General features: G+C 38.0%; 3 protein-coding genes across 3 annotated transcripts; 1 reads left to right on the forward strand and 2 right to left on the reverse strand.

The window, feature by feature from the left end:
- Window positions 1-10,162: 10,162 nt before the first annotated feature.
- Window positions 10,163-14,227, forward strand: LOC114661340 (zinc finger protein 664-like). Its single transcript, XM_028814553.2, has 2 exons — window positions 10,163-10,365; window positions 12,523-14,227. Exons 1-2 carry the CDS (start codon window positions 10,308-10,310, stop codon window positions 13,815-13,817), a joined length of 1,353 nt encoding a protein of 450 aa, XP_028670386.2. The 5' UTR covers window positions 10,163-10,307; the 3' UTR covers window positions 13,818-14,227.
- A 1,801-nt stretch (window positions 14,228-16,028) lies between these two features.
- LOC127529720 (uncharacterized) lies at window positions 16,029-31,311 on the reverse strand. Its single transcript, XM_051934308.1, has 8 exons — window positions 29,243-31,311; window positions 24,508-24,613; window positions 21,575-21,675; window positions 21,440-21,490; window positions 20,691-21,111; window positions 20,410-20,586; window positions 20,230-20,330; window positions 16,029-16,172 (listed from the first exon to the last, which is right to left on the reverse strand). Exons 1-8 carry the CDS (start codon window positions 31,253-31,255, stop codon window positions 16,029-16,031), a joined length of 3,114 nt encoding a protein of 1,037 aa, XP_051790268.1. The 5' UTR covers window positions 31,256-31,311.
- An 8,469-nt stretch (window positions 31,312-39,780) lies between these two features.
- LOC127529644 (serine/threonine-protein kinase pim-3-like) lies at window positions 39,781-59,052 on the reverse strand. The gene is made up of 9 exons (XM_051933883.1): window positions 57,419-59,052; window positions 53,383-53,506; window positions 47,571-47,612; window positions 45,034-45,134; window positions 44,899-44,949; window positions 43,998-44,376; window positions 43,742-43,912; window positions 43,545-43,652; window positions 39,781-40,023 (listed from the first exon to the last, which is right to left on the reverse strand). The coding sequence occupies exons 1-9, from the start codon at window positions 58,016-58,018 to the stop codon at window positions 40,013-40,015; spliced, it is 1,587 nt and encodes a 528-aa protein (XP_051789843.1). The 5' UTR covers window positions 58,019-59,052; the 3' UTR covers window positions 39,781-40,012.
- Between the last annotated feature and the right edge of the window lie 13,037 nt (window positions 59,053-72,089).

Below are 72,089 nucleotides of genomic sequence, written 5' to 3' on the forward strand. Positions count from 1 at the left end.
ATAGCTTTCCTGGCATTTTCCAATGAAACACTGAAATGAGAGTTGTAAAGAAGTGTTAAAAATTGGAACATATTCAGAATAGGTATGCACCCATACAACTGTACTTGTGTACAGCAATGGCTTAGCTACACGAACAATCAAAAATGGTGATGCCGAAATCAAGATCAGGTACCCAAGAGGAAGAGAAGAAACTACTTCACCAATTAAAAAGCAAAGCAGTGGCTATCCAGACAACAGCAGCCCACATGGAATGCATCCCGGATACCCCTAACAACGTTGTCTTCCTCACAGACACTCTGTCGTCCTGCAGGCCCTACAGACTTCCAAAATAAGGAAATGAATGACCTGTTCTCTGCTCTTAACTCCCTTTGCATTGAATCCCCTCACTGCAATGTACTTGGCAATGAAGTTTGAGACATTCAGTCTAAAGAGGGCTCAACAAACAAGTAAGTGGATGGGCCTACAACCTTTCAGTTACCCAGGACAATTATCAAGGCAAAGCAATATTGTAGGTGGCTGCAGGTGTACTCACAATACAACAGACAAGATGCTTACCACCAGCTTAATAGACTGGAGCAAGTGACTATCTTCAGGCTGCATACAAGCCACCACTGCCTAAATCACCCCATGTATACCAAGTACCATATTGGACAGTCAGACCAATGTAGATTTCAGACTAAAAACATGATAACAGACATCATCGTTCCCATAAAATGCTGTAGGCTCTATCCCAATAATAAGACATGGATTAATGGGGAGGTGTGGTCTATGCTGCGTGCCCACTCCTCTGCATTTGTCTCTTGTGATGAAGATAATTATAAAAGGACCAGATATGACTTGCGTAAAACTATCAAACAAGCCAAAAGACAGTATAGGCTGAAGCTGTAGCTTAATGACTTTCGTCCAATTGCACTCACCCCTATTGTGATGAAATGTTTTGAGAGACTAGTCATGCCACACTTTCAGAAGTCAATTCCAGCAACCCTCGACTCCTTACAGTACGCTTACCGCTAGAATTGGACCACTGATGATGCAGTCAATGCTGCCATCCACACAATCCTAACATACTTGGAGAGCAAGGACACGTATGTAAGAATGCTGTTTATTTACTATAGCTCAGCATTCAATACAGTTGTCCCATGGAAACTGTGCAATAAATTTGTCTCCCTTGGACTGATATCATCCCTCTGCAGCTGGGTGCTGAATTTACTTACAGACAGACCCCAGTCAGTCAGAGTGGAAAACCAGATATCAGGCACAAGAACAATCAGCACCGGCTGCCCCCAAGGTTGTGTGCTGAGTCCGCTGCTCTACACCCTGTTTACCTAAGACTATGTGGTCTCTCAGAACATTATATTTGCTGATGACACTACAGTCATAGGGTTGACTACTGGGGGTAGAGAGAGACTATAGGATAGAGGTGGCAGGACTCGTGGCCTGGTGTCAGGAAAACAACCTCTCCCTGAATAAAGATAAAACCAAGGAGATGATTATCGACCTAAGGAAGAGGAGGCTGCAGCACACTCCCATTTACATCAGTGAGGTTGAGGTGGAGAGAGTGAAATTCTTCAAATTCCTTGATTAACCCACATCAGCGAGGATCTGACTTGGTCTTACAATACACAACAACTCATTAACCGAGCACACAAAAGACTGTTCTTCCTGAGGAAGTTGAAGAAATTTGGTATGCCAACTAAAATTCTCACCAATTTCTACAGGGGTACAATAGACAGTGTTATCACGTGCTCTATTATTATATGCCACGGTAACTGCTCTTTGCAGGAAAGGAAGGCACTTCAGTGTATAACTGCACAGCACATTTCTGGAGCAACCTTCCCCTCTCTACAGGACATTTACACCAGTAGGGTCATCAGGAGGGCGCACAACATAATTAATACAATACACATCCTCAAAACACACTTTTCACGCTGCTTACCTCAAGGAGGTGCTACAGGACTGTGAAATCACGCACCACAAGACTGATGCATAGTTTTTTTCCAAAAGCCATTAGACTCTTGAACAATGCTAAAAGTTAAAGTCAATCCAAACCATAACTCATAGCCTCATAATTGTACTGACTGCTGCGGTATTTCATCAGGCACTGTTCACTTTATCTTGTAATCTTATAACTGTAATTGCTATTTATTTTTATACTTCTTTTGTCTTTTCTGTCTTTGCATATGAAGGTGAGCAAGCAAATTAAGAATTTCATTACATGGTTTTAACATGTGTTTTTTACTGTGTATATGACAATAAACTTCTAGTAATCTTGTAATCCTTTACAGTTCTTCCCACTCCAGGAAACATTCAGGAACCAGACATACCTGGAGGAGACACCTGTGGTGCCTGGAGAACCAGCGGTGCACTGTCACCATTAAACTGGGAAACTGGGTGTCCATTTGAGTTTTCAAGAAGAAGAAGAATTAGTTTGATCTCATTCTTAATTCTTAAGCTACATATTTTACTAAATAAGTAGTATTATTTCAGTCTTGGATATCACAGTGCTTAACCAATTGCAAATTTGCAAGTATGGCTGCCAGTCAGCCTTTTCCATTGGCTATATATTTTACTTAACTCTTCATCAAAATTGATTATGTAAACTATGAACTACGAGGTAAAACTAATGCTTTAAAAAATATTGTGCAGAATAAGTGTATTGTCTACAGCATACTTGAACTTTTTCTGAGCTCACTGCAACAACAATCACTACTGGTTTAAGACACTTCATGCATTTGTCAAGCTGTTCTTCAGGGTCTGAATCTATCAGAAGTTAGCCCATAAACAGTCTGAATTACCTTAAAGTAACTGCACAAATTCCCAGGGAGAAGAAATTAACTCACCAGGATGGACCAGTTCTCCAAGATGATTTCTTTGAATATAAATCCATTAACTGTGCATGGCATAATGACCTATTTACTTTATCTCCCAAAGTCCACTATTACAGAAGCATTTTCTAAAGAACAGATTGTTCACTTTATGATTTTACACCAGCAAGATACTACTTTGTGGAATAGACTTAGCAGTTCAGCTATAATTCATCAATTCCTCTATTTTTGGAGAATTTATCCTGTTTACCTTCAAGGATCTCTGATCCTGATTTAATCAAACACAAAAGGTCAACAACAACAACAACAACATTTATTTATATAGCACATTTTCATACAAATAATGTAGCTCAAAGTGCTTTACATGATGAAGAAAAGAAAAATAAAAGACAAAGTAAGAATTAAAATAAGACAACACTAATTAACATAGAGTAAGAGTAAGGTCCGATGGCCAGGGGGGACAGAAAAAACAAAAAAAACTCCAGACGGCTGGAGAAAAAAAAAAATCTGCAGGGGTTCCAGGCCACAAGACCGCCCAGCCCCCTCCGGGCATTCTACCTAACATAAATGAAACAGTCCTCTTTGTATTTAGGGTTCCCACTGGAAGCACTTGATGATGATGGTCATGCAGACTTCTGGATTTTAATCCATCAATGTAGGAACATCATGATGCTTTGATTAGGTGGTGGTGGCGCAGGTCGCCACCACAAAAAACCTGGAAAAGAAACAGAAGAGAGAGTAGGGGTTAGTACGGATTTTAGAGCCACCATGAATAGCTATTATAATGAATTGAATATACAGAGTATCAGGATTAAATTACAGTGAAGTTATGAGAAGGCCATGTTAAAGTAATGTTTTTTCAGCAGTTTTTTAAAGTGCTCCACTGTATTAGCCTGGCAAATTCCTATTGGCAGGCTATTCCAGATTTTAGGTGCATAACAGCAGAAGGCCGCCTCACCACTTCTTTTAAGTTTTGCTCTTGGAATTCTAAGGAGACACTCATTTGAGGATCTAAGGTTACGATTTGGAATATAGGGTGTCAGACATTCCGATATACTGTATAAGATGGAGCGAGATTATTTAAGGCTTTTTAAACCATAAGCAGTATTTTAAAGTCAATTCTGAATGACACAGGTAACCAGTGTAGTGACATCAAAACTGGAGAAATGTGCTCGGATTTTCTTTTCCTAGTTAGGATTCTAGCGGTTGCATTCTGCACTAGTTGCAAACAATTTATGTCTTTTTTGGGTAGTCCTGAGAGGAGTGCATTACAGTAATCTAGTCGACTGAAAACAAAAGCGTGAACTAATTTCTCAGCATCTTTCAATGATATAAGAGGTCTAACTTTTGCTATGTTTCTTAAGTGAAAAAATGCTGTCCTAGTGATCAGATTAATATGCGATTTAAAATTCAGGTTACAGTCAACAGTTACCCCTAAGTTTTTTACCTCCATCTTGACTTTTAATCCTAATGCATCGAGTTTATTCCTAATAACCTCATTGTATCCATTATTGCCAATCACTAAAATTTCAGTTTTCTCTTTATTTAGCTTGAGAAAATTACTATTCATCCATTCAGAAATACAAGTAAGACATTGTGTTAGTGAATCAAGGGAATCAGGGTCATCAGGTGCTATTGATAAATACAGCTGTGTGTCATCAGCATAGCTGTGGTAGCTCACGTTGTGCCCCGAGATAATCTGATGTTATGGAAGCATGTAGATTGAGAAAAGCAGCGGACCCAGGATAGAGCCTTGTGGAACACCATATAGGATATCATGTGTCTTTGAGTTGTAATTACCACAACTAACGAAGAATTTTCTCCCTGCCAGGTAGGATTCAAACCAATTTAAGACACTGCCAGAGAGGCCCACTCATTGACTAAGGCAATTTCTAAGAATATTGTAATCAATGATGTCAAATGCGGCACTCAGATCTAGGAGGATGAGAACAGATAAATGGCCTCTGTCTGCATTTACCCACAAGTCATTTACTACTTTAATGAGTGCAGTTTCAGTGCTGTGATTTGTTCTAAAACCTGACTGAAATTTATCAAGAATAGCATGTTTATTGAGGTGGTCATTTAACTGCATAATGACTGCCTTCTCTAGAATTTTACTTAAGAAAGGCAGGTTAGAGATTGGTCTAAAATTTTCAAAAGCAGAGGGGTCAAGATTAATTTTCTGAGAAGACCCCTGTATCTAATGACGAACCATTTTTGGGGACCTCGTGTCACTGCAGGTTTTTGTTCCAACAAGTTTCACAGTCAGTGAGTTATTTACCCTCTAGTTGATCTCAGTTAATTAGTTGGTCTTTTTTCTTTCCTTCTTTTTTTTAGGCATTTATAGAAACACAGCAGTGTGATTTTGATATATAGAAGACATTTAGAAACATTTGTATCAATTATTTTGTGTTTTATATTTGTAATTAAGTTAGACCACTTTGCAGCTCTGTCTTCCCTTCGACATTAAAGTCTTTTTTGTCTGCTGACCAGTGTCACAAAGTCAAATGAAATCCACTGTGATTCAATGTTGTGTATCAACAAACTGAAAAAGTTTCCGAAGGCAGTGTAAAAGCCTGATGCATTTTCAAAAAATATCTACAGTGGTCCCAAAACAGAAACTGGGAAATAACAGCTTGCATAACTAGGCTAGGAATCCAATTAAAAACAAGATAGTGGAAACCAAAACCTGCACAGGTCACCAGGTCTGCAGAGCTCGCTTTTTATAAGGCAATAGATAAAACCACACCTCCCCTGTGCTACATTTTGTGCACTGGCTCTCATTTCCATTCACATGTTTTTGTATATGGGTGTGAGTGTAGAAATGGATTATAAAGGAAAAAGGAGAGGATAATGGAAATGGTCTGCAATTTCATGTACTTCCAAAATATATTTGTTCATCAAATCGCTCAAAAACCATATTATTTGGTCTTTTTAGACATCCTGTCAAGCTGGTTACCTACTGTATTAACATTTCAAATAGATTAGCTGCCTATCACTTTGCCTAACTACTTTAAGTTTGGTGATCTTCATCCTATACCTTATTAAAACTGTTGTTCCTGTATACACTTTTTAATAGAAAAGTGCTTAATTTTTCTGTTGTTTCTCACTGGGTTAAAATGGAATTCAAATGGTGAGAAGTTTGAAGAAATCTTCCTTTCAAAAAAGGAAAATGCATTGTCATTAAACATTATAGTTTGACCATTTTGTATAAACAGAAAATTTGCAGAATATGTTTTACATAGTTATTTATATTGAAGTGCAGTAATTACTACTATAAATGAGCAATGGCACTTCTATTTGCATGAATCCAGCTGAACATTTGGTTGATTTTCCAACAATGCAAATCTAGTGTGGAAATTTACACATGGCTGGATGTACTGCCCCTTTCAAACAGTTCCAAAAATCAATTTTTATATTATACTTTGTTCAGGCATGTTCTGAATATAGATGTAATCCACAAACATTTCCTTTTACAGAAGGAGATATACTGTGTAGGAGCAGTTTTTTTAAAATAAACTTTTCAAAAAAATTTAAGGAACACTTTGAAAACACATCAGATCTCAATGGGAAAAAATAATGTTGGATATCCATACTAATATGGACTGGGTAACGTGTTAGGAAAGGATGTCACATCATTTGATGGAAATGAAAATTATCAAGCTACAGAGGGCTGAATTCAAAGACACCCCGAATATCAAAGTGAAAAAAGGATGCGGCAGGCTAGTGTATTTTGTCGAAATTTAATTGCAGCAACTCCAAATCGTAATTAGTAGTTTGTATGGTCCCCACGTGCTTGTATGCATGCCTGACAACTTCGGGACATGCTCCTAATGAGACAACAGATAGTGTCCTGGGGGGGTCTCCTCCCAGATCTGGACCAGTGCATCACTGAGCTCCTGGACAGCCTGAGGTGCAACCTGGCAGCGTCGGATGGACCAAAACATAATGTCCTAGAGGTGTTCTCGCTATATGAGGCCAGGCATTGTTGTGCACCAGGAGGAACCCAGGACCCACTGCACCAGCATAGGGTCTGACAATGGGTCAAAGGATTTCATCCCGATACCTAATGGAAGTCAAGGTGCTGTTGTCTAGCTTGTAGAGGTCTGTGCGTCCCTCCATTCGATATGCCTCCCCAGACCATCACTGACCCACCACCAAACCGGTCATGCTGAACAATTTTACAGGCAGAAAAACGTTCTCCACAGCTTCTCTAGACCCTTTCACGTCTGTCACATGTTCTCAGGGTGAACCTGTGAAAAACACAGGGTGCCAGTGGTGGACCTGCCAATTCTGGTATTCTATGGCAAATACCCATCGAGATCCACTGTACTGGGCAATGAACACAGGGCCCACTAGAGGACGTCGGGCCTTCAGGCCACACTCAGGTCTGTTTCTGATTGTTTGGTCAGAGACATTTACACCAATGGCCTTCTGGAGGTCATTTTGTAGGGCTCTGGCAGTGCTCATCCTGTTCCTCCTTGCCCAAAGGAGCTGATACCGGTACTGCCGATGGGTTAAGGATCTATTATGGCCCTATCCAGCTCTCCTAGACTGCCTGTCTCCTGGAATCTCCTCCATGCCCTTGAGACTGTGCTGGGAGGCACAGCAAACCTTCTGACAATGGCACAAATTGATGTGCGATCTTGGAGAAGTTGGACTACCTGTGCAATCTCTTTAGGGTCCAGGTATCGCCTCATGCTACCAGTAGTGACACTGACCATAGCCAAATGCAAAACTAGTGAAAAAAACAGTCAGAAAAGATGAGGAGGGGAAAATGTCAGTGGCCTGTTAAACCATTCCTTTTATTGGGGTTGTCTCATTGTTGCCCCTCTAGTGCACCCGTTGTTAATTTCATTAACACCAAACCAACTGAATCTGATTAACAACCCCCTCTGCTACTTAACTGACCAGATCAATATCCCAGAAGTTTCACTGACTTGATGCTATACTCTGATTAGTAAGTGTTCCTTTAATTTCTTTGAACAGTTTATATATCAAAAAGAAGGGATACATACTGTTTAGTTTGTAAAATATAGCCTGCTTTTCTCTGTGTTTTTTCTTTAATTACTGCAAATAATTATGTATTTATTGAATGTAAACTCCAGCTCGAGTTGACCTACTGTTTTGATTTATTGGTTTGAGGATCCCAGACCAGCATTTGTTTTAATGATTCTAGGAGGCTTTGCCCCCTGCTCACTTTGCTCACCCACCCCAATAAGGGTTGGGCTATGCGCCAGCTACTTTGCGTCTCTGCCGCTCGCATTGTGAAGAGGGAGGGGCTAAATGCACGCTAAGGAGACGCGGTCACTCCTCCGAAACCCCATCTTAAACGGTGATACAATGGGAAACAAGTACATTTCTTTTACCTCCTCTGTGCTCGATCTGCTGTTGGCTGGCTGTTGCTGATGTGTTGTGTGATCTGCATGTTGCGCAGCACTTTGAACATTTAAAAGCCTGTACAGCAGCTGGCCTTTTGTCTCATTGCCTTGTCTCGCAGGACATTAAATTGTCTCCGAGAAAATCACCTCTCGTCTCTTTCCAAGCCTTCCAAGATGTTTTTTTTATAATAGTGAGATATGTGAACAAATTCTGTAAAATGCATTCAAGAAGAGCAGAACTTGCCAGTGTTGTCAATTAATAAAAAATTAGCAAATTTAGAAAAAGAAAACAAAACACATATAAATCTGTTTAAAAATATATATATATGAAACTAGTCAGAACTCACTCTGGCTGGCAAATTGCTTTAGCTTGCTGGTTTCAAACCAACACAACCATCAAATCTAGAGAGGGTGCTGGGAGGAGCTATCCTCTCCTAAAAAGTTGCCTAACACGATATGCAGAATCGTGCATTACTCGAAATGCTGATCCACCCCAGCTTACTCTGTGGTTGTTCTGCTTGAAACGCCAAGGGGTCACCCACTCCTTGACCACACTGCTTGGTATGCCAGGAGAGACAATTTGATTGTCAAGCAGACCCCACCACCCCACCCCTGTGATTGCACTGCCTGGAATGCGAAGGGGAAGCCTCCCTGCTCTATGACTGAACTGATCGAAACGCTCCCACCAACTTCAATATTCCTAACTGAACCACCAACCTGGGAGTTCTAAAACCGGTACCTTTATTTATTTACAGTAGATAGATAGATAGATAGATAGATAGATAGATAGATAGATAGATAGATAGATAGATATCCTTGCACTCCTTTTGGTACACATAACTTCTTCCATATGTGCATTTATTATTTTTTTTTAATTCGCTACATCGGTTTTCCTCTTACCTTGAAAAGAAAGATTTACTAGCCTAGTTTGAGTCAGCATAGCTGTGTTCGTTCAAGTTTATCTTGGGACGGAAATACGCCATATTCAGGCTTGGATAGTGCCTTGCACACAGTGCTGCTAGCAAGAAAGATGGAATGACGTGTTAGAAAAAGAATAGAAGAATTTGTCTAGCTACCATTTATTTCATTAATTCAGTTGCCACATTAATAATAGGAGCCAAATTGGTCATTCTACATTTTGATCGAATGAGTTAAATTATGCAAACTGCAATTAAATTTGGGAGCAGCTTCTACTTTGTAAACGAATACCGTGACAATAGGGAAAATCAACGACTTTTTAGCATTTCTTTTTAAAACGGTATACATTATACATGGCCATTTCTCGTTTGGGAACGTCTAATATAAATAACATATTTCAAATCTCGAGATCATATATTATTAAATATATTATTTTAATTTGCATATAATATATAATTTATTTTAAAGAACCGTTATGTGCCAGCACCAATTCTGTCCAATCAGTATCGTCCGAATCCCAGAATACCATCGCGATTAAAAAATCGAATTAAGATCCATAGCTACAGGTCAGGATCTCTGTGCTACTGTCGGCCATCTTACCTGGGTGATATCCAAAACAATCGAATTCTATAGTAATGTTGCACCAGCTTGGGTAACTGCTTGTATAATCCATATCTGCACCTAGTACAATAATATTGTATTTTATTGTCCAATCATACGTGGATTAGGAACAGCCTCATTTTCACAGTCGGCACCCTCCAGCCACAGAGTACGGGAATGCTACTCTAGCTCCCCTGAAAAGCCGATCCTTGTCAAGGCTTTACCTTTAAACACTTAATTAAATAATATACAGTCACGACAAACAATACATGAAATACGTAACAGTACGATACAAAATTTACCTTTAATATATACAATAATGTAACGTACATTTTTAACTTTCCACACTTATGTTTACAACGAACGCTAGCTATCATTCTATTAGTCATTCTCTACGTCAATCATTTCGATTTTAAATTTGATTGGATGTCGCTGAGAGACGGGTGTTGCTTTTTTATTACGTAAGGAGAGGTTGCGTCTTAATGGTGGCCGTTGCGTGGTAAAGGCTATTCCTGGGTTTTTGTTAACTGGTGTCCAAGCACGTCTCAACGAGAAACAGTTTTGTAGAGAAAAAAAGTAAAGTATGGTTCGCAGCCGAAGCAGCAAGGCAGCCCAGGGAGTCCGGCGACGTAGAAGAAGAGGTAAGGACGCTCTAGACTACAGAGTTATCCTGGGTGACGGAGTGTAAAGTTCTCCCGGCTAGATGGGAATGCGGTTCGCTCTCAGTGTGCTAGTTTGCATGGTTTACAATTGGTGCCAACGCCTTAGCGTTGTGCTTGTGCGATGTATAATTTTTATAGTGTCATTTGCACTGCCTTGATTACTCCGTCCATGTTTTAGTATCATTTGATTCTGCGCTTGATTTTATTGTTTTTGATTGTGAAAAACAAGTTGATTATAAGATGTGCCATATAAGAAGGTATATGTTCCTTGTCCACTGGAACTGTATATAATTGAAAATGGATAGAAAGGCCGCAGAGTTGCACAGCAGTTTTGGATCTCGTATAGCTCTGGGAGATTCCTGTTACAGTCCTTAATCTCCATTGTGTTTGTGGAGTTTCCCCGTTCTCCCTTTGTATACGTAGGGTATTTTCCAGGCATCACCGAAGATGTGTACAGTATTTTGTTATTAGGCAACTGTGTTAGTGGCTGATTTTGCGTGTCTTAATGTGCCTCCCGATAAACTAGTATCATGTCTACCTTATCTTGGGTCTGTGGCTGAGAATGCAGCCCCGCCATGAACACTCAGTTAAAACATATTTTCGGATTATGAGGGGAACTGGACTACTTGGAGAAGTGAACGGAAATACAATTTGTATGTGTAATATTTCTACACCTGTGAGCATCAAAAATTTGCATTCCTTTCCAGAAAAACTTCCTTTCTTTCCTTGGCTATGAAATGAGTAAGAGAGACCATTGTGATTCTTACGTTTTTATTCATGTGCAGATATTGCACATTCAAATTCTACATCATCACACAGTTGAATCAAATGGTAATTTTATTAAGTGTAGTGAGGTAATCTAATATTTGGGGGGCTTTACATGTTATTAATGCTGCATAAACCAGTAAACACAGAAGGATAATCTAATTTAACTATTTAAAGCTATCTTTTTTTACAGTTCCTTTTTAATGCATGTTTATGAACATGTCACCTTTTCGTGTATTTGACATTTAAATCTATGAGGTTAATATTTGCATGTGTACACACAGTAAATGTTGCTTTCATTAATAACACTTAATGAAAATGGTCTCTGGTTTTCCCTACATTATTTCAGAATTCCTAAACAAAAACATTTTAGTTGTCTACATTTCACACACAAGTGATCAATTGTCTGTATACCTGCTGCTTTTGATCCCTGCCAGGACTAGTTCTGGAATATCGCTGGCATTCTGAAATTCTTAGCAGCATGGATTTAGTGTTTGCTAATTTGTTTCTTGCAACCTTTCTAATTTGTATGTCTTGCTGAACTGATACTAGTATATTTGATATTAAGTCAGTCCATTTCATGATGTTTGTGAGGCTGTTAAGAAACAGATACATCATTTGAGCATCTTGATGTTTTGAATCAGTTTGTAAGTTCTGAAACGCTGATTAGTAAATGTTATTTTGGAACAAACATGGTTTATATAATAACTCATTTCATCCCTATAACAGGATAGCCACATTTTGCAGAAAACCACTTGCTCTGAAATATGTATTGATTTTTACTTGCCATTACTTTACACCCTTTTAATTTAGTAGCAAAGCTTGATTTCTTATTGGATTTTTTTTAATTTGCTGGATATCCATCATGCTATCATTTCAGTTTCCTCATTTAGCATGCCAACTGTCAGCAGGTGAAAGTTTAAATGATTACCACTCACAAGTCACTGATGGAAGTTTTCCAGTTTGGTTAAACTTTTATTTTAAAATTAAAATGCATGATTTGACTTTTGACAGTCTCCAAAAAGACAAAGTTCAATATTGATTATCAATACATGGTTTTAACATGTGATCAGTGCTTCAGACCCATTATATGATTATATGTTTCTGACTTGATAAATCACTTAATTTGCTCCAATGGTTAAAACCTGTCCTGATTTTAAGTCACAGCATTGGTCGATTATCGTACCATCCTTGCTTAAGCCAACAGTTCATTACATCTAGATGCCTTAAGATGAAATCTGAAATTTTAAATATTCGAGTGCTACCCTGAGGTCATAAAAATCTAATTTGAATTGAAAGTACATTGCAAATATACAAAAACACTGATTATTTCTCACATATTCTGTGCTTTTTCTTTTTTTTTTCCTGCAGCAGGTGGTGCTACAGAGAAGAAATGTTTTCCATCTGTAAGAGAGTTTGTAAGGTTGAAGACTGTTCAGATCAAAGAAGAAGTTAATGAAGCAATGCCTAGTAACATACCAGATGAAGCTTTTAATGCTAAGAGAGATTTGACAGAACACAAATCTTTAGCTGTTAAAAGAGAAATCTGTGACCAAGACTATGTCCTTCTAAAGGAAGAGTTACTTGAACCAAGTTGTATTTTCATTGCAGGGAAAAATGCAGTGAGCATTCAGGGGTCTGGAAAACCCAGTAAATCCAGAGGGTGCCGTCAGTGTGATGTATGTGGAAAGCGGTTCAATCGATCAGGTGATCTCCGAACACATCAACGCATTCACACTGGAGAGAAACCTTTTCACTGTATAGAATGTGGAAAGAGTTTTCGTCGTAGTGGTCATCTCCGTTCACACTTACTAATTCACACGGGAGAAACCCCGTTTGACTGCAAGGACTGTGGAAAGAGTTTTCGGCACTCCAACAATTTAAAGACACACCAGCGGATTCATACTGGTGAGACCCCATATGTTTGTGACAGATGTGGGAAAGGATTTCGGCAGCGAGGTCACTTAAAGTTACACCACCGGACACACACAGGAGAAACTCCTTACCATTGCAGTGACTGTGGAAAAAATTTTGGTCGGTTGGTTTATTTACAGTCCCATCGGAGAATCCATACAGGAGAGACCCCTTACTTTTGTGCTGATTGTGGGAAATATTTCCGACAGTTGGGAAACCTTCAGTCACATCAGCGCATCCATTCAGGGGAAAAATCCTACCAGTGTGATGAATGTGGAAAATACTTTCGGCATCCAAGTGGCTTGAAGGCACATCGACGAACTCACACTGCTGAAACGCCGTATCATTGTGCAGAGTGTGGAAAACGCTTTCGGAGTACTGGTGCACTAAGGATACATGAACGTGTACATACTGGTGAAAGGCCATATCGTTGTGCCGAGTGTGGAAAGGGATTTAAAGAATCTGGTGTTCTTAAAAACCACCAGAGGATTCACACTGGAGAACACCCATATACTTGCCAGGACTGTGGCAAAAGATTCAGACAACTAGGGGCCTATAAGACACATCAGCGATTGCATACTGGAGAGAAGCCTTACTCTTGTGCAGAGTGTGGGAAGAGGTTTAGACACTCCAACAGCCTACAGGCTCATCAGAAAATGCATACAGGAGAAGCACCGTATACATGTACTGACTGTGGAAAAACCTACAAGCATTTAAAAACATTGAAAATACATCAGAAATTACACATGTGATAAAGCAACTGCTGTTAGTGCAAACTGGAACTTAATGGAAACATTCCAGTACGAGTGTGATGCCAAAAAAGATTTCATAGTTTGTAATATTTAGTGAAGGAACATGAATGACTGAAATGAGGCGTTCTATTAATTAATTACATGTTAACACTATTCCACCATGTTCTTTCTGCAAGCTTTGCAAATCTGTTTGAATTTATCATTTAAATTTTAAGAAATCCTGTTTTGGTATAAAAATGAGTTACAAAAGAATTGCTAATGATTTTTAGAATCATCAGAGAAGTGTGTTCCACCTGTACATTTCTATATAAAATATATAAAATGATTTTAAATGCAAGACACTTATATAATAGTAAATGCAATTGTGGCTGTTTTTTTCTGGTAGGAGAATAAACAATTGGCAAGCAGAAGTTCCTGTTTTATGTCTTCTCTTAAAGTGTACTGATTTGGTCTTAGAGCTTCAATAAACAAGTGGGACTTAGTGATGCGACTTGAACTCTGCTTCACATCTATTCTGGGACCTTCTCTCCAAATATTTTGTCATGTTCTAGCTTTGTAGAAGTTCCTTTAGATGAGGAAGTGCAAGTCTATGGAGGTGTTTAAAACATGCTCAGCTGTTAAAGATTAGGTCCAGCCGTGTAATGGAGTTTCAGTGACTGAATGGAAAATTTTAAATATCTTTTTAATAACAACTTTTATCACAATGTATTTCAAATCTTGTCCAGTCTATGTCTGTACTTTGTTCTATGTTTGATTCAGTCCCATTATCTACGTATTTGCTTGAATATGGTGATGGTGCCACTACTGTATAATGCTGCATTTCAACAAAATACAGAGGTACCAGGTTGAAAAAGTTACATTATTTAGTTAACTGATTTGAAAGTTAGAGCATTTTTTTTGTTTGATTACTTTAACGAGTCCGTTAATATATTTTTGTTTTATTAAAGTGAGTCATGTTCAGAAATCGGTGACAACAGAATGCAGTTATATATGTTGGACTTCATTAGAAACCTGCTTTTAAGCAGTAATTTTTCAATATATAAATAAAACGTCACCTAAATAGGCTTTTAGTGGCTTGATAGCTTTCATAGACAGCATTTTACAATTCAAGTGATATGAAAGTGGCATTGATTGATATGCAGTTGTTAGTTGTTTGATGTGAAGTTTTAGTGACGCTCACATAATACCTTCCTCACATTCATTTCTAGATAAGTGATGTTTGTGCTTAACTTACTGCAAGGTGCAGGAGAAGTGAGCTAATATACAAGCAGCTTGTGCATGTGTCCCTGTCCCAGTATTTGACAAATTTGTATTGGAAATTTATTTTGCTGTCGGGAGTGGCTATCAGTAAAAGAGATTATCCAAAATAGTTGAAGTGACCGCTTGCAAATTTAAATTTGAAACTGTACATTAATGCTTAATTTAACTTTTTTTTTTTTTTTTTTTTTTTTTTTTTTTTTTAAGGTTTGCAAACTCGTCCGTGCTTTTCAATAGGAAATTTGAAATTTCAGCATGCTCTTTTTAAGATATCTCAACAAAATTGAAATTTCCCAACATTTTGAAGAATAAGTAAGTATGCCAAATCTCCACAAAATTTAGACAGACTTGTGGCAATTGCAGTAGGTGCTTTTACAAGCACACCTTAAAATGACCTGTGGTGTGTCCAAAATAGCTTTCTCTTGTCGCAGTTTAGGGCCTGTGATGCGATTTCTTTTGCATTTGTATAACCAACCTTCAATCCATACTCGCATGGCTCACTGGGTATGCAGATATATAGTTATTTAGAAATTGTAGTGGTAGTTAGGTTAACAATTGTAAGCCTTCAGGACTTGGTTTGTTTGCTAAATCGATTGGTTGGCCACCCGTTCAATTCTAAGTGTGAAACCTGAAGTTGCTTTTAAAGGTGGATGGTACCATTTCTATTTGGAAGGCTTTTGTTATTTTGTTGTTAATCTGTTCGTTACTCAAAGCCTCCTACAAGAGGCATGAAATGAACTCCTGGGTGTAAAAGCTTCCTTCAGTAGTGTAGGAGAGGATATAGCCAGATAAGTAGGATGGGCTTCATGCTACATACAGCAGGCGGACATGTCCATTAATATTTTTTGCAGGAGTTAACTTTTCAAAATGGGGGAAAAATTTGAAGTTATTTTGTAGACAAATGGGGAGACATTTTTTTTTTTTAAGAAGATTTTTTTGAAATTTTGAGTCCTGTTACATGCTGGGCTGTGGAAACCTTTTCGATTTGCCCATCCTGTGAATTCCACTATCTGCAACAACCTTTCCATAGTATCGGTGGAAAATTAGTATTTTCTTACAGATTAGTGCACCTGCATTTCTCTGTTTTCTTTTTGGCATCTGAAAGATAAAGAAAGCATGAACGAGTAGCGTATTTTTTTTGTACATTTTAAAGGGAAATTCAGTCTTCCATTACATACATGTTTTAGTTGCTCTGTTGATGATTCTTCTATGTATATTTCTTCTTTGTATATTTCTCAGTCTCTCCAGCCATCATTTTCTTACAGTTCGGACAAGCAAACTCTGGAATTTCCACAAAATAGTGTTAGAAGGAATTTTCCTTTTAAATAAGTTTCACTACTTCTGTCTGAAGAAGCCATTTACACATTGAGTTCCAACTAAAATCTATAAACTGATATGCAATATTTAAACTAAAATGTGAAATTCAAAGCACAACTGCATGTCAAGTAATATATTAAATCTAATATTTAGCGTATATCTGACTTGGAGGACTTTATTGACTACAAGATTTCAGTTATGTTAAAGCAGTTTATTTTTGCATTAAATTCTTCATTTAAGCTTTCTTTACCTGTTTCTGCAGTAGGCTAATAATTCAGAGTAACCCTGTAGTGTACATTTCTCTTCTAAGACCATTGTTTGTTTTAAATCATTTTCAGTTACTGAATTGCATTCAGGCTTGTGTTGTAAGAATTTTAATTCTTTATTTATTTGATTGTTTGAATGATGTGCATCATTAGCAAAGGTGAGAAGTAACTTATTAATTGACACCATTTTTAATGTTGCGGTTTGTTAACTGTAAATAATATACTAAGTGTATCCAAACTTCATTGTACTGCTTAAATCTCGATATATTCACACATGCAGTGTACAAATATGAAAACTGCACCCTAATTAGGATGGGCCAGTTAAAAGTACGAATTTCCCTTCAGTTAAGGCAATTGAAACTTACAGTCATGATGGCATTAAAAATTAATTAGTGTACATCCCTGATGTAAACATTTGCTAGGGTATTTTTATGATGTCACAGTTTTAATAACTGGAATCATGTCTGTGTTTGCTTGATAGCAATTGCTGTATCTTTATTTTTTAGTTCAAAAGCAAGACAGGATACCACAACAAGATTTTTGTTTTTTTAACAAAGTTTAATGTGAAATGTGGATTTCAGAAGTGCAAGCATAAGTTACTTCATAGCATTCTTCATGTTGGAAAGCCTTTTCAAACCGTGGGCAAGTTTCATACTAATATGATTCCTTTTTTTACCTAATAACATCAGGCATTCTGCATATGTACATATTGTGTGTTTGCTCTGTTGCCCCACTGCTCCAGGTTCAAATCCTAGCCTTGGTGCTGGCTGTATGGAGTTGGCACATTTCCCCTGTGCCCACGTTTCTTTTTCGTTACATCCAAAAGATTTGTTTACTGAGTTAAGTGGAGAACCAAACAAGAGTCCATATGAGTAACTGTGACCTGAAGTGTGCACAGCAATGGGGTCGGCTAGGGCTGTTTCCTGCACTGTGCTGATACCAGCTAGGTTATTTCCCTGTCACAACCCTGACATTAATGAGGCAGGTTTTATTAGAACAATCTAGGTGAGAACAGGCCATTCAGCTGAACAAAGTTCGCCAGTCCTGTACATTTAATTCTTCTAAAATACCATGAAGTCTAGTTTTGAATGTGCCTAAAATCCTACTGTCTGTTACACTGCTTGGGTACATCCAAGTGTCTATGGTTCTCAGTGCAAAACTTGCTCTCAAGTTTTTCTTCACACAAACATTAACAAGTTTCCAACTGTGTCCCAGTATTTGTTAAACTCATTTTAAAATAAGTCTCCATCCACTGTACTAATTCCCCTCATAATTTTGAACACTTCAGTCATGTCTCCTCTTAATTTCCTTTTGCTTAAATAGAAAAGTCTAAGCTCTTTTTTTATCTTTCCTCATAACTCCTCCCCTCTAGCCATGGAATCAGTCTAGTTAGTTTTTTTTTTTTTTTTTTTGCTGGACTTCTTCAAGCGCTGCCAAGTCCTTTTTTTAACCTGGAGATCAAAACTACACACAGTACGCCAGATGAGGCCTCACCAGTGTGTTATAAATCTTGAACATAACTTCTTTTGACTTGTACTCTATACATTGTGCTATATAACCTAAAAGTCTGTTAGCCTTCTTAATGGGTTCTGGACATCGGAGGTAGATAGTGACAAGCCTACTACGACTCCTGAATCCTTCTACTTTTGATTTTCAGACCTCCCATTTAACATTCAAACTAACGTTTTTACTTCTAAGTGTAATACTTAACATTTACTTTCACTAAATTTAATCTGTCACAAAACTAACCAAGTCTATATGCTGTCCAAGTCCCTCTGTAACGAGTCCATGGATTTTATCCGCCAATCCACCTAGCTTGGTATCACTTGCAAACTTAACCAGCTTGTTACTTATATTCCTATCCAAATCATTTATTTATATTAAAAATAACAGCAGATCTAATCTGACCAATTTTTCGCACCATAACCCTCTGCTTCCTGTGTCTGAGACAACTGTGCACCCATCAACATACTACAACCTGAACTACTGCTTATTACAGCTGGATGCCTAACCCCTCATGTTATCAAATGCTTTCTGAATGTCAACATAAATAATAGTGTATGCACTACTTTGATCATATCCTTGTGGTGCTTCCTCATAGAATTTAAGCATGTTAGTAAAACACAACTTCCTTCTTTTGACCCCATGCTAACTGTTTAATAAAGCTCCTGTTCTTGCCTTGTGTTGCTCAGTCTTTTCCTTAATAATTACTTCCATTAACTTACCTGTGATGCATGTTAAGCTTACTGACCTATAGTTTTTTTTTTGGATCAACCGAAACATCCTTTTTATGTAACAAAATAATATTTGGCATTTCCCAGTCCTTTTGGAATTTCACCAGTGTGCCGCAACGTCCTAAAAATATGCAGCATGGGGTTATATATGTACACACTAACCTCAAGAACTTGAGGATAAATATTATCTGGTCATGATGATCTGTTTGATACTACTTTGATTAAACAAGATGATAAGTCTCCCTCTACAATTTCCAGATCCCTCAGTACCTGCTTAGTAGTCTCTTTTACTTCTGGGTGGTTATCCACTTTATCACTTGTGAAGATCTCAGAAAAATGTAAGTTTGGAGCATCTTCTATTTTGTTGTATTTTTTATTTTACCTTTACTATTCCTGATGCACTTCACCTCCTGCTTGACTGTTCTTTTACTACTAAAATACTGAAAAAATCTCTTTGGGTCATCTTTTGCTTCATCTGCTATATTCCTCATTGATGTTGGGTGGATTGTTCTACTAGCCTGGATAAAAATGGTTTGCCTTAATACAACCTAAATATAAGTGTAGTGAAATGGGGGCATTTAATCCACTCTAGAGTGTTACCGCTGATCCGACAGCAACCGATAAAATGGCTTTGAAGAAACTGAAAATCTTGTATTTAACAGCAAGTGACAGCATTTACATGGCAGTGCAGAAAAAGTGACTTAAGTGTTACCCGATTTCATATTTTTCCTTTATTAGAAATTGTCCGTTAGGGGCCATGTTGGAAGTATTCATTCCTGTGGTAAAGATATATGGTAAAGTATATCCACATTTTTGACTGTATCATCTTCTGCTATTCAGATTATGTTGCTGCAGAAAACAAAAGCAGTAAGATTCCTGGGTAATAAACAAAAGATCTTTCATTTCTTTTTAAACTAGGACCTTTTTAGTTGAACATAATGTAGTGCAAGAAAATTGGTTGGAAGTTATTGTGCAGTCAGATTTTTTTCACATATTGCTCACCCCTTATATCTTACCTCATTATACTGCTTTGCTCAGAAACTACTTGTTCCTTTTCTGGCCAAGTTCACATCGTCCAGTGTTCCGTGCATTCTTTAACTTCCCTTACTGCTGCTATACTTTCGTATAGCCCTCTCTTTTCTTTCTGTACCTGTCTTCAGCTACCTCCAATCTGTCTTCTTTCCTTGATGCTGGACTGCTGAAGTTCCTTGAATCTGTACTTTTACTTTTGTTCAACTGGTTCCTTTTCTTCATATGAAATATTCTGTACATTAAAAATAATTTGTAAGAGTTTTTTACTGTATAGAATTCTATAACTGACACTCTATGAAAGCTTACTGCAGATGGACCCTTCATAAATGAGTGCTGATGGATCTCCTCCATAGTTGGGCGATCTGTAGGCAAGTGGGCGAGGCATTTTCTGATGATGTCTTCACAGTCTTAAAGGGAAGAAAAACGCTGCTTCAGTTTCCCAAAACTCATTTATTCCATGTACAAACATTGATTTTTTTGTCTTACCTTCAGAGATGGGCCTTTCAAATTTGAGATGACCTTCCACAATTTCATGCTCTGTGGAAAATGGAAGGCATTTATAAACCATTTCGTACAGAATAAGCCCTAGAGACCATACAGTGGCAGGTATTTCTCTAAATCGCCCAGTAACATAAAACTCTGGAGGAGCCAGCCAAAGAACACCTAGGAATAAAAGAAGTTTTATCTGAGATGTATTTCTGGAGCAGCAGGATTCAGCATGATGTGCCAAAGATATAATCTTGATGTTCTTCATCTTGTTTCCTTACCACTAAAAAAGTCTCGTTCTTCCTCTTTGAAGAAAGAAGCAATTCCAAAGTCAATAAGGATCACTTGCTCTGAAAAAACATTTACAAGTATATTATCTGGTGTCACATCTCCGTGGAAGACTCCACAGGCATGACAATGCTGCAGTGCCTGTACAATCTGCTGGAAAAAGCACCGAGCCTGTGACTCTCTCACTCCAGTACTCTGGCACTGAATGTAGTCCTCTAAATTAACACATGGACTGTGACGTTCCATCACCAAAGCAATCTTCTCTGTCCCGTTACACCAGTCCAGTAGCTGGATGACGCCAGGATGTGGCGGCTTGCTTACCGATTTCATTGCAGCTACCTCCATTGGCAGGGGATTAGGATCAAGAGACTCCTGTGCAAAAAGGTAGGTATAAAACGCCATGGAATCACACCTCTATATAATATACAGAATACTAGTAGTATTTATCAAACTCAAACTAATTATGAAATGCTAGGAGTATATTTACTCTGCTTTGTAAATTAAGTGTGTATAGTTTTTTTAAGAGTCATTTGTTCTATTAAGTTAATACAATGGTCACCTTAAAGTTATGACTAAATTCTTTTTATATCAAAAATGTAGTTTCTATTTGTTAAGAATGGATGTAAAAATGCAATATATAACTTATTTTGTAGCACTTGCAGTTTACATTATAGCAAAATCAAATAATGAAATATTATTGGTTATGGAAATAATAGTTTAACAGATGCTTAAGTCTACTTACACATAAAACCCATTTGTCATCGCTGCGCTTTCCAATAATTTTGATCACCACCTGCAAGATTGATTTATAGGCTCAGTAATTAGAGTGCAATAAGCTTTCAAATCACATTGAAATAAAGCAAAAAAAAAAGTTTACTGGTTTGAGGTCTGAAGTTTGGGTTGCAGCATAGACTTCCCCAAAAGCTCCTGATCCAAGCCTGTTTTCAAAAGTGTATGCTGCCAGGAAGGATTCAAGCACTAAAAAAGAAATTTGGCCAAATGAGAACTTGTGCAATGTCCTGGAGTCTGGATAGTCAAGCTTTCAAAATTAAAAAAAAAAAAAAAAAGTAATGCAGATAGATTAGGGTAGCATGATAACAGAAAGTAGCTTGCAGTTTGTGTTACCATGCGATCATCTTTTTCCAAGACGAATATTATAAGCATTAGCTTCATTTTGTGAGCTTTCTAAAGTAGTCTTAAATGCAGCATTAGGTACGATCAGGAAACAAGTTTTCATTCCAGCAGATTTAATAATTTGAAACTCATTTGTTAGTTCTAAATTAACTAATTTGATTAGCTTGACTTTTTCTGTTTGCATTTTGTAGCCAAAAAGACACTGCAAATTGTGAAAAAGTTACAGTTTCTAACTTTAACATTTAACACTCCCTATTTTAGTTTTCACTTATCTTTTGTCCTCTTAATTGTAATCAGATGGACACAATAGGTGCAGAACCAGGTTCAAATGACTAGGGATTTTTTTTAATGATCTGCTACTTCCATGTCTGCGTGTATCTATTAACAAGCAGGTTAAACTGCTAAAATTTTGATCTAGTGTATCCACTTGATCCAGGTCAGAATCACACGGGCAAAACAGGAGGCAAACCAATACAGGCCTTCATTCCATCAGTGGGCACACCACCCTCACTCACTCACTTGTGCAAATTAGAGTCACAAATGTCTTTGAAATCTGCAATAGGCTGGTGCTCTGTCCAGTATTTGCTGGGATCCATGCAACCATGCTCTCTGGATAAGCAGATTTGGAAAATGGATGGATGTCTTTGGGATATGGAAAGACAGACTTAGGCCAGTCCTGGATTCAAACCCTTGAATCAAATGCAGTGGCCAAATCACTATACTACCCTCATTCCAAAATAATTAGCCAAAAATAATAACAAGAAAATCAAAAAAGTATTTCAATTCCCATGTATAACGGTGAGCAAAGGTGTTTTTTTTAGAAAACCAAAACATAGAACTAGTATAATCTTCTCCCCTTAGATTTCAGTTTGGTTTAGAGACCTCGCTCCTCTCCCTCTACTTATGTGACTATATTTCATAATGATAATAATCCCAAGCGCTGTTTAATGGGGCACTTTTGCACAGTGGGTGTCTCATGCACTTTTTTCCTCATGTTCTGCCCTCCTGTTTTTTTCCCCTTTGGACCTCTGTATCTTGCTGCTTTGTCTTATTTCCTGTCTATTGATATTCTACCACTATTACCCGAAACTCTCTCAGTTCTTTTGGATTTGTCCTCCCTGCATCTCACCTCTTACCAGTTTAGTCTTATCTGTTTAGGCAGTCTTGCTGTTAAACTTCTCCTTGCTTCATGGTGAAAATCCCATGTCTGTCACTGTCATATTTCTAGTGTTTATTCTATTCTGCAGGCGATTTCAGTGATCTCCATGCCGCCCAGGGCAGATTTTCAAGAGGCTATGATGAGCATGTTTTTTTAGACATTGAGAGACTTGTTGATAAGGAGATTGTTCCTTGTGAACTGACTGTTAGACACCTGAACCAATGTTATTTCACTGATTATATGTGAAAGCATCAGAAAAAAAAAAAAAAAATAACCCAAGAAGTGGCACACACAAAACTGCATTTTGCTCCATGGTAATGCATGTTGCGCTGTCGGTCAAAGGGTTTTGGACCACATTCAATGTGGTTGTTGCTTTCCACCCCATGCATTCATCGGACCTTTCTCCCTGTGACTTCTTTTTGTTTACAAAATTAAATTGGAGACTGAAGGGAAGTCAATTTTCTAGTGGAGAAGAAATCTGGGAAAAATGCAGATGGTAGTAGTAAAAGTTGACTATAGGAAAATTTTCCAGGAATGGGAGAACTGCTAGAATAAGGGTATTGCATCTTGAGGAAAGTATTCTGAAGGTAACTAAAATCAAATTGCTGTAAGTTTTATAATAAAGGCTATTTTTAGTAATTCTATTTTTGGATTTGGAATTCTTGGATTCTCTGTTGTAGATAATTCAGACATGAAAGTAGGAGAACTCACAGAAATTTCAGAAAGACAGACACCAGATAATGTTCAATGGATAAAGTTTTAGTTTCCACTAATGGTGACATTTAAATCTTTACTAAAGTGTCCCCTTATCAGAGTCGATTTCTATAAATGTTTTTATTACCAAAACTGTATGAAATGGATTTCACAGCCCTACATGCTCATCAGGATTTAATTTTTGCACAATGCAGTTGTTGTTTTTTCACAAAATGCTTCTGACGCCTCTGAGTATTGCATTCCTGCTGTCACTGATATTTTAAATGTAATTTTAGGTTTTTTTTTAATTATACTCATTTGTTTTTCTTGACACTGTATTCTAAAGTGTTTACCCTGTAGAGTACTTTGCAGTGGTGCAGAACAGAATGGCTCTATGAGAAAAAATGATTGATTGCAGCTTTACTGTCTTTGTAAGCCACCCAAGGGAGCACCCTATCTGCCAATGCAATGTGGAACACACTGATCCTATAATATAAGAACAATAAACTAGTGAAAGGAAATTAAAACATGAGAACCCTGATTTCACTAATAAGCAGCAGAGGAGGACATAAGCGCTTTTACATATTCTATGTAATTTTTTAGTATATATTATGTATGATAGTTCTAGAAGTAAAACAGTCTTACATAACGCCAAAATGACTTATTTCTCTTAAAAATACATCTTGCAGTTTTCTTGAATCAATACTACAGAAATAATAGAAACTTGCTACTCACAAGTATGGAAATAAGGTGGCTTATAGAAGCAGTCCCCATTAAGGATCTAAGACATGCAAATACTTAGAAAGTCAAATTAAACGAAGTACCATCATCAGAGCCTGTAATGTTATCATCTGACAAGCCTTCTGGCAGGTACAGTGAGCTTCTGGAATCCTCCACTGGATCCAAAACCTCTGGTTCAATGTTACATTCCTATGGGAAAGAAATTTACATTAATTAAAGAAAGATTCCATTTTCACCATTTGACAAACATAGTAAGTTATTTGGATGAGGCTATGGACTTACTTGATTGAAGTGTTTTGAATAAGAGAGAACTTCTGCACGCTCGCACATGAGAACACTGGATCAGAAATTAATAGTCATTGGAAGACAGGCTACAATCAGTCCATACACAACAGTTAGAACAGCATATGCTTCACTTACTGTACCTAATTTTTGAACACAATCACTTTTACAATCTCCTCTTTTTATGTGTCTGAATTTATTGCTCTGCAGAATTTACTGTGTTTTGTGTGTGGAATTCCATGAGGCAGGTCCACCCTTACATCACTGCTGAAGGACCACCCCCAGCCTTTATATTTCAGGCTAGGAAGCAGATCTTTCAGAGGTTCATCATCTCTTGGGATATTAGTAGTATTTTGCACTATTTCAGTATTCTGGTTTTGTGGATTATTTGCTCTGTTCTTTTCATTTGATTTTTGAATTTAGACTTGTTAGCCATGGGTTGAATCTTTAGGCAAACCCTGTTGGCATCATTTTTCCCCTTTTTCATGTTTTGCTTTATTATCTGTGCTTCTTTTTGTTATTTGAACAAATTTATTTTTGCCTCTAAAGCCAAAGGTTTGATGGTTTATCTTCGCCCTTGAAGGACATTTTGTTTATTCAGAACATTTAAAGCATATTTTGAACTTGATACGTCAGTTCTCCATTTTGGGCCTATACAGGTGGAAGCCTACCAGTGGAGTTTAGTCAGGATACCTGGGGAGAAGTCTATACCTAGGTAGGCCAGTAAATTTGGGTCTTTTTTGAGGCTTTCACCTCTATTTGCAATGCTTGTGCTGCCTAATCAAAGTACCATCCATCTCCTTTCTCATTCCCATTATACACCAAAGGCTATGTCACATTATATGACTTTTCCAGCATGTTTCACTCGTAGACTTAAATTTTATAATCTTAGTGAGCTGAAGGCAGTCGAGGGCACACTCCCATGAAGCTGGTCACATGAATTTACATGCCCAGCAACTCACTCCAAAAAATCAAACCTGTTTGATTTTACCTTTTGTTGTAGGAATGGGTGAGTGTGCATGACAGCTGATACAATCAATACTCATTTGGAAGTACAATGCATATCATGCAGCAATGAGGAATATAGGCCTCACAAACATAACAGAAGCTTGTCTGTCTGATATCTCATGTTTTATGTACCATGACAGAATGGGAACAAAAGAAAAAAGGCCTGAGACTGGGGCTGAACTCACCATACCTGTTAGAGCCCATGCTGTACAAAGCGTTATCAGGCAACACGTTATTGGCTTTCAGAAAAAGGAGCAAGCATGACTGCAAATATAGCATTTGATTTATATATGTATATATCACCCTGCTATTTTGATACCTGTAGCCTACTACTGCTAATGTTTTGTGTAATAAATGAAAAAAAAACAAAGTGTTAGGGAAAATGGTATAATCAGTATTTTTATTTTTTAGTTATTGCAGATAATTAAGTGTTTTATGCGTACAATAAGTCTTATAGAATTTGGGATTTGGAAAACAAAAGTGCTTGGATTTCAAATGACCACACATTATAAATGGTGTAAACTGGCAAAGATATCACATTATAAAAGGCAAAAAGGATTTGTTTAATCTTTTACAGTAAATGTTTCACAACAGTTGACCACAGATGTTATCCATACTTCTACCCCCTAAGCTCTGCTGACAGATGGGGCTTAGGCGGTCTAGGCCGGCGCCTAGTGGTAAGCGCTTATCACTGCAGCCCCATGTAGAGATTCCTATCTTTATTTTGTTTAGAAACACAAAGAAATGTTTATGCTGTGCGCTTCAGCACTAGAAACAGCTCTGGGCAACGTGACACTTTTTTTATAATACAGCCTTACAAACACTCGTACTCAAAGCGAATGTCCGATGGTATTGTTTATATAATATTTGCGCATACTAGCGATGGTCGGTCTTAACATCTGACGACCTACACAGTCCAACAATAACATGAACAACATCAATGAGGATGACTACAATAATCAAACTGTAGCATAGAAGAGACAGACACGGCGAAATAAGATTAAACTATCAAAACGGCAACAGGATTGTAACTCTTGAGTGAATTGCTAAATACTGATTTAACCCAAACTATGATAATCTCCCAAATGGAAATACTGTACATTAAAACTTAATATCGTTGTCTGTTACTCACTACCATTTGTGTGATTCGTTCTAGGCACACTAAAGCAGTTGTGCGTTTTTTGGATAGGAAGATTACATTATTTGCACACACGAGCATACGGTAAATGGGAATTATGAGTAAAGATTCCTGTTCTTCTGCTTCTTTCGGCTGCTCCCGTTAGATGTTGCCACAGCGGTCATCTTGTTCCATATCTTTCTGTCCTCTGCATCTTGTTCTGTTACACTCATCACCTGCATGTCCTCTCTCACCACATCCATAAACCTTCTCTTAGGCCTTCCTCTTTTCCTTTTACATGGCAGCTCCATCCTTAGCATCCTTCTTCCAATATACCCAGCATCTCTCCTCTGCACATGTCCAAACCAACGCCATCTCACCTCTCTAGCTTTGTCTCCCAACCGTCCTACCTGAGCTGACCCTCTAATGTACTCATTTCTAATCCTATCCATCTTCGTCACACCCAATGCAAATCTTAACATTTTTAACTCTGCCACCTCCAGCTCTGTCTCCTGTTTTTTGGTCAGTGCCACCGTCTCCAACCTATATAGCATAGCTGGTCTCACTACCGTCTTGTAGACCTTCCCTTTCACTCTTGCTGATACCTGTCTGTCATAAATTACTCCTGACACTCTTCTCCAACAGTTCCACCCTGCCTGCACTCTAATCATCATATTCTCATTTTCAGGGAACGCTATCATTACGCTACGTTTTCAGTTTATTTTATTAAATCAAATGACATGTATATGTTACGGTAAAGTCTTAGTCAAAAAATAGATATATTTTATATGTAGAATGTCACCATCATCAAAAGGCACACGTTTAGCTGGTGGTTTAGAGAACTACAGAAACAAAGCTTCAGTTTAAGTAATAACCTAAGTGTGCAATTTTAAAATATTTTATAGAAACATTAAATGCAATCAATAATAACTACTAATACTGCCTGAGTCCTACTTATTTTATGAAATGGCACCCCTCAAGAATGTATTTTTCTGAGAGAGTTTTGTAAACAGATGTCGCTGTAACTCGACATTCTCAAATTGTGAATTCAAAATTCTAAATACTTCGCTGTCCCCAGTCCTGTCTTCAGGTCTCAGTGTACAGGACTGGCAATGATGATTCCTCTCAAAGCAAAGGGGGAGGTGGGCACTATTTACAACTTTGCCTAGGGCATTGAAATCCTTGATCCAGTGACTAGCTTCTAGTAAGTTGCATCAAACAGTTTTAAAATCGGATAGATGCATACATGAACAGATTTAATTCAAGTTGATAAGTAGTTACAGCCCATCCCAGCAGTATCTGGCACAGAATATACATTATCAGGAGCCAGTTATAAAGATTATGATCTGCATAATATATTAGCTCCAAAAGTTATAAAGATGCTTAACCAGAAAATTACACCTACAACCTTGTATATAGTGAAACGGTGCATTGCAGAAAGAGATTATAAAATCAAATATTACAAATTGTTCCTGCTTGGTTATGAACATTAACTGGATGTGGTCAATGTTGATATTAAAGCACAATAAGCAGTATTTGCAGGTAGATGGAGGGTCAGTTACAAACAGGGCCGGATTTTCCTACAGGCTAACTAGGCTTCAGCCTAGGGCCTCAAGATCAAGAGGGGCCTACATTCAAATTGTTAGCAAAATTTTATTATCTCTCATGTAATTTACAAACTTAAAAATGGAAGGTGAAAGGGCCTCATAAGTGGAATAGCCTAGGGCCTCTTTTCATATAAATCCGGCCCTGGTTACAAAATATAACATTCAAGAATACGTGCTTGTGTGATTGTTATTTTCAAGCAGTTGGTCAAGTCGGGTATCTATTTGTTATTTAAAGTAAGCTGTTAAGAGAACCACACAAGCTATCTGATTCTCTATAAATTTGACCTATTTTTGATATTCTGTTGATTCTTAACAGTCGACTCCCTGGACCTTACTGTACTCGGGTTTTTGTTTTTTTAAAAGTGCAAATTTATTACACTGCAAAGAATGTTATTTTGGAAGAACAGTGCCAAATGTCTAAACCGTTCATTATCAGTTTTCCTCTAAAGTCTCGATTGAAACGTCTAAAGTAGGCTAAATTTAATTTCGCTAAGATGTTAAAAATTTACAAATTAGAAGTAGTCAATAAAATCAGCCGTATTTAGTACTGCTCGTGGACTATATTAACATAGTATTTTTAATGAGTTTTTGCTTATTTTAATCCTCATTACATTTATTTTCAGTGCTCCTTTAGTGGACAATGAAAGATTGCAAATAAGTTGCATCTGAAAAGTGAAGCGGAACAGGGTGCAGATTTGGGACACCGGTCTGGAGTACTGAATTATGTGCTCGTTTGTGTTTTACTGTTGTACTTAACCATTTAAACAGGTAAACACTGGCAGCTTTTTGCGAACTAGAACACACCTCGCCTCCACTGACACCCGCGAGGACCACCAACTTCTCGTCTTCCGCCACCACCGACTGGAGCTGTTGTTGTTCCGTGTCCTGCTGCTGCGGTTCCTCCTCCGCCTCCAGACGTTGCGCCTCAGTGATTGTGGCTTCATCCTCCGGTTCCTCTGGCTTTTCCCCTTCTTTATGTGCCGATTCGTCGACTTCACTTTTCCCGGCCTGCTTTTCTTTCGCTGATCGCAGTTTCTGTAAAGCCTTCTCCTGGGCACAAAGTGTTTGCATTAGTTCGTTCACCTTTGCTTCTGCCTTCTGCTTATCCCTTTCCGTTTGCTTCAGCCTGGCGTAAAATGTTTCGTTCCCTGCCAGGCATTGGGACATCTGCTGGCGTAGGACTCGAATATCCTCTTGCACTGCACGATTGTTTTTAACGCACTCGTCGATCTCCTCGTCTTTCCTGCGCAGCTGCACCTTTAAGCACTTTAACAGCTTTAAAGCGTCTTCTTGCGCACGGAGCGCAATCCTGAGTGAATCCACTTCTCTCTCGGCTTTCTGCTTCTCACTCTGTGCCTCAGTCAGTTTGGAACGGAACTCTTCGTTACTGGTCAGACACCCAGCCATCTGTTCTTGCAGGATACGAACATCCCCTTGCAGAGCTCGGTTACTTTGCACACACTGGTTGATTTCATCGTCCTTTCTGCTCATTTGCACCTTCAGTGAATCGATCATTTTCAACGCATCATCATAAGCGCTGACCGCTTCTTTCAGTTCATCAGCCATCGCCTCTGCCGTCTCCTTTTCTAACTCCGAAAGCTTTAATTTTGAGCAGATCATTTCATTACTAGCCAGACAGCGGGATACCTTTAGCTTCAATTGATGGATTTCCTCCCGTACGGATCGATTATTCTGGGCACAGTCGCTGAGCTCATCATCTTTGGAGCGCATCTGCTCCTTCATTAATTGTATCAGCTTTATAGCGTCTTCCAAAGCGCGTAGTGCTGCTCTCAGTTCGCTCACACGCGTCACAGCAGTGCGCTTCTCATTGCCCACGTGTTTCATTTTCAAGCAGAACTCTTGCTTACTAAGCAAACATCGAGAAAGACGTTCTTTTACAATACCAATTTCTTCCTGGATCATTTTGTTAGCTTTTTCACATCTGCTGATCTCGTCCTCCTTCATACGCACTTGCTCTTTCATGGAGTGTATAGTTTTCCCAATAGTATCGTGCTGCGCTAGAAGAACTGCCCTCAGCCGACCTGCTTCAGACGCAGCCCCCTGCCACTCGCGCTCGACCCTTGCCAGTTTTGAACAGACCTCTTCTCTTCCAGTCAGGCAGTGTGCCAAATGCTCTTGCAATCTGCGTATATCATCTTGCAAGTTATTCCCCATTTTCTTAAGGTGAAAGGTGTCTATTACCGCTTTCCTTAAATGATCTTTAATATCTGACTCAACGGGGACTTCGAAATACCTATCAATCGGTTTTATGTCGGTTGTGTCTACCTCATTGCCTTTACAGCCATCTTCAGACATGACTTCCAGATTATCCTGGTTGCCGTCTTTCTTGAGTTCTTTCTCGCAGATAATTGTCTGTGAGCAGTTTTTCCTGTCGTTTTCCTTTCCAATTTCCACCTCTTCTTCGTTGTATTTTTGCCGTGGGGAGTACTCATTCTTTTTCATAGCCTTTACTGTGCAATTATCGCCACTGGAGACCTGTGGAATACTTTGCTTACCATGGAAGTCTTTAATTGCAGTCTGATTCAAAATTAGACTAGAGTGTCTCAACGTGACAAGAGGGGCACTGTCGGGGCCGCGGTGTCGTCTCCTACCGAGCCTCCAAAGGTGACCTGCGACGCCTACTGCAATTGCCGTCAACATTGCATGTGCCGATGCTAAATCCGAGAGCTCGAAATATTCAAGCGGCGAATTTTTCGACTGAAACTGCCCAAACATTTCAGTAAAAAAAGAGAACGGAGCCATTGAATTAAAAGTGTGCTTGAAAAGCGTCGACATGATGACAGTTACGTTCGACATCAGTACAATGAATTAAGGAAACTGGAGTGGAAACGACCGATCAGCAATTCATAAACATTTTTACCCTATTCTAGGTGACTGGGCCTTGGGCATTATCTTTCATGGGAAACTGAAACATCAGTCAGTGGAAAAGTAAACCTAAAACGTAATAGTGCAAGAAAAAGATTCACACCTCCTTGAAGCCCTAGAAACAGTGAAGAGGTAAAAACTTTAACTGGAATTACATACTTCCCACGTTTCTCTGTAAGCTCCGGAATATACGCGAGATGTGATTTCGTGAAAAGCAAGCTGTCAAAAAACCTTTGATCGACTTCATTCAGTGACACTGCGGCCTATACAGTGATCCACGCACACGTAAAGAAAGTCTCATTTTTGTAATTGGCAACAATAGCCGTATAAATCGAAAAGGCTGAAGGGCGATAAAATTCAGTGAAATGCAAATATTCATAGTACGCTCAAGGACAAATAGTAGAAATGCATCTTAACTGACATCGATCAAATCCTTTTAATTTGGCACCCTCTTCAATAATATAAATAACTGTAGATTTGTGTGGCGTTCATATAATTCTATTCATCCATTGTCAAAACGTAAGCTAACATTCTATATTGGAAGGTAAAATCAATAATAATAATAATACCATTTAACTTACTTAAGGGTGGTACCTAAACCTGCCGAGTAAAACCTATACGGTGCACATTTCAATGTCAAATAAAATTAGGATAACCAGATTTTCATGGTTCCAAAACGGGACACAAATCATTAATCCAGACGAACATTAAATCGATTTTCGTGCGCCTTATAAAAAAGTTAATGAAATCAATAAGATGATTTTTGGAGGGGTGTCGGGACTGGTTTCCCTTTGCATTACGGTATGCTACAAACGAGGCAAACCTCAGCAAACGAGACATTCCGGGACGCGACGCAAACATTGGAACGCAACGTTTAAAAAATGTACTGTCCCAGAATAAACGTAACATTTCCCCAGCCTAGCGAAATACATAGTTTATCTCCATTAAATACAACTATGTTTTACAGTTACACTCAGTAGCGTAGCGTGGGTGTCAGCCGCCCGGGGCGGAGGAAAATTCCGCCGCCCCCTTATTTAGGTATGGTTCAAATTTTTACAAGATATTATTATTATTTATTGTGAAATTTTGCCGCCCCCTAAAAGTGCCGCCTGGGGCGGGTCGCCCCCACTACGCTACGCCACTGGTTACACTTGTCATGTTTGGCCTCTTTTTCGATAGCTGGATTAAAATAAATAGCCTAGCAGTAAAACTCGACATGGTTAAACTAACACCTACAGTTTTAAAAAATAACGGTTCCTTAATGGTATTTTACGGTGCTGTGTAGTTCCTCATAGAACTATTTCTTGACAATAAATCCGAGAAGGGCTATTTGTAGAACTTGGTTATTAAAGGTTCCTAATAGATGAACAAAACAGAAAGAAATGTTTGATGCATAGTAGACAACTTATCAATATACTGAGAGATCAAGAAAACCTAACCTTAGCCTGCATTATTGTATGCGGAAAGCGTCCTGTTAAAATCATGAAGCCACTGGTATTTCACAAATCTGTTGCAATTTATTTATGATTATTTATGGAACCTATTATAGATCTGAATAAATAAAGCTTCGCAGGAAAATGTTAAAGATCAGTTTGTAAATCTGAGCAAGAGCTGATTCGATTTTCTTCATGAAAGAATTAGAAAAAAATCTACAGTTGAAGAGTTGCGTGCTATTCATATAAATCTGTTCACCCATTATCACAACGTGCGGGGTAACATTTTCCAGCCCGGTTAATCCAATCATGAGGCGCTCGGAATCTTAACACTTGTTAGCTGCATTCTGTCTCAGCTTTAAAAATGAATTAGGATTAAGAATGTTTTGTAATGTCTTTAATCAAAGCCATGAGAGTGTACTTTAATAGTAATTCTTTACATTTTATATAGCGCTTTTCTCATTACTCAAGGCTTTAACACGCAGCAAGGAACCCTGGAGCGAACCTAAGACCCCCTTACTTGGAGGCCCAACACTACCCCTGTGCAGTCTGTGTTAGGCTGTTTGTGGTGTTTGTGCCATAATATTTGAACAACGATACTCTCTGTGTAATTATCAATGATCTATATTAACAACTTTTCAAGCATGTACAGGCTGCCGTCTAATGCAACATAAAGTTACCACCAGCACCAAATAACCAGCCTGGAAACATAAACTTAATTATTGTTGCTATAGAAAGGCACTTTTCTTTAAAAAAATAAATTAAAAAAATTCACAAATATTTTATATTGACTGTAATGTATAAGGCAGAATAGTTTTAATGATCATATTCGTTGGTTATTAACATTATTTATATTAACTGTGATTTTAAAAAACGTTTAAACAAAAAAAAAAAAAAAAACTGAAGCTGAAAAAGATGAACGGAAAGTGCAATTAGAAGGATAGACAATAGACAGGTGGGGAGAAAGTAAGAAGGCAAGTGAGAAATAACTCTGCTGTATGTATGTATGTATGTACAACCTCAAATCAGAACAGGCTGGGGCTTTATAGAAAATGCAAATTAAAAAAATGCAGTGATTCTTAAATTTACTTTGACTTTTATTTCATATACAGACAGTATGAACCCAAGATATTTCATATTTTGTCTTGTCAGCTTCATTTCATTTGTTAACATACTGTACATCCATTCCTGCATTTCTTTACAGTCTGGCATACACATTGGAGGAAAACCTTTGAGGTTTATTGGAGGAAAGCAATATCACCCTGAGAGGGGATGCAGTTCCTAACATTCTTGTCACTTCTGTCACCCAAAGCAGCAAGAAGAGGCCCACTGAGGGTAAATGACACCTGCTCCCAATGGCCGGAGGACTATAAAGGAATGGATGCCCTGGAGAATGGCTTCTCATATCTGACCTGAATTGTGAACAGCACAGGACTCCCGGAGACAATCTGACTGATTCCCATTAAAGACGCCACAAAGAATCCTCTTTAGTTTATTTCAGTTTACTTCTGTATATGCCATTGAGCGTTCTTTTTGTTTGAATTTATTTACATTTGGGTTTAAAGGGCTTGCACCCCAACACTGCATTCTCACTGCCTTGTCTTGCGGGATGTTAAAATGTCTCCAAGAAAATCACATATTGTCTCCTTCCAAGATTTTTTTTTTTATAATAGAGAGATATGGCTGTACGCTGAGAGCCATAGCCAGAAAATAAAGTTCTAATACTGAATTATATTTTGCTTTAACTTACTACAAACAGCAAAGATGTTTACAGGCTGCACCTTTACCTGGTCAGTGCAATAAATTAAACATTTTAAGAATTGTATAGAAAAGAACAGGTGAAAAGAAAGAAAATTGTGAACAATGTACAGTGTCTACCCCTGTCTCTGTTCTGGCCGTGGGAGGCTCATTAACTGAGCTGTGACAAAGCAACACCTATGGTCACTCACAGCCACAGCAACTGCCACACAGATGAGAGTTGTAATACACTTGTTAACCACATCTTACTTTAGTTTCAGCTAACTTTTCTGCATCCACTTCAAAGCTTATTTTCAACAAAGCATGCAACTCTGTCTCCTTTTGCTGTACAGGACACAAATTTCCTTCTTCACTTGCTATCAGCCCTATGAGATTAATTCTTAGCACTGAGTTGAAAAAATGATGCGGTGTATTAGCATAGCATTTTCATTGACAAATAAAATACTGTGGGTCAGCTAATTTTCTTTTTTTGTAATGTCACCTAATTTCAATGAAATCAAGTCAATATATTTTTTAGTCTACCCCCAACGCAGTTGCTGGAAGAGTGCAAGAGAGTATGATAAGCCACTCTATAAAGTATGTGCTTTGTGCAGCTGGAAAAGCATATGACCGTGTCCCTCAGCATGTGTTGTGGGAGGTTCTGTAGGAATATGGGGTAACAGAGCTGCTACTGCGTGCTGTATGCATGTATCCATGCATTCCATGTATGAATGCGCTTACATTTACATTTATTTTCTTGGCAGACGCTTTTATCCAAAGCAACTTGCAAAAGTGGTAAACAATTGAATAACATTAGGCTAGGCCCTGTTTGTTCAGCCATGTAATAGAACAGCTGACAATACTTGATTGTCACAAGTGAACAGATGTAATAACTAATAATTTACAATCATATATTACAATCAATACCACAATTAAACTTAAACAGCAAATTAACCGATAATATAAAATATCGCAGAGCAAAGGGTTTTTTGTTTGTCTTTTTTTTTTTTTTTTCTAGCTAGCAATTCAACAGATATTCACAGAACAGATGGGTCTACATTTGTTTCCTAAATACATTGAGGGAGTCAGCAGTTCAGATGGAGGTGGGCAGCCCATTTCAGCAACTAAGAGCTACACCAGTGGCACACAAAGGTGGCATTACTAGACGTTGCTCTCTGGCAGACCTGAGTGGGCGAGCACGCATATAATACTTAACCATTGTCTCCATATAATCAGGTGCTGACCCATTGACTACTCCGTAGGCAAGATGCCAAGAGACGGACAGGCTAATACTGATTTCAGCATCCGATTAGGCTTATCTGCCTGTTATTGTTTCTCATTTGCTTTATTACTGATTTCAGTGTCAGTTTAGTTTTAAGAGATGCTTTTCATATACATCAATGACCGACTAGCTGTATTACTGGTTTCACTGTCTGCAGGGCCGTTCTTAGGACGTTGGGGGCCATGGGCATAGACTGTGGGGGCCCTAATGCGTGTAGTATTAACTACAGTTCAGCAAGATTTGGCCTGTTTCCACTGGGCACCGCGCGGAGGTATGTAGCTAAGCCCAGCATGTGCAATGGTGCATATTTTTTATAAATTGCCCAGCATGTGCAATGGTGCATATTTTTTATAAATTTTAGAGCATTTTATTTTTTTTGTCACAATTAAAAAGTGTGTTTTTTATACCGTTTTCAATTTTTTTCTACCAAATTAAAACTTGGGCTAAAGAACATTCCAGAATAAAGCTCAAGAAACAAAATCAACTTTTCGCGCTTTAACACTTGCGAAGTCTTTAATTAATGCCGAGTAATCAAGCGATTGGACAACGTCTCACTCAATGGACATTAATGCTAAAGCATTCAATCGTTCTTGTAACATGGTTGTCCTGTGGTAATTCTTGATTATCTTTAGCTTAGAAAAGCTGCGTTCCCCAGCAGCGACAGTAACTGGCATGGTCAAGGCGATACGTAGCGCTATTGCGACGTTTGCAACAGAATCTTGCAAGCTGTTCTGGTATATACTGTAAACTACAATGTTTCAAGAGCAGAAGCATTAGGAGGCACCAGATTTGCAAAAATACGCAATTCAGATAACAAGTCTTGAGCATCAATATCGGAACCAGTCGTTTCATCTGTTAATATCGCATTGAGATCCTTACAGGCTTTAATCAAATCCGCATCACTTAGACATTTTATTCTCTCATAATTATAAAGAAAACCAAAGTAATCATAATGACCTTTTATTTGGTCAAAGCGCTCAGTCATTGACGATATCGCTTGGTCAAGCAATATCCTTTGGATCAAGCATTGGTTGATCTTGCACTTCGTAGTCAAAATTTGACTCAAACTGTCTGCGCACTCTTCTTCTGCGCAAGCTTTCTGGTGCAGGAAAGCTAATGTCTTGTGGATTCATTTCCAATTCTTCAGCTACAGTAATTCTTTAGCTGTAACCTAAACGCCCCAAGCCCCAGTTCCCTGTTGCAGCGTCGCTGCCCCGGGAAAAGGAAGTAAGCTTAGCATTAAACTTCGTAGTACAGATACGTAGCTTGCGTCGTTCTTAAAAAAAACCCTCAAATGATGGGGCCCCTTTTGTCTCGGGGCCCCGGGCGACTGCCCTGCTCGCCCACGCCTAAGAACGGTCCTGCTGTCTGGTTCAGGTATTCTGAATATTGACCACTTGTTTCATTTTGAGTAGTAAATAAATAACTCTGCTAAATTGAAGAAGATGAGGGAGCTATTCTGTATGGTTGTTTACAATCCTGTTACTATTACAATTCAGTTTCAATCAACAGGAATGTCTTAAATACACCAGTCTGCTCTATATCTAAACATGTGATGTTAAAGGCACAGGTTGTATTTAGTCTTTGTTTTGTGTTTACAGGGTACAAATTGATAATGGTGTAAATAATCTGAAAGAGAAATGAATGGGTCAATTTGGATTAAATTTCATGACCCTTTTAGTAATCTTTTCAAATGCTTTATTTTTCTTTTGAGAACTTAATATCAGAAAATGAAAGCTTGTAAGGAAGCTAGCAGTGCAATAATAATACAACATAAAACTGAAAATTCTATATCCTTCCTCCCAGTCACCCTGAACCTGTTTTATGACAAAAGTAAAGATCAACGGATAGCTCAGTAGGGAGAGATGTGGTTGTAAATGCAATAATAATTTTAACTAATATAGCTTGGACATTGATTAATCATAGGTTAAAATGATTGCATGGAAGTATAAGCTGATGAGTATTATATCTAACTATCCATCCATCCATCCATTTTCCAACCCGCTGAATCCGAACACAGGGTCACGGGGGACTGCTGGAGCCAATCCCAGCCAACACAGGGCACAAGGCAGGAAACAATCCTGGGCAGGGTGCCAACCCACCGCAGGACACACACAAACACACCCACACACCAAGCACACACTAGGGCCAATTTAGAATCGCCAAACCACCTAACCTGCATGTCTTTGGAATGTGGGAGGAAACCGGAGTGCCCGGAGGAAACCCACGCAGACACGGGGAGAACATGCAAACTCCACGCAGGGAGGACCCGGGAATCGAACCCAGGTCCCCAGATCTCCCAACTGCGAGGCAGCAGCGCTACCCACTGCGCCACCGTGCCGCCCTATATCTAACTATGCAACTTTTAATGCAATGCAATACAATAATTGCATAGTTAGATCTGGACCACCCTGTAGAATGAATAAGCAAAGTGGAAGTGGAGAAAGTACAACATCATGTGGTACATTTAGATGCTATTTTCTTCCATATAAAGAATGATTGCTGACCTTTAAGGATATGTTATGCAATTTTCCTCTGACCTTACATCCTAATGCTCTAGTCTGCTCTCACATACTATAACTTTGTTTCCTGTGGTCTATGTGTGTCCTGGTCTCTCCCATGTTTTGGTGTCACTTGTCCCAGTGACCTCTTTGACTTTAGGAATGCAACTGTAATAAGCCTTCCTTCACAGGGTAGTCACCAGATTTTTTAACCAAGACTAGAGAATGAACATTGTCAAGGAGGACCATGGTCACTCAGGTCTCTGCACGGCCTATTCCTTCAAGTTTCACTGTATACTTCAAAATATAGAACCAGTTAAATCAGCTCAATTACTCTATGCCACATTGTTAGATACTGAACATGTGTTTTCTGGAAGCATACAGGTTAATCAGTCTTTAAGTTGATCTCTATGTGCCTGCTAAGCCAGAGTGAATCATGAACATCATTTTAAAGCTAATCAGTATTAATGCCAAGTCTCTGCATGCTGAAATAACACTCTAACTACATGTATGTATGTAGATTCACTTTTCTGCATATTTATCTGTAGCATCTAAAACATGCATGATAAGCATTCTTACCATGGCATAAAAGTAACTTATCCTATGTGATTACAGTTATCAAACATTCTGGGTTTATTTACAGCTTCTCAATAGTGTCTGTTGCTAGAATGAACAGACAGAGATAAAAATGCTTTCTTCTCCAAGTGGCACTATTGCACCTTGGTAAAATGAGTAAAAGTTATTGTTTTTGAAATAGGCGAGATCTGTGCATAGAACTACACAGTCTACATGACCTTTTGTTCCAACATTGGGAAAATACTCAAGAGCTATTACATACAGTACAATATGGTGAGAACTTCAAGACAAAAGGCCCAAGAAAGTTGTCGCATTTTGGAGATTACCATGTAACTGCCTGGTGCAGCATAGTAGAGTTCCATTGCAGGCTGTAGTCACTTATTGTAAGTAAAGACAATAAGCAGTATAAAATACACCTCTTTCACCAAACAAAGACTATTTGTTTGTCACTTAGCCATTTAAGGTGTCAAAAAACCTCTGGGTAGCACTGGAGTCCTGCTGGCACACTCTTTTTCAGGCCTTCTTAACATAGTAGAGGAAGCACAATAATATTTAGCTAACATGTCTGAATAATCAACTATATTACACAAATTTGATTTGCTTCACGGCTTGACTATCAAGTCTGCCACTCCATTCTTCAAGTTCCCTTTATAGTCTTGTCTTTCATGAAGTAGAAAATGTATGGAGATGGCTTATTAATTGGATTTTACACAATTAGCTAAGAGGGATGAAACATTTAAGTCAGCTTATATATTAACTTACCTTGTAAATATATATATAAATAGTTCCAGATGCTCTGAATCACCTACCCAGGAAAAAAAGATGCCCAAACAGACTAAGTAATTGCTCTGAGCTAGAGGCAGTACAACAAGTACATTTTATTAGTATGTGTGCATGTTAAGGAGTGCATCCAAATATTGCTTCGTAAGAGGTCTGATTTGGGCCAACAATGCCTGTCCTCAAGTATGTGTTCTATCTTTAGGTCCCATGAAAAGTGTAAGAGCATCAAACTGCGGCACTGTCAGCCTCAGTACAAAATGGCACAGGTAAGTGTGTCACATTGGAATAAACTCAGCCCTTTCATTAAACAGAAAAGAACACAGGACTGAAGATCAGATTTCTGTTTTCTTTGTAATAGCCTTTAATCTCAGGGACTTCTTCATGATAGTTCTGAAAAAAACACAAGAAAAAGTGACATCAAAGTAATACATAAAAAGAGTAATCTTAAGTATACATTTAAATGTACATATTTCCTCTAAATACATTGGGTGAATTATTTCTGGTCAGACAAGAAGCCATGCAAAACGTGAGGTATTAAACCAGGAAAGAGAGATCGCTAGTAACTGATCAAGATGAAGTAATATCCACATGGGCTGCTGGATTTAAAACTATGTCTCTATTCAGTAAATGATTATTCCCAATGTATCTCTTAAGGATCTCATTGCTATTGTACAAATATAACAAACCTATAACATGTAGCATATGTGAATAATATCAGGGAAATCAAGAGAAAGATTTTATACCGAAGGTGTTTTGTTTTTTAGATCAGTGTATCTTTGTCTATCCTTGTTTTCCTTCATTTGCCTACTCTTCAGTTTATAAATTGTAACTTTCATTTCTGTCCATTTTGATAACACTATCACTGCCATTCTGCAGACAAGGCTAACATGGCCTGCTAGCTTGGAAAGTTCTATCCATGATTTTTAACACACACTATACTACAATGTGATATCTAACACACGGCATTATAACAATCAGCAGATATCAAAAATAGAGCTTAAATGTACACTATATATAATACATTTAAAACCATCATGAATCAAATGGAACCTTTCACCTCGAGAATACTTAAAAAAACTATAGAGAAGAGTCTCCGCTCCTCTTTCCTTTAATTTAGCTTGGAACTTTCAATGAATTTTGTGAAGCTGAACTCAGGCTAATCAGTAGCTAGTGATGAGCAAAGCAGGCAAAGTTCAAATGGAATACAGTTTCATAAAACTGATACTAAAATTCTTTTAAAGTTTAGTGGAGGGTTTCAATTGTTTGTTTTTTTTTTGGGTGGAAAACAAGGGATATTGCTCTAAAACCCTGTTTACACCTCTATGTTGACCTGTAAAAATTTCCTATGCCTTATAGTTTTCGAGTTATGAAGTGATGAAAATTAAAGTCACTTCTGGGGCCCCTCTGGAATAAGGGGCCATGAAACTTAAGCTTCATTAGTTTCATAGTAGATCTACCCCTGGTTTTTACTAATTCAGAATCTGTTATGTACCTTTATATTTATGTATAGTAAATATTAAAGGGATATGCATCCTTATTGTAATTTCAGCACTTGCTAATGTAAAGGCTGCAATCAAGACAAATCAAGTCAGGTCTTTTCTCAACATCCATCCATCCATCCATTGTCTCCCGCTTATCCGAGGTCGGGTCGCGGGGGCAGCAGCTTGAGCAGAGATGCCCAGACTTCCCTCTCCCCTGCCACTTCTTCTAGCTCTTCCGGGAGAATCCAAAGGCGTTCCCAGGCCAGTCGAGAGACATAGTCCCTCCAACGTGTCCTGGGTCTTCCCCGGGGCCTCCTCCCGGTTAGACATGCCCGGAACACCTCACCAGGGAGGCGTCCAGGAGGCATCCTGATCAGATGCTCGAGCCACCTCATCTGACTCCTCTCGATGCGGAGGAGCAGCAGCTCTACTCTGAGCCCCTCCTGGATGACTGAGCTTCTCACCCTATCTTTAAGGGAAAGCCCAGACACCCTGCGGAGGAAACTCATTTCAGCCTCTTGTATTCGCGATCTCGTTCTTTCGGTCACTACCCATAGTTCATGACCATAGGTGAGGGTAGGAACATAGATCGACTGGTAAATTGACAGACCGATGCAGAGCCCGCATTACTGGGGATGCCGCACCGATCCGCCTGTCGATCTCACACTCCATTCTTCCCTCACTCGTGAACAAGACCCCGAGATACTTGAACTCCTCCACTTGGGGCAGGATCTCGCTACCAACCCTGAGAGGGCACTCCACCCTTTTCCGGCTGAGGACCATGGTCTCGGATTTGGAGGTGCTGATTCTCATCCCAGCCGCTTCACACTCGGCTGCGAACCGATCCAGAGAGAGCTGAAGATCATGGCCTGATGAAGCAAACAGGACAACATCATCTGCAAAAAGCAGTGACCCAATCCTGAGCCCACCAAACCGGACCCCCTCAACGCCCTGGCTGCGCCTAGAAATTCTGTCCATAAAAGTTATGAACAGAATCGGTGACAAAGGGCAGCCCTGGCGGAGTCCAACTCTCACTGGAAATGGGTTCGACTTACTGCCGGCAATGCGGACCAGGCTCTGGCACCGATCGTACAGGGACCAAACAGCCCTTATCAGGGGGGCCGGTACCCCATACTCTCGGAGTACCCCCCACAGGATTCCCCAAGGGACACGGTCGAATGCCTTTTCCAAGTCCACAAAACACATGTAGACTGGTTGGGCAAACTCCCATGCACCCTCCAGGACCCTGCTAAGGGTATAGAGCTGGTCCACTGTTCCGCGACCAGGACGAAAACCACACTGTTCCTCCTGAATCCGAGGCTCGACTATCCGACGGACCCTCCTCTCCAGGACCCCTGAATAGACTTTTCCAGGGAGGCTGAGGAGTGTGATCCCTCTGTAGTTGGAACACACCCTCCGATCCCCCTTCTTAAAGAGGGGGACCACCACCCCGGTCTGCCAATCCAGAGGCACTGTCCCTGATGTCCATGCGATGTTGCAGAGGCGTGTCAACCAAGACAGTCCTACAACATCCAGAGCCTTGAGGAACTCCGGGCGTATCTCATCCACCCCCGGGGCCCTGCCACCAAGGAGTTCTTTGACCACCTCGGTGACCTCAGTCCCAAAGATGGGGGAGCCCACCTCTGAGTCCCCAGGCTCTGCTTCCTCATTGGAAGGCATGTTAATGGGATTGAGGAGGTCTTCGAAGTACTCCCCCCACCGACCCACAACGTCCCGAGTCGAGGTCAGCAGTGCACCATCCCCACCATATACAGTGTTGACACTGCACTGCTTCCCCTTCCTGAGACGCCGGATGGTGGACCAGAATCTCTTCGAAGCGGTCCGAAAGTCATTCTCCATGGCCTCCCCAAACTCCTCCCACGCCCGAGTTTTTGCCTCAGCAACCACCAAAGCCGCATTCCGCTTGGCCTGCCGGTACCTATCAGCTGCCTCCAGGGTCCCACAGGACAAAAGGGTCCTGTAGGACTCCTTCAGCTTGACGGCATCCTTCACCGCCGGTGTCCACCAACGGGTTCGGGGATTGCCGCCACGACAGGCACCGACCACCTTTTCTCAACTGTAATGATATTTTTTTTAAATCAATTTAATCAAGTGAAGCCCAAAAAGAATTATTTTAAGCAATTATCTATGTACCATGTTAATTTAGCATGCTAACAAATGTACAAAGCATGCTGCAATGTGCGCACAGAGAAAAAGCTTATGGAAGATACGGCCAAAGATATGACAATAAGGATGTCAAAGTGTAAATGCAAACAGGAGAGTTCAAGAGAACACCTCTTCTTGTCTTACAGCATTTACTTAGTGTTAACCAAAAATGATACAATTTTTTCAAACTCAAGTCTGGCTACACTAAAAGTCTTTGACAGAATTGGTTTAACTAAGCAGAATGACCAGGCTGCAGATACTCACTCTGATACAGATGGCAGAATGAAACAAATGGATGTATTATGATTTCTTCTAGAGATGGGCGTTCATTGGGAAAGGGCTTTAGGCACCACTGAATTAGCTCTTTACATTCTGTATGGAGAAGAGCAATGAGAAGTCAAAAGGAGAGTCATGAGACCTCAGGCAGCTAAAACAACTTGGTGAAACTCTTTCTCCCTCACCAATACTCAGTTTTCTTTCACATGTAAATATGTTGTGCATAATTTCCAGTTCTCGTCCAAAGGTCAGAGCACCACATAGCATCTCATACAACAGTACACCAAGGGTCTTCACAGTTAAAGGGACTGTTTGGCGTCTGTCCTGCAGAAAACATCCAGGAGGTGCATAGAAACCTGTGATTGAAAGCAGACATGCAAGCTTTTATTATCTGTACCTTTTAAAAGATGAGGAGGAACCAATTTTATGAAGAACACTTACCAGCAGAGCGAGTGACCTCTTCTGGCTCTAAGAAAAGTGCGTAACTGAAGTTGATAACCTTCACCTGCTCTGTAGGCATCTCTATCAGGATGTTATCCAGATTGAGACTGTTATGAGATACTCCTCTTGTATGGCAATGTTGGATTGCCCTTACTATCTGCTGAAAGATTAAGCTTGCCTGCTTCTCTGACAGTCTCCATCTATTGTTTCGGGCAAACTCCGAGAGGCTCATGCACTGCTTAGGCCGCTCCAGGACCAAGAGAGTCTTTGAGGATCCACAGTACCAGTCCAGTAACTGGATGATCCACGGACAGGAGGGAGGGGCACAAACAGCTCTCATGGTGGCCACTTCCATAGGAACTGCCTCAGGGTCATCAGGCTAAAATTCAGATAATGAGCAAGAGAATTTTCTAATAAGTATAAAGTTTAGGATAGCAACATTCTGCTAAACTTAATGAGTAAACTTTTTTTTGTGATCATGTTTTTTTCTTAATATTGAATAACAGCACAGAAACAGACCCAATTGATAATTTAATAAAATAATGAAACATTATTATAAAACTATTTTAGTTAATTACTGAAATACACATTTAAATTTAAAGGTTGTATTTTAAATTAGTGCTTTGGAATATTGGAATGAAGAAAGAAAGAAAGAAAGAAAGAAAGAAAGAAAGAAAGAAAGAAAGAAAGAAAGAAAGAAAGAAAGATGTTTGTTATGTGACTAGTGCTGCAGTGATAGAATTGGCTTAAAATAAATTAGGGTCAGAAGATTGCCCATCAAGTCTGATTAGGTGAGAATGAGATAAATTAATATGCTGTACTTATCTAAATTTCCTTTTAAAGGGACAATAAACTCCAGTAATTATTATATGACACAAAATGTATAATGAATATTACTTACATGCTGCATATGTCCATTACCTCTGGCTCTTTTAATAAATTTAACGGCCACCTGAAAGAGAAAAATGATCTACATTTAAGCATGGAAGACTATTGTACAAAAATATTAGAATTTACACAGAAAATGTTTTCTTACTGGTAATTTGTCCGACTTTCGAGTGGCAGCAAAAACTTGACCAAAAGATCCCCTTGCAACCATAGGGCCCAAATCATATGCCTCACAGAAAGACCTGTAATCTTTAAGAGAAAATAACAATGTGTTCTCATTATATTTCTCAGAAATATGTGCAAGTGGGTTTTGGAAATATTCAGGTAGCATAAAGGACATAGTCTTTTTTTGCTATGTACAAATTATTGGCCATTGCAGACTTGAAAGAAAGAGATATATTAGAATAAAATGACATCCGTTTCACTCCATCCCACTTTCTAAATTAAACAGTGTTTTTAAAACCTTTAAACCAAAGTCTGTATGTGGCAGCACTTTGATCTCGCTAGACAAAAACACCCCAATCGCTAGAGAAGAGAGTTTATCTAATACAGATATATTGCATGAAATAAAATTATTTTAACAAGTCTATAATATTAAAGGAAGGCAGTGTGGTCAGTTTCAGCCCAGAGGAGCCATGTAGCTGCAGATTTTTATTCAAACCATTTTTACAATTAGTGAGTCAATTTTTATGCTGAGCCAAATTACCATCTACAGATATCTCAAAATGAATTCCAAATATCTTAAAATGCAGTTCATTTTTAAGATATCAGAGAGTTACATTTTTAAGATACCTTAATTTAACCTCTTGCTTATTTCAAGATATCTCAAATTCATTTCAAGATATCTTAAAATAGACACAAAATCCCATTGAAAATAGGCATTTTACTGGAAACCATGTTGAGATATCTTAAATTGCATTTCAGACATCTCAAAATGCCTACCGACTTATTTTAAAGATATCTCAAAATGTATGATATGTCTCAATATAGAGTGAAACATCTGTAGTCTCTTAAAATGAACAGTGCACTGGTGGCACAGGGCATCAGCATCAGTATTAAGTAAGATGGAACCAGAAGATGGACCTCACATGTAATAACTAGCCAAAGACATTACCAGAAATGCAGGAAATAAATAAAGGTCAGGAGGTGAGACAAAATCATAGACTAAAAATGTAGCAAAAGAGTCATTAACCAGAGTATTTCACACTGACACTGATATTAATATGGTTGTGTAATAATGCCACACGTGACACACTCTTGCCAAGAAACCCTGCATCATAAATAGTAAACATTGGCAGTGTCCATATAAAATAAAATGGAGCCCCGACAAGGTATATCCAGCCATTATCCAACCCGCTATAACCTAACTACAGGGTCACGGGGGTCTGCTGGAGCCAATCCCAGCCAACACAGGGCGTAAGGCAGGAAACAAACCCTAGGCAGGGCACCAGCCCACCGCAGCCCGACAAGGTATATTTCAAAACTACTGTCTTCAAAAACATTCTAAACTAGAAAACCAACTTTTCCATTAAATTGCATGATATTTAAAACCCCTAAACGATATATACATTATTATTAGTGGCCAAAAAAAAAGCTGAAAAAATTAAAATAAATATATAAAAAACAGATTTTGAAATCTGTTCAAGATTATCTTAAATCCATTTAAGATATCTTGGAAAAGATATATTTTCAAATATATGAAACTCATTTTAAGATATCTTACATGCATTTCCAGGTAAGTTAAAATGCAATATGAGATATCTCTAAATATTCATTTGGATTGCCATATATTTTCCTTTAAATAATCTCACTGTTTACTCATCTGATATTTTTCTTGTTTTTTCTTTTCCTATTCTGCATGTACAGAAAAGCAGTAATGTAAAATTTAGGTTCATAAAAATTTAGAAATATTTGTATTTCTTTTGTCATTTTTCTATTAATTTGGCATTTTCAGTTGGACTTTGCTCCCATAATTGTACCATTTTGACAATTAACAATGAATAAAGTAGACACCAGGACAAATGACACTCACTGTTGAAAGTCTTGACACCAGAAATTTTAAAACTTAATTTGCTTAACTTTGTTGGAATGTATAAAGCACTAGGGTGTTGTACCGTGATTACATCTTGCCTGAAGAAGGGGCCTGAGTTGCCTCGAAAGCTTGCATATTGTAATCTTTTTAGTTAGTCAATAAAAGGTGTCATTTTGCTTGACTTTTGGAATGTATAATGAATATGTGTTACATTTAGATACTTTAGTGTTTTTTTATCTTGGTTTTAAAGATTTTCTTCATGGTCATCATCATAATTTTGATTTTTAATCAACTTTTCTAGGGTTTCCAGTTTTTAAACCATTATTCTGGCCATTCTATTGTGTCTGACACTAAAGTAATCACAACGTTTTAGCCTTCATTGTCATTTGTCCATGTCTACTCTGCTTAATGTTAACTGTTACTATTAGGATGATGTTAAGGAAGCAAACTACATAGAAAGAGGAAAATAAATAAGAAAATGGCAAAAGTGTGTAAAGATCTATGGTAAAAATAAGACTATTTCACAATTTCTTACAAATATAAACCTCATGCTACTACATATACAGTATAACCAAAAAACAGTGAAATAATGTGATAATGTACATATTGCACCTTGTGACCTTAGAAAGTTGATCCAATATGCAATAACATACCAGTGTTTGTTCGTTGCAATAATGTCACTCCTGGAGCAAGCTCTGCAAAGAATAAAATAGTTTAAAAATCAAAACTTTAATGAAAACCTCAGTCTCTCTGTATTGACAGGTTCAGCCTGGGCATAGCTAGAGTTTTTTAATCATCATCCAAAATGCCAAAATGTCTTAAAGAAGGAATGTTTCTTTCTAGTTTGTGGCATTTTTATCAAGTGCCTTTTCTTTTAGTCATTGGGCCTTCATATTGAAAAATTAATTATTATAAAATCTCAGCATCCATTTGTAATAAAATATTACGGTGGTATTTACTGATGTAACTCAGCAAAAATATATTTTTATTTTTGCAGAATTTAATAAACACACTAACTTATTTTTTTTTAACGTAGACTTTATAAAGAGTTAAACCTGATCCCTTTTGTAGGCAGTCTGTAAGAATTTTCAGGGAGAAGTTGGCGCTTATAAATCATTATTTGACTAAGATGGATTATATGTGGGTGATGCAGTGTTTATTGCTACTCTCACCAGTGGTATAGCGTAGTGGGGGCGGCAGGGGCGGCCCGCCCCGGGTGGCACTTTTAGGGGGCGGCAAAATTTCACAATAAATAATAATAATATCTTGTAAAAATTTGAACCATACCTAAATAAGGGGGCGGCGGAATTTTCCTCCGCCCAGGGCGGCTGACACCCACGCTACGCTACTGACTCTCACACATTTCCAGAAACCTATATTTGAATCTCAGGCCCAATCTCATTTTGCGTGAGTATTATTACATTCTGTTGAGAACTGGGGGACAGCTCAGGTAATGTCCAATGTAGAACATAGCCTATATGGTCTCTTGATGCAGTGGCAGAGATAACTTGGGGAGTCTTAATAATTAACACAAATTCTTTCCAATCTATCAATTTACCCCTGCCATTTCAAGAAGCCGCAGGCCCCTGTATGTCCATGTGTTCCAGCCAGACATTTCCCTGTCTGCTGCTCTGCATACAGGCCACTGTGTGTTACTCAGTTTAATATAGAATAAAAGTTACAGTGATAAAGATTGGGAAACACCGCTGCTAGTGTAATTGTAAAAGTGCAAGTGATGTATACTTTTTGTTTGCTTGAAATCACAGAAAACAAATATATATTGTGGTATTTGTAGTTTTCTGTAACACAGCATTCAATTAAAGCAGAACCTTTAAAAAATGTTATGCACACAGCATACACCTTAATAAAATGACAAGTGTCTGTGTGTGTATGTCTGCGTACTTCTGTATCCATCTAGTTTCTAGGGTCAGGAAGAAAAATAAAAAATAGGCAAAATATGCAGAACAATGGTAAAAAAAATCAAATATAACAAATAAGGGTCATAAAATAAGAAAATCAGTCTTATTGGCCTATTCTGTTGTCCATCATTAGAATCTGGCAACAGCATCATGGTAGCCTCTTTCTTGAACCGGCTTGAGCTACATGAAGTAGGTTTATAGGTGTAAAGCTAATAAGTGATAATCTCTGTGTGGTGGGCCATAGACAAGTGAAAACAACAATAAATTGATGTGCATGTCAGGAAACCAAAGTCCCAACACTATTAGGTTAGAGTCACTAAACAAGGCCAATGAGGTAGCGTCCACTGCCGCATTTTCTCAGCAAAACACTTCAACTCTAGGAGTGGTCAGTTCAACACGTTATGCTGAGAGGAAGTTGTGAAAATGGGAGGCTCGATCCAAAGAGGAAAAGGCCACCGTGAGGGAAGAGACTGGGTTCATGTTGTTATATGAGAGACCAAATGGATAACCCATGCATCAAATAAAAAACACGAAGCCTACATTGATTACTGAGTTTTAAACTCATCTTTGATGGGTACCACAGCTAGTTTAATAACAGCACTATAATTGAATAAAGCCATTATTCAGGGCACTATGAAAAAAAATTCTTAACAATTTTCAATTGTACATCTTGAAATTATATAAAATGTGATGCAATAATAATCAGTTATTGATGGCCGGTCAAGCTACATGGCTTGCAGTTAAAGCTCCTGACAGCTTTCTATTTATTCTGTACTCTGGTAATGAAAGTACAATGTATTTATTTTGTAAAAGTCCAACTTGGACAACTTTGCATCCATATCTAGTGACTGAATGTTACAGTATCTTACATTCTTAAACAGATAAACAACTTACCTTTCCTAAAATATATATTGAGAAGTCAAGAAAAATGACACCTTTAATTGGCTAACTAAAAAGATTACAATATGCAAGCTTTCGAGGCAACTCAGGCCCCTTTCATCAGGCAAGATGTAATTGATGTAATTGTAATTCGATTACATCTTGCCTGAAAAAGGGGCCTGAGTTGCCTCGAAAGCTTGCATATTGTTATCTTTTTAGTTAGCCAATAAAAGGTGTCATTTTGCTTGACTTCTCAGTACATTCATGATAGCTCACACGGTACAACACACTAGTACTACTAAAATATATATGAAACATAAACTTCACTAATGGAAGTGCTGTGCCAAAGATAAACATATTGAAGAGTTGGCTTGACTTTTCATATTACGTCAAGCAAGCACATCATGTTAGAATTTCTGTTCCTTGTAAATTTCTCATGAATAAGTGCTGCTGTTCTAGATGACTCGCTTTATGAAACCCACAGATACATATTCATACATTATCCACCAACAGTCAGTGCCTCTGCTATCAGTTTATGATAGATAGATAGATAGATAGATAGATAGATAGATAGATAGATAGATAGATAGATAGATAGATAGATAGATAGATAGATAGATAGATAGATAGATAGATAGATAGATAGATAGATAGATAGATAGATAGATACTTTATTAATCCCAATGGGAAATTCACATTCTTCAGCAGCAGCATACTGATACAATAAATAATATTGAATTAAAGAATGATAATAATGCAGGCGAAAAACAGACAATAACTATGTATAATGTTAAATATTAACGTTTACCCCCCCGGGTGGAATTAAAGAGTCGCATAGTTTGGGGGAGGAACGATCTCCTCAATCTGTCTGTGGAGCAGGACAGTGACAGCAGTCTGTCGCTGAAGCTGCTCTTCTGTCTGGAGATGATACTATTTAGTGGATGCAGTGGATTCTCCATAATTGATAGGAGCCTGCTGAGTGCCCTTCACTCTGCCACAGATGTTAAACTTCCCAGCTCCATGCCAACAATAGAGCCTGCCTTCCTCACCAGTTTGTCCAGGCGTGAGGCGTCCTTCTTTTTAATGCTGCCTCCCCAGCACACCACTGCGTAGAAGAGGGCGCTCACCACAACTGTTTGATAGAACATCTGCAGCATCTTATTGCAGATGTTGAAGGAAGCCAGCCTTCTAAGGAAATATAACCGGCTCTGTCCTTTCTTGCACAGCGCATCAGTATTGGCAGTCCAGTCTAATTTATCATCCAGCTGCACTCCCAGATATTTATAGGTCTGCACCATCTGCACACAGTCACCTTTGATGATCACTGGGTCTATGAGGGGTCTGGGCCTCCTAAAATCCACCACCAGCTCCTTGGTTTTGCTGGTGTTCAGGTGTAGGTGGACAAATAACTTGGAGCCTCCAAAAATAGAGAAAGGGATAGGATGAAAATAATCTTGCTGAAGCCAGATGGAGACAACCATGAGTGAATTTTGCTTAAAACTGAGATGGGGACAATTAGATGGTTCTCTGAGTGTCACATTTCTAAACCAATCCAAAGCCTCATGAAGGCAGCGCTCACAGTAGGGGCAGAGACTTTGTACTGCAAAGATCAGAGGTGCTCTTGTTAACCTGGTCTGACAGAGAGCAAGCTTCTCCTTCTAATGAACCATCTATAGTCGAAAAAGTCTCCTAAAAAATTCTATTTGACATATAAATACGTGTCGCCCGCGCAGAGAGCACATTACACATTTGAAAAATAAATATAACCTGTTCTAAAAATAAACATTACCTGTTGCAAGGGACAAACCTTTACATAGTATCAGATTATACATTGGCAAACAAATGCATAAATGGATAAATAGTAAACATGAATAATATTTTGTCACAGGTGCTTTTGTCATAGGTGCTGTGTGTGCAATCTGTTACTCAGAGTTACGACGACAGTGTAAGAGTTGATGTTGGCATGCAAGAACTGGCAGCTATGTTCATGAAAACATAAACAGCAAAATATTCATTTGAAGTAAACAGTATGTCACACTCCGTCAAAAGGACTGCCATTAAGAGATTTGATAATGAAGAACCCCCAAGAGATGCAGATTTCGTACTCAAAACACCTGAATAAACAAATCTACCCAATGAAACCAATAGATGCACAGATGAGGCTGCACAACATCCACCTTTTGACTGCATGCATAAATAAATAAATTTAACATTACTATCTAATTTGAAATGCAAACATGCTAAGACACATGGTGGTCCATAGACCACACTGTTTATCTAAACTCTGTTTGCTGTTGTTATGTCATATAGTGATGCAATATTTAAAATAATAGAAAGAAATGATAGCAGACAAGAGGCACTTCTCAAATATGTGGAGCCCAGTAGATGTGGTAGTCTGTGTGTGTGTGTGTGTGTGTGTGTGTGTGTGTGTGTGTGTGCGTGGGTGTGCGTGTGTGTGTGTGTGTGCTCTCATGTTTTAGGAGGAAGCCCTGTGGGTGCCTTTGCAGTGCAGGATTTTTCGTTATTCACTTCACACTTTTTAATGGGTTATTCCCGGATGTGTATTCTCATCTGAGAATCACGTCTGGCTTTGTGAGACTTGGATGAAAGGGATAAAGTCGTAACAAATGTATGCAGTTTCAAAAATAAATGTTTACCTATTTTAAAAGCATTACTTGTTAATGATAGAGAAAGATTAAAAAGGATAAACAAAAAAGAGAAGCAACATCCACATGGCTAAGAAGGAAATATGGCAGGGGGCTGCAGATCATGGCTGAGTGATTTCCATCGTTTCACTTATCACAGTAGAGCCAACTGATATTCAGAGTACTGGGTGAAGACAGACCACCTAGCCCTACTTATGCACCACTAAGGCTTCCAACACTCAGGTATGTGTTATATTTTAATCCAATAAACTATGAAAATTAATAAGCATAAAGAAATACATTGATCTGGTGTGTACACTAGTTATGTGAATAACACATAGCCCATCATCAGGCAGTTTTTATCAGCTTAGTGCTGCTTTGTTTGCCAGCAGATCATTCAGTCTAAATGTCTGTGCTGTGGAAGAGCTACGTCTTTAAAAAGTGTTATTTGTTAATACCTGGATAAGCTTATTTTACACAGTTTACTTCTGGTCTGGACCTAGGTGGCAGATTTATAATGGTACATGAAGAGGATGACGTAATAGGATCTTAATTAGCTGGCTATCATCACAAAATGACACATGTCTCATGTTCCATTCATAAAAATAAAAATTTCCCCTCCATGTTTTTATATTTAGAATGTCTACATCTTAAGCAACCACTGTGTTTAAAATTAAGCCTTTTAAATTATTTCAGCCATAACTCTTTAACTGATCTCTTGTCAAATGAGTGAAGAAAACATCTACTAGATTCGTAACATTCACCTTAATAAAATAAGTGCCTGTGTGTCATGTTTATTAATTAACATTTTTATTAATAATTTTGCATTGAATTTGTCATTACAAAACTGCTTTGGTAAATCCCATACCAAATGGCACAAAACAGTGAGATATGCATTACATTGTGCACTGAAAACATTAATGCTGAGTTTTATGTTTATTACTTAGATTTCAACATGTCTTAGATGGTGCTATACAGTATGTGTGTTATACAACTAAGAATCAGAAATAAGGAAATGGTACCATCAGCAAAGCTCTTCCTGCTTGTGTCCTGGGAGCTGTCAGGCCTGTTTGATGGTGTTTGCTGCTCCAGCCTTTTGATAGTGACTCCTGGTGGTGCTACAGCTTGGGGTTCACCATTAGGTCCCTGTGGAAAAGAAAACTGCATTTTTCCATATTTCTTTCTTTTCTTTTATCTTGGATTTAAGAAGGTCAAAGTGCAAGAGCAAGAGACAAGTGTGAGACATTGCATAAATCCCAACTGTTAACAGTATAAATTCAATTTATAACCAATGGACAAAGATTGAGAAACAAAACAGAAACTTTCACATTTAAATATTAAGCAGTTTTGTATTAAGGTTACAGGGCTGCTTCTACCTGAAGTGCTCCCTTTCCTTTTATACTGAGGTGCGAAAAGACTGTGGGTACACGGCCACTTTGACTGTTTTATAAGCTGCAATCTATTATTATTGCAATTTCCATTGCCTTAAAGTATTTCTAAGAAAATGTTGAAGCTCTCCACACAGTGTTTTTTCCATTTTATGAAACATGTGTTTTTAATGTAAAGCTGCCGAATGTAGAGTAATCTGCAATGCAGTATTTTTTAAATACTGACTATTGCCAGGCCTTCTAATAATAGAATATTTCATTACAATTAAATAAAAAATCTGGGCTCAAGAATAATTATTTAAATAGTAGCAGTAAACTCTTAATAGACTCCTGTCCTTTTTCTTGTCAGGGGCTAATTTTTGTTAATCCAAGTACATTTAAATCATTGCATACCAACTGAAATAGTATGAAAGAAGGTGAACAAGTAGCACATTGCTATTGTAGTTGTGTTTATTTACAGTAAGTGATGTGCTGAGGAGCTATTGGAATTAAGGAAAAATAAATGAGGCAGAGGGGCGGCACGGTGGCGCAGTGGGTAGCGCTGCTGCCTCGCAGTTGGGAGATCTGGGGACCTGGGTTCGATTCCCGGGTCCTCCCTGCGTGGAGTTTGCATGTTCTCCCCGTGTCTGCGTGGGTTTCCTCCGGGGGCTCCGGTTTCCTCCCACGGTCCAAAGACATGCAGGTTAGGTGGATTGGCGATTCTAAATTGGCCCTAGTGTGTGCTTGGTGTGTGGGTGTGTTTGTGTGTGTCCTGCGGTGGGTTGGCACCCTGCCCAGGATTGTTTCCTGCCTTGTGCCCTGTGTTGGCTGGGATTGGCTCCAGCAGACCCCCGTGACCCTGTTCGGTTTCAGTGGGTTGGAAAATGGATGGATGGATAAATGAGGCAGAGTATTTGTAATTAATTTCACAACAGGAAAACACAGAAATGGTAATGCAAACTGCAATTATTTTATCATCACAGCTGAAGCTGATCACTATGTCCCAAGGACACTTTTTCAGAACCTTTAAAAACAACAAACAAACTAGGAATGCTTGTGATCTGCAATGTCTGATTCAGGAGGGGTTGTCAAATGTAGCTGAAAGTTTGGTCAATAATTCTATACTGTTTGATACCATTAAAGTGAGCCTTTTTGTTGAGTGTCATAAAGACAGTATTCACTATTTTTATCTTAACAGCCATGGAAATTAATGCTTATAGGCTTTGGAATACCTAACTAAAATGTAAAAAATAACTCTTAACGTGAGAATTATGTTTGAACACCAGAGAGATAAATGGCTGAAGTGGATATAGTATGCAAAGGCAGAAAAAGATTCCATCAGATACAATCAATCCCATCCAACCATCCTAGCCAAAGTAGTGATAGCACTGAACAACAGGATTACAAAAAAAATGTCTGTAAAGAGAACAATCTGCAAATATCAATTATCTTATATATAAACGTCTATGCGTGGAAGTGTTTGCGTCCGTCTGTCTGGCCTGGAACTGCGAGGTGGCCCGGAATTGAGAGGCTACAGCATGAAGCTCAAAGAAAACGACTCTGTTGTCAAAGTGAATCCGCCGAGAAAAGAGAAACTCGCTTAGCCGCTAATACACAAGTGAGGCAACCATATCGGCAAAATAACACCTCCGAGGAGAGAGAAACTCGCATAACAACTGATAGACAACTGAGGCCACCACTGAGGAAAGAGAGCCTCACTTAGCTGCTAATGCACAACCAATGCGATTGATTGATTGAAGTGCCAGAATCCATGGTTTCTAAGAGCTCGGGCTTTTTACAGAATGGGCTTACACAGCTAGTAATTATATAATAGTCTAGCATTAGACTACCATTTTAAAAGGTGCATTAACAGAAAAAGTGAAGAATGAGTTTTTACCTTCTGCAAAAAGGAGAAACATTTTAGTTACTCTTCTTATGTAGTTCATAACCAACAAGCATCACCAATGGTAAAGACACCATTAACAACTGGTAGGCTGAAGTAAAATCTAACAGCTAGAAATTACAATTTCATAACCCTATACTGCATCTCTTAATACTATACCATTTGTCCAATATTAAAACATTATATTATTTTAGAATGGAAATTCTAATAATAGCATAGATGTATGGTGATAAAATAATAAACCATTAATTTTGCACACAAAAATAAACTAAATTTGGTAAACATACATTTCTCAGTCCTTTTAAGGCTAGTTTATTTTAAAATCAAATCTCACTTAGAGTAGTTCAAAATATCAGACTGAATTTAACAAAATCCTCTGAGTTCAATGATTAGTTTAAAATAAAGATGGAGCCACAGAGGCTAATTAGACAACTGCAAAACTGACAATTTCATATTCCATCAAACACCACAGTAACAACACTTACACTAGACATAAATTAGACATAGTACTGCTATCTGAAAAATCTGGGCAGCTAGTGGAGCTTGAGCTGAGTGCACTGAATAAATAGAGGAGGAAAATGAAAGGAAGAGAGTCAGATGCTAATTGAGTGCCACAGGCATGTGTGGCAGGCTCTGTTGGGTTGAAAAGGAGGGTTCACATGCCAGTCTGTCTCTGTTGGGCATCACAAGTGCACCCAGAGAAAAGCCATCAGAGCAACAGAAACATTTATATAGCACATTGTCTTGCATATGAATAGTTCAAGTTCCTACCAAATAGGTTGCACAGAGGGACTGTGTATGGATATGGGTCAGAAGGAGCAATCTGTGAACTTGCATGCTTCTTGGACACAAACTAGAGTCTAGTGAAATCCGACTGGGTCACTTGGGTAAGAGCATCAAACACCTAGTGGCCCATTAGTTACATCAATGATGATGTGTCCGGATGCATCAAAAGATGTACAAAAGTTCAACAAGAAGTGACTGCCAAAATATTTTAAGAGGAAATTAGAAAACTGTCCATGCTTTACTGAATGCCTGAGCATACTGGGCCAGGAAAGTATAATACATTTAATTTAGTGACTCATAATCATTATTCTTGTCACTACCTATAAAAACAGACCTAATGAAAATAATAAGACTTATCATGAAATCTCCTTAGAATAAGAGAAACAGTGCTAAACTGTAAGACACCAAACTGTGAAACACATGTCTGTTGGTTTTATCCCCATCTCTGACTTTCTTTGTGACACTGAGAAATTTAAGTATACAAAACTGTTAACCAGTATCTTGAAGCAATTAAAATATGTACACTGCAACATTTAATCTAAATCACTTTGGAAGAATTAGCAATTAAAGCATTTGCCTGATTGCCAAAACTGCATAATACAAATGTCTTATATCTTGTTAACCAGAATGTTACAGCAACTTAGTCCACATGCTACATTATTTCAGATAGGCATCTCCCTAGTGACATACAGTATGGTTCCTTCCCTTATTTCTCATCATGACACACATTTCTCAAATAACTACATCCACTTTGTACACAGATAATGCCTATTCTTCACCCTACCATCTATGTACACTTCTTTGCTCTGTTGAAGAGAAGTGATTTTTCCCAATGAGACATCCAGATCTTCAAGTTATCAATCCATTGAAGGGTTGTTATCAGTATTTATCAATTCCCATATTAATGGGACAGTGGGTACCTACTAGAAACTCCATTCAACATACATATTGGGTTTCCCAAGGATGTTCTCAGCTCTGATAGTCCTGAGCTGGGACACTTACCTCGTTCTCGCTTTCCTTAACTGGACCCTGCTCGGTACTGCTTTTGGACTCCTCTGACAACTCTTCTCTTTGCTCACTCCTCACTCTCTTCATCGCTTCCTTATATACGATGCACTCCTGAACTTGCTTCTTCATAACACTGATCTGTTCCTGCAGATCACGAATGGTTTGGACGTATTCGCCGATCCTGGCGTCTCGCCTCCGCACCTGATCCTGAATGGCTCGGATCTCGGCGGTGCGCTCTTTTAACACATCCTGCTGGACTCGCAGCGCGGCTCTCAGTTCGCTCATCTCCTCTTTGGCTCGCTTTAGTCCGATAAATAAAGCGTCCTTCTCGGTAACGCATTCCTTCACTTGCTTCTTGAGGATGCGAACTTCCTCCCTCAACTCATTGGTCCTGTTCTGCCAGATGTGAGCGTCCCTCCTCAGCTCGTCGCTGTTTAGGTGATCACTGGAGAGCTTTCGGAGAGATTCCTTGTTAATAATCAACGCCTCCTCGACATCATCATCTTCAAAATGATTGTAGCAGAGTCGACGGACCTTGGAGCATAGCTTTCGAATAATACGCGACATGCTGCGCCAGCATCTTGACATATCCATCAGCGTGTTCCGGAGTGTAAGTGAGAACCTGGGAGCAAAGAGTACAGGTTGTTTCAAACCGATTAATTGCAGATTACATTAAAATTCTTAGCAGCGTCCGAGAGACACATCTGTATCTTGGCACAACTCTCTAATAAATGGATTTTTTTTAGAATGTGACACGATTATAATAACCTGTTGCTATGCATCCTTGAAGAAATATAAAACGATAGAGATGACGTAATCCCAGTTACCTGTGGATGATACACTTCTCGCCTAAAAACATTTTCTCACAGACAGAACCTGGCATGTTTGGTTGGTATATTCTGAATGTAGAGTACTGATAGAGGAAATTGGTTTCCAAGTTGTCTTTTTTTGTAGGATGCTAAGCAACAGGTTATTACTGTCGGTGGCAGTCTGAAAGTGTTCATTCTCAGAGGAACTTCGCAGATATACGTTGATGCTGCCAAACATTTGCTAATGACTTGATTCATTTTAAAGGGCGTGATCTGCATCTCAGCATTCGCCTCTGGTGTCTCAGACGTACAGTTTCGGCTATTCGGTCTGCATGGCAGAGCACTTGTGGAATCTCGGTCGGACTCTCAGTGAGCTAGGCACTCGTGTCAATCGTCTCGGGGGACAATGGGAGGAAAGCAGTGAACAGAAAGCTGTGTCCATTGTCAATAAATCAGCGCCATTGCAGTCTTCTCGTAAACATTTACAGATCACACCGACACGAAAAGAATCGCGTATCTGGAAAAATAGGACAAACGATCTGAGAGAAGACATTCGCCACCTAAAAGAACAGGTGCGGCGATGCCTCTCCGAGAAGGAAACTCTCAACCTCGAGTTATCGCTAGCGAAGCACGAGGTGGGGCAACTTAGGGCAGCCTTGGGCATCCAACAGCACGCCTTAAAGGAGAGCGCTGCCGATATCAGGTCCATAGAGGCTCAGGTTCGCAGTAGAGATGGAGCAATTGGCGAATATGTTAAAGCTGGCAAAGAGATTCAAGAACAGATTCGCTTCCTAAAACCTCAGGTACTGGAATTTATTCAGTATAAAGCAAGCACCCAGTCTGATTTTAAAAAACGGAGTGGCCAACAGGAAGCAAGTATTGACTGGAAAGATTTAAACGACAGTCTAGAGGAAGTACTGGGCTCAAGGAAGGACGAGAATAACCAGGTACAGTTCTTCAGGTGAACGGGGTAAGAAGACTTGTTTCTCGGAGAGGAAATCTTAATCAATCAATTGATCAATCAATAAACCAGTACTTGTAAAGCTCCATTCATAGTAATCTCTACCACACATATTGTTTTTATAGAAATGATCTGGAGACCTTGGAAAAAACGTGGAAATGCACGAGGGCCATAGACTTTTCGGCGAATTAAACACGAACCACTCAAGTACAGTTTATACATTGAAACTGTCAGGAGGTTCCCGTTAGATCAAATTTAGACGTATGAATTTACTTCTCTTAAGATGAAAAAAAAATGGCAATATAAAACAATAATATAGTAGTGCTATATATTAGATTAGATAAACTTTATTAATTCCATGGGGGAATTCAGATGCATACAGCAGCAGAAACATACAAAAATATATAATAAAACTAATAATTAGGAATATGACTGATCATAGTCAAATTTCACTATCTATACATTTTAAATAACATGCTATTTACATTATGGTTTCCCATAATGTGGTTGTATAACAAAGTAGGGATTTCCTGACAATCTTCAGATAGGATTTACATGTTACTGCTAAGAGCTAAATGTCTTGAAAAAGTTGTGATAGTCCTAGCTATATGAATAAACCTCATCTATTAACCTTTATAAATAACAGAAAACATGTCTAGCATATACACCACTGTTCAAAGTATTAATTCTAAATTATAATAATTGTAGAAGGACTGTCCATCCGTTGTCATATGCTGAACATTAACTTACATAAGAAAAGAACTTCAGGTTCACCTGCATATTGCTTTATCAGTCTTTTCTCAAACAGACAGGAAAAGAAGCCTTATCCATCTCAGCAGAATGCTTCCAGAGTGCAAGTTGTGGGAAAATCTTTGAAGGTACTAAACATGAATGAATGCTTTATAATTTAAAGGTTGTGTCCTTAAGCAAATGTTACTAGATATACAGTATTAATGCATGTATACTGACTGATTTAAGACAATAAACTGAAAGCATTCTTGTCTTGTTAAAAGTTGACAGTCAACTTAATTTTAGTGTATCCACTCTTAAAAATAAAGGTGCCAAACCTGTTCTTCAGGGAGATGGCCATAAGGAAACCATTTTTGGTTCCCAAAAAAACTATCCACATGAAGGTTCCAGAATAAAAGAAATATTTATTTAGATCTTTAACAGGCTATACAGTATACATTATCATGAATAGATGATAATAGGTTTGTGAAATACCAATGGGTTCCTGTTATTTAAAGGTATCTTGCTTAACTCATGCTATGTTTAGGTTTTCTTAAATTGTTGTATCCTGCTCGGTAGTCTACTATATCTTCAAGATTTGTGTTTTGTCCACATATTAAGAATATTTTCCAAACTCAAAGCATATGCAAAAAAACCTTACCAGAATGAAACTGTTTTTGCCAAGCAGTGGCTCTACAAGGAATCACAGTAAAGTGCCATTTAGGATCTGCTATTTTTAAGAGTAAGCATTTCATAGAACAGTTGGGTTTTTGTAATGTGTACTATTTACAAGAAGAGTTTAAACCATTTTGGACATTGTTCAATGTTTTACACTTGAAATAACAATAGTGTCCCCTTCTTATGTTCTCTTCATTTATTAAGCAACTGGATAAAGGCTTATTCTCAGTGCAGAGTCACTAAACTTAAATTGTATGGCAAATTAGTAACAGATACAGTATGTCTAAGACACCAGCTGCAGACTGAGTTCTACTAGAGACACTCTAAGCAGCATATAAAATAATGACTCTTCAATAATTTAAGAATTTAAACATGCAGTTATATTTACCTAGATGAAATACACAAAACATTTTCTTAATCAATGTCTTACAGGTCCTACTCCAGAACATTCTCTACTTCAAAGTAACATTTCTAGTAAGTTAGAAATTATTATTATTTTTTTTTGTTGTTGTTATTATTATTATTATTACTATTAGTAGAAGTAGTAGTATCCATTAATACATTTGTGCTAGAAGAATTAAGCTTAAGGCAGGACTCAACCCTGAATAGCATGCTTGTTATGTAACACACCCATACACTCATCCACACTGGGACAGTTCTGAATGTCTAATTTCAAATGCATGCCCATGCTTAGTATGAGAATAAGAAGTGGAGTACACAAACAAAAACCTGTTCAGACAGTGATTGAGATGGTTTTTGAATCCAGTCTCCTAGAGCTGTGAGGCAGAAGTGCTAACCACTGTGAATGTGTGCTATCCATTATTATGATAAAATATCTATGAACAGTTTATAACATCATTCTCTTGTCTATAGACCCTATCATTAAAATATAGTAAAGTGTTTAGTGTTATTTTGTATTTCTGCAATATGACACAAAACAAAAACTAACACATTGGTGAATCAGAAATTTTAGAAAAAATAAAATATTTGGCATTATATAATATTTTTACAGAGATTCTGAGTTTTATTATGAAATAATTTTGCAGCTATGGCAGTACAATTATCCATAACATATTCTTGTGCAGTAAAATTCATTGATGTTGACAGCTAAAAACACTGCTAAGTATGTAAATATACATGCAATAATTTGTATTACAACTTTTTAAATCATTAATTGTACTGAAGGTTTTTACTTATAAAATATACATTTAATTTAATGTACTCTTATGGGGATTTGTTTTAGAATGTCTGGTCTAATCATTCCTAATACCCTATAATTCCTATTAAACACACCATATACTCTTTCTGTTTCCTTTGAACAAATCTGTTGGGTACTTTGTGAAAATGTATATTTTGCAGTGTAGAGCTATTTGCTGCTAAAATTGCTGATCTTGATAAATGTTTGTGAGTTATTGTGGAACATAAGTAGTTTTTGACACTTTTACTGTAAGTGAACTGAAAAACCTTTTGACAGTTATCTCTCTATTTTAATAAAAAAATCCTGGGACAAGATGAGACTTTTTAGCTTGGGATGAGACGTGACTTTTTTAGAGAGATACTTTCATGTCCTGTGAGACAAGATTTTGTGCCAAGAGATTTCACTATGCTCAGGGTCAGAAATAAAAAAACAAAGAGTAGATGACAAAGTAGAGCATTGTAAGAATTCAAAAACGTTGGCATGATACACATGCAGAGCAGATTAGAGAAAATGATAGTAAAGATCGTATTAGCACAAACAAATGGAAATTATTACTTGGTGAAATAACGGAACAGTGAAAAGAGATCGAATATATTGTTCGGATTTAAACTTTAAGTTGGAGACTTGTAGATTCTCTAATTCATGTTGCCATCAGGGAAAAGTAGTGTTTCGTTCCAATGAAGTGGTGTATCCATGAGAATTGAAAATTTAGTTGTTTGGTGAAAGTGAAATCCACATACATGAGCGACAGAGATGCGAAGTGGCTGGCGCGTAGCACAGGCCTTGGGGGTTGGTGAGTGAAGTGAGCAGGGGGCAAAGCCCCCTAGTATTTGATAAAAACAATTGTCTGTCTTACATGCTTTTTATGTCATCACTACAGTATAACTAACAGGTGCAGGCATTGTTTCTGTATGAGCTTTTGACATATTGCTCAGCAGATGCCCACAATTGAAAAACAGTAAAAAAACAACAACAAAAAACACTTGTTTTCCTATGGACACCAGTCTTTGTCTCTTTTTGGTCCGATTTCCACTTTCTGATAGATATCAACATTGCATGTTACCTTTTTTTTATGAGCAATTTTCTTTATGACCTTTATTAATAACACAGTGTATTGCTGAGCACATAGCCAAGTCCATGAACAGAACAATACCTTTCCATTTCTGAATCTTTGTGGGCAGACATGAAATTTCACAGTTGACGTCACCACAATTAAATGCAAGTCTGTAAACATGAAATCATGATTATGTTTCAAAATCTCGGTCAACTTCTGTGCAACAATGCGTACCTATAAATCCACCTCTGTTCACCATATAATTTTATGAGCTTATTTTTATTTGTTTATTAATTACACAGATCTGCAAAATTAAACTAATAAAAAATAATTTTAATTATGAATAGTAATTTTTATTTGCCTTCATGAACACATTAAAAAATGTAATTAGAATGTTTCATGCCATTTAAGCATTAAAATTGAAAAAAATGTAATTAAAATGTAACACATTACACAATTCATTCATGTATGCTATATTGTTCTAAATCAATTTAACATGAATATAATATTTTAAGTATATATGAAAAAACAACAATGCATATTCGTTTTGTCACTTTCTAGCTTTTTTTTATTTTATTCTAAACTTTGTTGTACATTTTTTCTGGTGCATCCCTATGAATCGTCCAACAGTAGTCCACCATCACACTGACATCCCAATGTTCCTGTTACCTTCATTCCATGTCCTTGAAGACTGGATAAAATCTTTCACCCTGCTCTTCACTCACCACTCCAAGATTTTCAGGGAAGAATTCCAGATGTGTCCAAACTTAACTAATAAATTTTCATAACTTCTTTGTAAATTGGATCTTTATTATCTATCTGTTATAAAAAGAAATCCTGTCCTGGAAAGCAAAAAGCAAGTCTACGATACGTGATCTTCTTGGAAGACATTTTAAAGACCCGCGAGACCAAAGACACGCCCTACTTACAATCTATCAAATAGGACAATAGGCAGCAAAACAGTCAGTCTTGTGAAGGATTTGAGCACACACAGATCCAGGGCTCTCAGCGCATATAAAGCGTATAAGGACAGTATGTTATAAATTAAATGTCGACATCTAAGTGAAGAAGAAAGCAGCGTGGAGAAAAGAGACTCAAATGCGCTGGACAGAAAAAAGAGCAAAAAAGAATAATCGACGTGCAAATTCAGAAAATAAGGGAAGTAATTATCAGCCCGGAACAAGTGGAATTGAAAAAAAAGCACGTCCAATCTGGCTCAGAATTAAAAGACAATGAGTAAAAGAAAGTAGAACTTCATAAAGACGTTTACAAACGTTGGCACTAAACACATGCAGAGCAGGTTAGAGACCATGAAACCAGTGAAATTATAAAGGCTCAAAAAAAACAAAAAACGGCACTATATACATGTGGAGAACGTTAAAGGATATGAAAGGAAGAAAATTAGAAAATATAAAAAAAGAAAGTAAAGTTCGCAGTAGCGCATACAAACAAACTACCTCATTTAACTATGCACCAGTCTAACTTTGGTTTTGCACAATAATCACTACACTATTGCACCTTAACACTTAATTCTACTTTATTCACATAATTTTACTTATTTATTATGTTCTACTATACTGTTATCTTTCAATCTATGACTTTTTGTTAATCTAACTGATATTCTTCTAACTTTGCACAGTTTTTGATAAGCGGATCAGGATGCATTTCACTGCGTGTTGTCCTGTATAACTATGTATGTGACAAATAAAGAATTTTGAGAATTTCAAAAACGGAGTTTACCGCACATGCATTTATTGGTTACTTTGTTCATGTATATATATTTATCTGTCTGCTTATTTAAAAAGCTAAATTTACCCCAGGAGTCAAAAACGTTATTTCTAGCCCTTATACAAAAACCTAGACAGAAGCTGGGGTATCACCTTGGTAACCCCATGTACTTTTGGAACTGTGAGAGGAAAATAGCACGACTTTACAGATAGGAGTCCAATGCAGAACTATACTTACTTTTTTACTTCGTAAAAAAAAATTATTGACTGCTGATGATGTAGATCGTTTTGTCTGTGCTGAAATTCCAAACAGAGAAACCTATCCTGACCTCATTAAAAAGATTCAGCATATTTTTTTTTAATAATAGAGAGAAATAACTGTTATGCTTTAAATAAAGTTTTTAATATTAGAAAGTATTGCATTTAAACAAATTGTCATTAAAATAAAGTGTTGATATTTAAATAATTACAGTGTTAACACAATAAAAACAAAAATTGAGAACTGAAAAGATGTTTTGTGAAAAAATGTTACATGATGGAGAAAAATGGTTTTCATTTTTGAATTCAGTACCCAAGAATATATAAAATTCACATGAACTGATCAAAATACATATTTCATTGTATACACTTGAATTATTTAAATGAAATTTAACAATGTAGAATAGCTTTAAAATACTTTCAGAAACTCTTTTTGATTTCCTCTTTTGACAGCATGGAATATTTTTTGTTTAATACGGTTTGTTTATGTCATAAACAGAGTAATATGCATTTTTTAGATAACTTATTAATAAAAATCAGCTTTAAGATATAAAATTTGACAGAGTGTATGTTACTAAATTATGGGAGTCTTGCGCTGAACTCAAGGATTTCTTTAAACTACGAGAAGTCAGTCATTGGCAAGCTAGCAAGGTTTGGTACATGAACTGTAAGAAGATTTTTTTTGGGACATTCTAAATTTCAAAAAAAGTTGGCAATGATAAAATAGATACATTTGCAGTAGTACAAAATGAATTTTTACAAACAAGGTTCACCCACTTAATTTTATACTTAGTTTGAAGAGCTTCACATGTGTTCAGGTTAATATACCTGCTCTTTCTGGTAAGTACAGCTGCATTATGAAGATAAGAAACATTCAAAGGAAATCTGAGGTAAAGATATTGAAAAACAAAGCTTGAGGAAGAATAGAAGAATATTTCAAAGGCACCATAAAGCACTATGTAGTTCTTATAAAAGTATTGGGGAACATTTGTCACAGCTCATGAAAAGTGACTATCTTTATGAGAAGAGCACTTGTCAGCGGGGCCATCCGTAATGCATGCTGCGAAAACCATCATTCTCTTAACATAAACTAACAAACACACAAAAAAAAATAGTCTCAATGCTAACATCCAAAGCCACAAAAAAGTCATTAAGTTCTGGAATTGTTCAGTCAAAGTCCAGTCAAATCCACTTTTTCTCTGAGCAGGGTTGCGGAGAAGCTGAAACCAATCCCAGCAGTGCAAGCACACAGACAGGCCAATTTTTAAATTTGTTTTAATTACTTTTTGGCTGATGCCAATGTCTAAAGTAACTTAAAACATTTGAGATATTATTGGTTATATTTCTTTTACCCCTCATTGGAGCACAGACATGTGAATTAACTTGCTCATAGCCACACAATTGTACTAGTGGGATTTGAACTGACAACCTCTAGGTTTGAGGTCCAAAGCCTTAACCGCTGCACCACACTGCCTCCCCTTGGAAATTTACCATTGCCAACCACAAAGCACCTGGAGGAACCCCAAAGGGATAAATGGAGAACGTGCAAACTCCATGTAGAGAGGATGTGGTACATGAACTTTGGCACTATCACTGCACCACTATGCCATGTCATAATAGTGATGATAATAACAATAATAATAATATTGATGATGATAATGATGAATTGTTATTGGCAACAGACTGTACGTGCAACTCAGTTTTGATAAATATACTTAGAATTAGTAAAGTAAGATACATAACGAATACAAAAATAAAAGGAATAATAATACGTAATAAAAATAGAGGGAGGTTGGGAAGCAGAGGCAGAGAGTTTGGAGGGTATAAAACAGAAACACAACGATAACCTGTTTCTCCATTAGACTTACAAAATGTGCATTATAACACAAAGAAGCCCACAACTCTCATCCTATGATTTCCAATACCCTTTCTTCACAAAACGTGTGCCTGCAAAGTAGTGCATGCACCACACCCAAAAATTAGAACTTGCCTTAGGTTTCTCCTCCTAAATATTAAATACTGCTTAGAAAGCTTTGAATCCCAGCCAAATAATATTACATCACATAACATGACTTTCTCAAACACGCTTACTACAATTCAGAGTCAAGGGTAGCCTTGTGCACTAGACAGGAATCAACCCCAGAGAGGACATTCGTGCATTGCAAAACTGACTCATGTACTTTCCCAAGCCATTGCTTTCTTAAGACCAATTTGGAATCACCATTTAACCTACTATGTATAAATTGAGGTATGTGGGAGATAAACAGATATTTGAAATTTGGCTATTTTCCAGAGTGACATCTTCACTTTCACACCATGGGAGAACACAGAAGATGAACTTCATTGAATGTGAACTTAGTGTTACAGACATTTGGTGGAGTTTATAGAGTGGCCAGTGGGGCCTGCCCTAAACAACAGACCCCTTCCCCACTAACAAATGTTCTATAATCGGAAGGTTGCCGGTTTGAATCCCATAAATGCCAAAAGGGACTCTGCTCTGTTGGGCCCTTAAGCAAGGCCCTTAACCTGCAATTACTGAGCACTTTGAGTAGTGAGTAAAGCGCTATATAAATGCAAAGAATTATTATTATTTATTATAATACTAAAATAGCTTTCAAATTAAGGGTATTTTTTTCTCAATTTTTAAAGCCTCAGTTAATGTAAATACAGTTCATTAATCAATTAATCTGGTACATAGTGACTCACCTTGTAGTAAGGTGTCTGGGGGTCACATCCTGGGTGCTTCCTGCCTGAGGTTTTCTCCGGTTCCTACCATGGTCCAAAAACATTCAGGTTAGGTGAATTGGCAATGGTAAATCATCCCCTGATGTGTGTGTGTGTCTGTATGTGTTCACTCTGTAATTGTCTGGTGTGCTATCTCGGAATTGTTCCTGTCTGCCTGCTTTACTATCTGGGATAGGCTCCAGCTGTTTAGATGATGGATGAATTAATGAATACTATAATCTGTCCAGCCTAAAACGGCTCTCACTTATTGGCTGCTAATCTTTAAAAGGGATAGAGAAGTACTCTGTTCAATTTCAATTACAGGTTAGCTTGCTGCATCAGATTTAACTTGAGTGAGAGAATTTCAACTTATTCTATGGCTGAAAGATGCTCCTGTCAGCAAACAGATCGTCGGTATAGTCAGCAGTACAGTGATTAAAATGGTAGTGTGTATGGCTGTGGCTTATACCTGCATGTACAAAAAGTGTGGTGGTGCTCTGAGGAAATACCCACCACATGTCCTGTTGCAAAATATTTAATTAAACAAAAATGTGATATCTGTATCTTTAATGAATCAAATAATTAACTTTTTCAAACTTCTTAAAGTAGGAAAGTGTATATTTTGCCACAATTAATATACGTACATAGACAAACTAACATAAAAACACAACATTTTCTACCATTTAAATATTCTTAATAGTACCTTATTTCATGATTATGACTGACTTATAATGCAATTTAGACCCCCTCGAAGCATACTTTTGGAATTTAATGCTTGAACTGAAACCTACATTATAGAGACCATAATGCAGAAATCACACGTTCTCTCTCTTCCATTACAGGTTTAGAAAATGGATACAGGGAGAACATGTATACTGAACCATACTCAAAGAAGGGATCACCCAGGTTGTGAACACAGGTTGCCTTATTGCAGGGCAGCACCACTACCACTATGCCATCAGATACCTATCCAGTGCTTGTATTTTAGTTTAAATGAGAAGCACATGTGATTCTAAATTAAGATAACTGTCAATCAGTTTGCTTCCTCTTAGAGCAGTTTTGCTGCCAGGAAAGACTCTTGTTGTCACAATCCTGAATTATATTAAGCAGGCTTTTTAGTGGCTTTTGTATAGAAGGATGTATGGATGAGTGGGTGGGTTTATTTCAATCAGTTGCCTTCTGTATATGACCATTTACAAATCTATTTCAATAAATATATACACACATGGTGAAGCAGACAACCACTGCATAAAAACACTGCATGTAATCCTGCATGTAGTACAGTATTGGACCATTTGAGTAAAAGTTAATTCAGCTTATCACACAATCCATTTTTATTTCAGATTACATCTCATTCCTTGAAGCGTATGATATGGGCTCTTGCATTGGCCGAGGATCGCACGGTCAGGTGTATGCTGCTACCAGGAATGCAGATAATTTACCAGTAAGATGATGTTCTGGAAATGTACTTTGCTGGTATATGATCTCTGAAGTTAACTGTACATTCACTGAATGCACCAAAAATATATACTTTGCTGTTTAGGTGGCTGTTAAATTTATTAAAATGAATCGAGTAAATGGGAATACTCAGCATGTAAGTATTTTTATGCATCCTGTTATTTTCTAACTTGGTTCTTCAATTAGTTTAAAGAGATCTGACTAATAGTCCAAAGCTTTTTTTTGTTAAATCTGATGGTTGTTAAGTTTTTGGGAACGAGTGGCAGAGATGTTATTGTAACCAGATCTGTGTGTGCCTATCTTTGCATTCTAAGCCTGATGATCACGAGTCAGTCCCCATGGAAGTGGCTACTTTGAGGGCAGTGTGTGCACCTCCAGCATGTCCTTGGATCATACAGTTGCTTGACTGGTTCTGTGGCCCCTCTGAGATGTTACTGATAATGGAACACCCCAAGCAGTGTATGAGCCTGTCGGAGTATGCTAAAGGTAAAAGATGGAGTCTGCCTGAAAGGCAGGCAAGCCAGATCTTTCAGAAAATTGTGAAGGCAATGCAGCACTGCCATGCTCGAGGAGTCTCTCATAATGATTTGAAGCTTGACAATATCCTCATAGTATTGCCCACAGAGCAGGTAAAAGTAATCGATTTTGGGTATGCTCTTTTCTTACAACCAGAAGAGGGTACTCATAGTGCAGGTATGTGGATAACTCATTAGGTGTAGATTTGTTTCTGAAAATAAACATTTTGCAAAGTCATAAACCAGACTCTCTTTGTCATGTTTAGACTTCTATGCTCCTGCTGGATGCTTTTTGCAAGACAGGAGTCATACAATACCTTTAACTGTGAAGTTGTTAGGACATGTGCTATACAAGATGCTCTGCGGTCCTCTCAGCTTTGGAAGAGAGCTGGAGATTATGTACAACATATTTACGTGTAGCAGAAAGCTCAGCATGGGTAAGTGAATGTAAGAAATTCTCCATGTTAATACATGATTAGGAGAAAGTCTTTACCAACTATCATTTGCTTGTCTCCTTCTAGAATGCCAAGAGTTAATTCACTGGTGTCTAAAACCCTGTCCTTCTGATCGTCCCACTCTGGAAGAAATCCTCAAGCATCCTTTTATACCCCTCAACCAACCCTAAGCTGGTGAGTGGTCATTGATGTACCGTCCTGAGTAGATCTTTAAGGCCTTTTGCCTGCTATTGAATTATTGAGTTAAGTTAATCCCACCCAGTTTTTTCAATCCTTATTACAATAGTAAAACTGAAAAAGTAATTAGGCTCTGAATAGTTGATAGTAGATCAAAGTTCATGTTCCAGTACCTAATTGGTGGATATATTGATTGTAGATTTTTTTTTTATTTTGCTTTGGTCACAAATCATTGTGATTAATAAGGAGTTTGTTTTATTAAGTACTATTAGTGACAAAGTTGTCAGTGAATTTAGTGTATTGTCAGTGGGTGCAACTGTAGCTTCATGATTACTGTATGCTGACTGTAAAATTATTCACCCATTGCTGAGCATTCTTCTATAACTACATGTTTGTCAGCAATTGTTTGGTCATTGCTTGATGCCCGGCATCTCTAAAACAGTGACTAATCACTGTTCAACAACAACAACATTTATTTATATAGCACATTTTCATACAAAAAGTAGCTCAAAGTGCTTTACATAATGAAGAAAAGAAAAATAAAAGACAAAATAAGAAATTAAAATAAGACAACATTAGTTAACATAGAAAAAGAGTAAGGTCCGATGGCCAGGGGGGTCAGAAAAAACAAACAAAAAAAAACTCCAGAAGGCTGGAGAAAAAAATAAAATCTACAGGGGTTCCAGGCCACGAGACCGCCCAGTCCCCTCTGGGCATTCTACCTAACATAAATGAAATAGTCCTCTTTGTAATTAGGGTTCTCACAGAAGGACTTGATGATGATGGTCATGCAGACTTCTGGCTTTTAATCCATCACTGTTGGAACATCACGTTGCTTTGAATAGATGGTGGTGGCGCAAGCCGCCACCACATAGAAACCAGAAAAAGAAACAGAAGAGAGAGTAGGGGTTAGTACGGATTTTAGAGCCACCATGAATAGTTATTATAATGAATTGGATATACAGAGTATCAGGATTAAATTACAGTGAAGTTATGAGAAGGCCATGTTAAAATAATGTGTTTTCAGCAGTTTTTTAAAGTACTACACTGTATTAGCCTGGCAAATTCCTATTGGCAGGCTATTCCAGATTTTAGGTTCATAACAGCAGAAGGCTGCCTCACCACTTCTTTTAAGTTTTGCTCTTGGAATTCTAAGGAGACACTCATTTGAGGATCTGAGGTTATGATTTGGAATATAAGATGTCAGACATTCCAATATATAAGATGGGGTGAGATTATTTAAGGCTTTATAAACCATAAGCAGAATTTTAAAGTCAATCCTGAATGACACAGGTAACCAGTGTAATGACATCAAAACTGGAGAAATGTGCTCGGATTTTCTTTTCCTGGTTAGGATTCTAGCAGCTGCATTCTGCACTAGTTGCAAACGATTTATGTCTTTTTTGGGTATTCCAGAGAGGATTGCGCTACAGTAATCTAGCTGACTGAAAACAAACGCGTGAACTAATTTCTCAGCATCTTTCAATGATATAAGAGGCCTAACTTTTGCTATGTTTCTTAAGTGAAAAAATGCTGTCCTAGTGATCTGATTAATATGTGATTTAAAATTCAGATTTCAGTCAACAGTTACCCCTAAGCTTTTTACCTCCGTCTTGACTTTTAATCCTAATGCATCCAGTTTATTTTTAATAGCCTCATTGTATCCATTATTGCCAATCACTAAGATTTCAGTTTTCTCTTTATTTAGCTTGAGAAAATTACTATTCATCCATTCTGAAATACAAGTCAGACATTGTGTTAGTGAATCAAGAGAATTGGGGTCATCATGTGCTATTGATAAATTCAGCTGTGTGTCATCAGCATAGCTGTGGTAGCTCACGTTGTGCCCTGACATAATCTGACCTAACGGAAGCATGTAGATTGAGAAGAGCAGCGGACCCAGGATAGAGCCTTGTGGAACA

Source organism: Erpetoichthys calabaricus, chromosome 11 (assembly GCF_900747795.2).
Source record: "Erpetoichthys calabaricus chromosome 11, fErpCal1.3, whole genome shotgun sequence".
NCBI classification, from domain to species: domain Eukaryota; kingdom Metazoa; phylum Chordata; class Cladistia; order Polypteriformes; family Polypteridae; genus Erpetoichthys; species Erpetoichthys calabaricus.

What these genes read in the sequence shown, in the direction of transcription:
- LOC114661340 (XM_028814553.2), top strand. Translation starts at nt 10,308, where the DNA reads ATGGTTCGCAGCCGAAGCAGCAAGGCAGCCCAGGGAGTCCGGCGACGT. An exon ending in CCGGCGACGTAGAAGAAGAG is followed by an intron (nt 10,366 to 12,522) that starts GTAAGGACGCTC and finishes TTTTTCCTGCAG; the next exon opens with CAGGTGGTGCTACAGAGAAG.
- LOC127529720 (XM_051934308.1), bottom strand. Translation starts at nt 31,255, where the DNA reads ATGTCGAACGTAACTGTCATCATGTCGACGCTTTTCAAGCACACTTTT. An exon ending in TGAAAGGCCCATCTCTGAAG is followed by an intron (nt 20,331 to 20,409) that starts GTAAGACAAAAA and finishes CTTCCCTTTAAG; the next exon opens with ACTGTGAAGACATCATCAGA. An exon ending in TTATGAAGGGTCCATCTGCA is followed by an intron (nt 16,173 to 20,229) that starts GTAAGCTTTCAT and finishes TTTATCTTTCAG; the next exon opens with ATGCCAAAAAGAAAACAGAG.
- LOC127529644 (XM_051933883.1), bottom strand. Translation starts at nt 58,018, where the DNA reads ATGGATATGTCAAGATGCTGGCGCAGCATGTCGCGTATTATTCGAAAG. An exon ending in AGAGGTCACTCGCTCTGCTG is followed by an intron (nt 43,913 to 43,997) that starts GTAAGTGTTCTT and finishes TTTCAATCACAG; the next exon opens with GTTTCTATGCACCTCCTGGA. An exon ending in TGAAAGAAAACTGAGTATTG is followed by an intron (nt 43,653 to 43,741) that starts GTGAGGGAGAAA and finishes TTCTCCATACAG; the next exon opens with AATGTAAAGAGCTAATTCAG.